A 72,089-nucleotide genomic window follows, 5' to 3' on the forward strand; every position below is an offset into this window, starting at 1 on the left:
AACCAACTCCGCCACTTGGCGGCGAACCTGAAGCAGCATCCTGAGAAGCATGGCAAATGGATGGAAAGCGTAGAGAAGAGGTCCGTGCCAATCCTGCAGGAAAGCGTCCACCGCCTCTGCAGCCAAGTGGATGAAGTGGACGAACTTGGCCAGGTGTGTCGGCAGGTTCCATTTTCAGGAGCGTGGATGACGGATGGTCCGAGGATCGAAAAGAGGGCAGCCTTGCATATCACTGAACAGCCCGTCGCCCTCCACTGGGAACAACGTATGTCCTAATAGCCTAATAGAATAGCAATCCTCATTTTTTAAGTAGGTGGAGTCTGAGGTAGGCATGTCTTGACAATTGTCCGATCTGGAGGCGTCTGCCCGCCATTCGTCTATGACATCTAGAGATGTCGGTGTGTAAGCATCCTCATCCTCCGAAGATATCACTGGTGGTGGTAGCTCCGGTCTTGAGATACATTTGCTGCGTTTAGCAGGTGCTTTCCCTTTCGTCTGAGCGTGTGTCGTTGTGAGGCCAGCTCTATGGCATTTTGTCAGGGATTGGAGGTCCTTGGAAGGAGCCTCAGAGCCCATGTTGTCTTCCGCGTCATGCAGTGTTGGCCCCGTAGCCTGGTATGAATGTGAGTGTATAAAAACACCACTGAGATATATTGTTGTGAGGGCTCAATAACAACGCCGGTCACAGTTAGCAGCTCATCATGTAAAGGGGACAAAACCTTCTTACATATGGGGAGGCGTTGATAGCCAAAGGGGGTTTTCCCCTAAGTCCAGAACGTATTGGGGAGGTACCTTGTATACTTTTGGGGAATGTATCTCCAGATAGCCCCTTTAAATCTCCGTTGGTAGGTTGGATGAAGGAGGTACTGCTTTTACTTAGGGCGTGCACCCCTTTATTTCCTCGTTATGCCAGAGGCTGGGGTTAGGTCACAGTTACATTCTTCATAACATCAGCATTGCTATGCATTGCACCTTAGTCACTGTGAAGTAGTAAGTCAACTCCTGTAGGATTTGTTATGCCCGTTAGAATCCTGTGAGCAGTTGCAGGCTCGGTGTAGTGTGTAAGCACTGTGAAATCCGTTACAGGCCATCTCTGATCGCCTGTAAGTAAAAACAAAATAACTGCTGTGTATCTCGCGCACTCGCGAGATCCAAGATAGCTGCCGCACGCGAGGCCCCGGCGGAAAGAACTCCCGCGGGTCCAAACAGAAATAGGAGATTTTCAGTCTATTTGGTTGCCACCCCAGCCCCAGTCAGGATACCCTGGTTAGTGAAGCAGACAGTCTAAAGAGAGGTAAAAAGATGATCGCGCTGTGGCACGTATCGCTGGCCGCTATGCGCTCGTTGAAGGGTAGGATAGGTTTAGGAGGAAAAACAGGGGAGGTAGGAAAAACGACCCTGAGGCCCAAGGTGACAGGTGAAATAGTAGAGATTGTGGAAAAGATTGTAAGAAACCAAGTGGGTTAGGTGAAAGGTGGGAAATTACCAAACATCCTTTAAATACTGTGACATAACTAATAAAACAGAAGCAAAGTACAAGAGCTCAATACTCTGACCTATGTCTCTGCAGGAGCAGCAAAGAAAGAGGAGGAGTAGAGGGCAGTCCTGTCTTATAAATTGTACTGACTCTTGTTTTTGATTGGTTAAGTTTTTCTGATTGATCTGTGCTGCTGGAGTTTTATAGTAAAGTAAGTAATGCAAAATATGCAGCCTCCTGTCATGTGGTAAAATTTATTTAGAAATGTGTATCTTAAAGACTCTTATTGAACTTTATTTAAGGACTATAACCACTGTGCATGATCATATACATATATACTGTCACTGAATTTCAATTAGGTATTTTAATGTTGTTTTAGCAATCTATTTATTTATTTATTTATTTTCATTTTATCCGATATATCTTATAGTAGTTGTTTTATTTTTATATTTTTTATTTCCTTTATTTGTTAAATGTATTGATTTATATTCCACTGTGCCCAGTGGCATACACACAACCCATGGGGCCCCGGGGCGAAAATTGATCCGTGGCCTCCCTCCCAGCCCCCCTGCCTGTACTCTGTGCGGGCCGGGGCCGCAACACATGGCGGCGGGTACCTGGTCGCAGGGCTGTGACCCCTGCGACCGCGGTATGTACGCCAGTGCATGCAGATACACATACAGTTAAAGGACCACTACAGACACCCAGATCACATCAGCTCTATTAAGTGGTCTGGGTGCCAGGTCCTTCTAGTTTTAACCCTGCAGCTGAAAACATAGCGGTTTCAGAGACACTGCTATGTTTCACTGAGGGTTAATCCAGCCTCTAGTGGCTGTCTCATTGACAGCCGCTAGAGGAGCTTCCGCGGTTCTCACTGTGAAAATCACAGTGAGAAGACGCTGAACGTCCATAGGAAAGCATTGAGTAATGCTTTCCTATGGGCAGTTTGAATGCGCGCGCGGCTCTTGCTGCGCCTGCGCATTTGGAGCTGAGAGGCGCCTCGAGGCGGAGGGATCCCCAGCGCCAAGGGAGTCCGGCACTGGAGAAAGGTAAGTTCTGAAGACACACACACTCTCACAAATAGACGCATACACACTAGCTAACAGACACACACATTTACTGACAGACACACTGAGTGACAGACATACACACTCACTGACAGACAGACACATACACACTCACTTACAAAACATACACTCTCACTGACAAACACACACTCACTAACAGACACCAAGCAGACTCACTAACAGACGCACACAAACTAAAACACTCAGTAACAGACACACACAGTAACACACTCTAATACTAACACACACACTCTAATACTAACACACACACACACACACTAATACTAACACATACACACACACACACTAATAGGCATGTGCATGGGGAAAAGTTTCGGTTCGGCATTCCGAAATTCAGGATTTTCGCAATTCGGGACTTCGGCATTTCAGCACTTCGGAAATTCGGGACATTAGAATTTCAGGACTTCGGGACTTCTATTGCAGCCGCTTAGTAGATAACTCCCTAATTCCCACGGTATTAGGGAGTTATCTACCAAAAGGCTGAAAGACCTAGGGGCAGGGGCGAGTAGGGGCATGTCTAGTAAACAGTGAGCAGCCTGTGGCTGCTCACTGTTTTAAATAAAAAAATAAATAAAAAAAGGGCCCCCACAGCGGGGCCCCCACACCTAATGTCCTCCCCCCTGGCCCCCACCCCTGAGCGGCGGGTGGTGGCCCTAAATACTAATAAGGGGGGACCTAATGTCCTCCCCCCAGCCCCCACCCCTGAGCGGTGTGTGGGGGCCCTAAATACTAATAAGGGGGGGACCTAATGTCCTCCCCCCTGGCACCCACCCCTGAGCAGCTAGTGGGGGCCCTACAGTAAAATAAGGGGGGGTGGACCTAATTTCCTCCCCCCTGGCCTCCATCCCTGAGCGGTGGGTGGGGGCCCTAAATTCTAATAAGGGGGGGACCTAATGTCCTCCCCCTGGCCCCCACCCCTGAGCAGCGGGCCCTAAAAAAATGTTAAACCCCCCCACGCAGGTGACTAGGGGTCCCCACTCCCCACCAGCCACAGGCTGCTCACTGTTTAATAGACATGCCCCTACTATAGCGAGTAGGGGCATAATTTACTAATACTAAGTAATCTTTACGGCTCTGGCATCAGTGCGGTGCGCGAGGGAGCTGGGCAGAGAGCGCTCAGGGGAGAGTGCTCCCTCGCGCCCGCCAGCCCGGTGACACCAGGGCCAGCCTCGGGTGCCCTGAAGTGGCTAGCTCATGGGCCCCCCAGGAGAAGAGGCTGGTCACACTGGCGTGCATTGGCCGGGCCCGGTATGTACGCCACTGACCGTGCCTTCACTATTTCCTCTCATACCTCCTGGAATTGAAACAGGAGTAATTCTGGTTGCTTTCTTTGTACTTATTTGTTTTAGGCTCTGAATGGGGGCCTATTTTCCAGTTTAGGTTTGTTTAGGAAGAATACTTTTTTCTCCTCTTACTCTTTCTACGGAAAGATTATTGATTGTGGAATAAGTGCATTACACATTTTCACTACTTTTTTGTTGTTTTATTTTCATAATCTATTTTCAAGAGCATTGGGAATATATATATATATATATATATATATATATATATCCAAGTAAATACCGGCACTCCAGGAATTTTCAATAATATAAGTTTTCTTTATTCAGTTCAGGACGTCAACGTTTCAGCTCCTCATGGAGCTTTCATCAGGACAACATAAACAATAGAACAAGCAAGCTTATATAGGGAATATCTAAATTAAGGTACTTACATAATCAGGTGTTGCCCCTCCATTCCCGCCATCGAATGCACTCCGGCTGCTTCCGCATTGAAACACTTTACTTCCGGGTACCTGACCCACATGACCGGACCCGAGGAATATGATTCGCCGTACGTCGTTGCCGGGCAACTAGGGACGCCAACGTCTCTTTAGTAAAACCCTCTGCTTACGGACACCGGCATGAACCAAACCTCCTAAGCCCTTCAGTGGGTTCCTATGTTGCCGTGGCAACCGGACCGCAGTCGGTCGGGAGGGGAGGGGGAACCTGGGGGAGAAAATCAAAGCAGTAAAAGATAATAAATAACAACCAGAAGGTACTAGACAGAGCATGTTTATGGTATAATCTCCAATCCATTATGTGCTACATCCTTTAAATAGTGAACGGCAATTTTGCAGCCTCTGATATCGAGTGTAAACTAAACTGTGTAATAGTATGTGTGTAACATAACCAACAATCCATTAGAGTCTACATACTCTCAATAGTGGAAGGCAATATGACGGCCTGTGGTATGTAGTGAAAGCTAAAATGTGAGAATATGAGTCTAAAGTGGGTATAAATACCTACTGATAGGACAGGAGTGTATATCCTGATATGTAGTGCCAGAACCTATATTCTGGAAAGGTGAAAACATGATGTGAGCACGCTAAACATACAATAAAAGTGCAACTTGTGAAAAAATCAATAGGTAGTGTCCAACAATGTGAGTCATAATATTTAAATGACTATTGTAAAAATGATCTATTGAATCAAAAACTGTATAAGTGCCTGGTTAAAAATAAAGGGTTGACCCATATACATTAGGCCCCATCTAGGTATGTAAATGTGGGACTATTTCCCCTCACCCCTTATTCTGCTCGACCCCTACAAATATATAAGTATCAAAAAAATGTTTTTATAATGACTTAAAAATTCTCTTTATAATCAATAAAGTATAAAAAATTTTTTGGTAAAAGACAGTACTAAATTACTAATTGGACTGAGTCCAATAGTTGTAGAAAGCACCTCCCTAAACATAATGCAATCATAAGTTACTCTGTGCTATGATTAGCCTAGCAATGGAGGATCACAGGAACATAGTGAAGGAACATTTTTCGTTCAGGCCCCTGGGCGAGATAGTATCCAACCGTGTTATCCAGTAGGTTTCTCTCTGTAGGAGAAGTTTGCCTCGATCTCCCCCCCGGAGTGGGGTCGGTACATGGTCAATTGCCACACACCTTAGAGAAGCCAGGGGATGTGATAGCTCAAGAAAATGTCGGGCCACAGGTTTGTCCGACTTGCCATCACGATAGGCCAGTCGGATACTCGATCTGTGGCCCCTAATTCTCTCACAGAGTGCCGTCTCTGTCTTGCCAACATAATTCAGGCCACACGGGCAAGTCAACTTGTAGATAACAAAGTCACTCCGACAGTGAATGCGATGTTGAATTCGGTATGTCTTACCCGTGTGGGGGTGGCTAAAGGTTTTAGAAGGGATAATGTGTCCACACGTGACACACCCCAAGCACCTTACACATCCCATGTTCTTAGAGTCTTTAGGTGTCGGCTTGTAACAGTGTATGGGGTCTGTTTTCACTAACATGTCCCTTAGGTTCCTGTTTCTTCGGAAACAAAATAGTGGTTTCTGGCGGAGGTTCTTGGGAAGAGATGGATCCAATGCAATAATGTTCCAGTTTTTCCGGACCGATGTGGTTAATTCCGTGCTGGCTGTATTAAAAAGCATTGGAAAGATCGGTCTTGGATTGGTCAATCTATCGTCCCGTATTTCAGGGGACGTGTGGGTACTTCTGGCCTTCTTGAGAGCCTCTTCAAGTACGGTACGGGGATATCCTCTGGTTTGAAATTTCTTATACATAATTTCCAGTTGGAGGTCACATTGGCTCCTTTGGGAGTTATTACGTAACACTCTCAAGAACTGGGAGAACGGTAGTGACGTTTTTAAATGCCTGGGATGGAAGCTCTCGAAGTGTAAGATGGTATTGCGGTCAGTTGGTTTGGTGAAGAGTTTGTACTCCAATTTTTGGTTGATGACCATGATTTCAACGTCCAGGAACTGGACACTTTGTTCATCAATATGACTGGTCATCTTGACTGGGGTTGGTAACTCATTGAGGCCTCTTGTGAATTGGGCTGCTTCTTCCTTCATGCCGTTCCATAAGATTAAAATGTCATCAATAAATCTAAAATATCTGATGATTTGTTCCTCGTATTGTTGCAAAGTATATTTCAACTCATATTGATACATGTATGCGTTCGCATACATAGGGGCCATGGCTGCTCCCATAGAGGTCCCCGCTACCTGCAAGTACCACGAAGTTTCAAAACGGAAATAGTTGTTCTGCAACGCTATGTCCAACAATTCCAAAACATATTCAATAGTTGGCCCATGGTAGTTTGGTGATTGAGTGAGGAGATCCCGCATTGCCTGTACACCATCCTCATGTGGAATGATGGTGTACGGGCTGCCGACATCCATGGTTATCAAAACTCCATGGAAAGTTCCCACCTGCTTCAATCGGTTTAGGAGATCTGGAGTATCCTTAATGCATGTTTCCAATGACGTCACAGGGCCCTTGAATAAGTAGTCCAGATATTTGGCTATCGGTTCTAATAGCCCCTGTACTGCAGAGACTATGGGTCGTCCTGGAGGTTTGGTCAGGTTTTTATGTACTTTAGGAAGTGTGTATATTATGGGAGACCGTGGATGTTTCTTTTGTAGATATTGGTATAGCTCCAAGTCTATATGTCCTGCTTGGAGTCCAAAGGTTAAAGTATCTTCAATTTTCCTTGCTATTGATCTAGTGGGATCCTGGTCCAATTTTCTATAAGTCTTCGTGTCATTCAATTGGAGTCTGATTTCCTCCGCATATTCCTCATAATTTAAAACGACAATACCTCCCCCCTTATCGGCCGGACGTATCACTATGGTCGGGTCTGCAACCAGATTCTTAATCAAGGCCAAACTTTCGTTAGACAGATTGTAGTGTTTTGGTTGATGACTCTGTAAAATAGAGTTTGTATCTTGCTTCACTGTTCTGAGGAAAGACTTGATGGCTACCTGTGTTGTTGGTGGATCAAACACACTTGGTGTTCTAAATCTATAGGTTGTTTCACTGGTGGAAGAGGTTTGTGATTTTGTATTACTGAAAAAATCTTTTAGTCTTAAATTCCGACCAAACTTAAATAGTTCAACCTCCCATTGAAAATGGTTAGGAGGGGTTGTGGGTATAAAGGAAAGGCCTTTGCTCAGAATATCAATTTCGGTCGGAGTTAGTTCCCGTTTTGATAGGTTGAAGATGGGGATTAGTTGCGCCTCGGAGGTTTGCCCTTTGGACCAGTGGACTCGTCCTTTCTGTCCTCGCCTAGTGACGGTTCTTTTCCTAACCTGAGCATGCTCCTTGTCATCGTTGTAGGTAATCTGGTTGTGTCTTGGTGTGTTGCCTCGTCTAAAAAATGGGCCGAAGGTCCCACCTGGTTCCCTTCTCCTTCTGAGGCGGACTCCCCAGATGTTATATCAATAGTTGGAACATTCGGTTTAGTTATCCTTTTGCGGTATCTCCTCGGTCTCCCCCTATACTCACCAGACAGCCATCTGTACACTGAGGACTCTTGATAGTCCAGATGTACCCTTTCCATTTTCTGCCGTTTGAACTTAATCAACTGATTTTTATATTTGAGTAATTCCTCACTTAATTTCAATGTGATGTTATTCCCTTCTTGTGTACCAAGCAGTAGTGCATATTCAGTTTCCACTGTCTGGATCTTCCTTCTAATATCCACCAGGTCATCTTTGACATCTTGAATTGTTATCAACATGAGGTCCAGAGAACACTTGTTCAGAACTGCTGTCCAGTCCTTGCAGACCCTCGCCTTAGTCCTCCCTATAGTGGGGATGTTTCTTACTCGAAAACCCCTGGGGATTTGTTTTGCTCTGTGGTAGTCAGAGAGAAAGATTCCGTGGAGATCCAAATCGATTTCCTTCTTTTTCAGTTTTAAAAGTTTGAAGTACACGTCTTTGAGTGTTGTAGTAGTAGGTAATTCCAAACTCGTCGTACTCCATAGGATCTCTGCAGCTTGTGCATCACTGAATTGCAGTGTAGTGGCCTGAGAGTCGCATCCCCCTGCTTGGGTTAAGAAGTTCTCCATATCCACGCAATAAGTGGTTAATATAACACCGATCACCAACTGATAATTGGGTAGTCGTTCCACAACAAGTTCCAGCTAAAACTTAACTTTTATTTGTTTGAACTAAAAAATAATATATGTACTGTTGCTTTAAAAAATAAAAACAATATATTTCCAGCAAAACAAGCTGAAAAATGCAGAAAGTCCCATAAGCAGCCGCTATCCCTTCAAATCTAGGGAAATTGTGCACGGTTTTGCACAATACTCTGTGGGTGCATAGAAAGGGTGTGTGCCAAACACCCTATATTTACAAAAACGGAAAAAATTCTTGCACTCCAACAAAACGATAAATTGGTACCTGGTGCTCTGGTAGCAAAAATAATATATCCAAGTAAATACCGGCACTCCAGGAATTTTCAATAATATAAGTTTTCTTTATTCAGTTCAGGACGTCAACGTTTCAGCTCCTCATGGAGCTTTCATCAGGACAACATAAACAATAGAACAAGCAAGCTCATATAGGGAATATCTAAATTAAGGTACTTACATAATCAGGTGTTGCCCCTCCATTCCCGCCATCGAATGCACTCCGGCTGCTTCCGCATTGAAACACTTTACTTCCGGGTACCTGACCCACATGACCGGACCCGAGGAATATGATTCGCCGTACGTCGTTGCCGGGCAACTAGGGACGCCAACGTCTCTTTAGTAAAACCCTCTGCTTACGGACACCGGCATGAACCAAACCTCCTAAGCCCTTTAGTGTGTTCCTATGTTGCCGTGGCAACCGGACCGCAGTCGGTCGGGAGGGGAGGGGGAACCTGGGGGAGAAAATCAAAGCAGTAAAAGATAATAAATAACAACCAGAAGGTACTAGACAGAGCATGTTTATGGTATAATCTCCAATCCATTATGTGCTACATCCTTTAAATAGTGAACGGCAATCTTGCAGCCTCTGATATCGAGTGTAAACTAAACTGTGTAATAGTATGTGTGTAACATAACCAACAATCCATTAGAGTCTACATACTCTCAATAGTGGAAGGCAATATGACGGCCTGTGGTATGTAGTGAAAGCTAAAATGTGAGAATATGAGTCTAAAGTGGGTATAAATACCTACTGATAGGACAGGAGTGTATATCCTGATATGTAGTGCCAGAACCTATATTCTGGAAAGGTGAAAACATGATGTGAGCACGCTAAACATACAATAAAAGTGCAACTTGTGAAAAAATCAATAGATAGTGTCCAACAATGTGAGTCATAATATTTAAATGACTATTGTAAAAATGATCTATTGAATCAAAAACTGTATAAGTGCCTGGTTAAAAATAAAGGGTTGACCCATATACATTAGGCCCCATCTAGGTATGTAAATGTGGGACTATTTCCCCTCACCCCTTATTCTGCTCGACCCCTACAAATATATAAGTATCAAAAAAATGTTTTTATAATGACTTAAAAATTCTCTTTATAATCAATAAAGTATAAAAAAAATTATCCGACTGGCCTATCGTGATGGCAAGTCGGACAAACCTGTGGCCCGACATTTTCTTGAGCTATCACATCCCCTGGCTTCTCTAAGGTGTGTGGCAATTGACCATGTACCGACCCCACTCCGGGGGGGAGATCGGGGCAAACTTCTCCTACAGAGAGAAACCTACTGGATAACACGGTTGGATACTATCTCGCCCAGGGGCCTGAACGAAAAATGTTCCTTCACTATGTTCCTGTGATCCTCCATTGCTAGGCTAATCATAGCACAGAGTAACTTATGATTGCATTATGTTTAGGGAGGTGCTTTCTACAACTATTGGACTCAGTCCAATTAGTAATTTAGTACTGTCTTTTACCAAAAAATTTTTTATACTTTATTGATTATAAAGAGAATTTTTAGGTCATTATAAAAACATTTTTTTGATACTTATATATTTGTAGGGGTCGAGCAGAATAAGGGGTGAGGGGAAATAGTCCCACATTTACATACCTAGATGGGGCCTAATGTATATGGGTCAACCCTTTATTTTTAACCAGGCACTTATACAGTTTTTGATTCAATAGATCATTTTTACAATAGTCATTTAAATATTATGACTCACATTGTTGGACACTACCTATTGATTTTTTCACAAGTTGCACTTTTATTGTATGTTTAGCGTGCTCACATCATGTTTTCACCTTTCCAGAATATAGGTTCTGGCACTACATATCAGGATATACACTCCTGTCCTATCAGTAGGTATTTATACCCACTTTAGACTCATATTCTCACATTTTAGCTTTCACTACATACCACAGGCCATCATATTGCCTTCCACTATTGAGAGTATGTAGACTCTAATGGATTGTTGGTTATGTTACACACATACTATTACACAGTTTAGTTTACACTCGATATCAGAGGCTGCAAAATTGCCGTTCACTATTTAAAGGATGTAGCACATAATGGATTGGAGATTATACCATAAACATGCTCTGTCTAGTACCTTCTGGTTGTTATTTATTATCTTTTACTGCTTTGATTTTCTCCCCCAGGTTCCCCCTCCCCTCCCGACCGACTGCGGTCCGGTTGCCACGGCAACATAGGAACCCACTGAAGGGCTTAGGAGGTTTGGTTCATGCCGGTGTCCGTAAGCAGAGGGTTTTACTAAAGAGACGTTGGCGTCCCTAGTTGCCCGGCAACGACGTACGGCGAATCATATTCCTCGGGTCCGGTCATGTGGGTCAGGTACCCGGAAGTAAAGTGTTTCAATGCGGAAGCAGCCGGAGTGCATTCGATGGCGGGAATGGAGGGGCAACACCTGATTATGTAAGTACCTTAATTTAGATATTCCCTATATAAGCTTGCTTGTTCTATTGTTTATGTTGTCCTGATGAAAGCTCCATGAGGAGCTGAAACGTTGACATCCTGAACTGAATAAAGAAAACTTATATTATTGAAAATTCCTGGAGTGCCGGTATTTACTTGGATATATTATTTTTGCTACCAGAGCACCAGGTACCAATTTATCGTTTTGTTAGAGTGCAAGAATTTTTTCCGTTTATATATATATATATATATATATATAGTAAAATTAATGTGATAAAAACACAATTCAAAAATATGCAATGTCAAAACTAAACAATTAACCCCTTAACGACGAGTGACGGACCTCGTCCGTCACGCGGTAAAATTAACCCCAGATCGCCGCAATCGCGGGGTTAATGGTGCTCCGGTCTGAGGCAGACCGGGAGCACCGGATCGGGCTGTCCCAGCACATGTGCCCGCTCTGACAGCATGTCAGAGCGAGCACATGTGCTGTGTATACTCACCTTCACTTCCGGGTTCACTGTGAAGTGCAGGGAGACGGATCTTCACTGATCCTGCCCCCTGTGTAAAATAAATAAATAAAGTTTATTTAAAATCCCACCCTCCTTTACCATTTTAATAAAAAATTAACCCCTTCCCTGCCAATTGATCACTGACTACAGTGATCAATTGGCAGGGATTGCATTTTAATATGATCTGATTTTTTTTTTTAACCCCTGAGGGTTAATTCTTTATTTTTTTTTTAACCCTCAGGGGTTAAATGTATTTTATTAATTAATTTAAGTATTTTAAAATTATATATTTAGCTAGCTGGGGAGGGTGGAAGTTGGTGGGGAATTGGGGGATTTGGTGTTAGGCTAACTAGGGGTTAACGTTAAAAAAAAGTTTTAAAATAAGCTTTAAAAAGTTAAAAATTAGGTTAAAAAAAGTTTTAATAACGTTTAAGTAAAAAAAAACACCCCTCTTTACCCAGTCCAAATAAAAATTAAGCCCTTCCCTGCCAGTCGATCACTGCCTACAGTGATCAAAACACAGATTACAGTATTATACTGTGATCTAATATTTTTTAACCCCTGACGATTAACTTTTATTTATTTATTTATTTATTTTTTAAATTCTTTATTTTTGGTGCATATAGTAAGTTTAACATATTCGCTAGCATTGCCCCAACGGCTTTTGCCTGCACATCAATCAACATATAATAACATTTGTTAGGAATGCATAACAGTGCACATTTTATATTTTAAAGAAAAAGATTATAATACGTTGTAGTAGCTTTAACGCTTGGAATGTGATACAGTGGGCTATGACCTACAAACTAGGATCTATGTCTAGTATAGCTTGTTCTGATGTCGCTTTGTCGTCTGGGGTGTAAGACCCCCCTAATGAAAGTCATCTATGTATCTTAGGACAATATACAAGAAAAGAGAGCGCTAGTGCTAAATCGATAACTGACTAACGTAACTACCAATCAATAGTCTAAATAAAATAAATAAAAATCGTATTGTGACTATTTCTGTAGTGATCAGCAGCTAAAACAAACAAAATATCCCAATTTCTATGTAGAGATGCACATGAAGGTTTCAGCGCTTAGTAGATAATCCCCTTATTGTAATAAGGGTGTCTAAATATAAGGAACAATCAAGAACAATATACCATATATAAGAAAAGTTAAAACAAGATGAAAAATCAAAAATAAAAACAACTAAAGTCCAAAATAATTGTAGAAAAATACCAATATAAAGGAAAATCCAAAGTCTGCAAAACCTGAGTGTATCTTAGGAGCTCGTCAGGGAGAGGAGAGTACTGGAATAGGGAACCTTAGCGTTTAGTCTGAACTGTTAGTTGTCGTCTGGTAGTTGGGGGTCTTGCGTAGTCCTTAACCGGAGGGGACTCCGGGGGGGGGGGGTTGCTAGGAAGCAGGCCTACGTGGGGCCCTGTTATGATCGTCGCTATTAGTAGGGGCTATAGTGGGCACAGACTTTTTCTGGGGTATCCGTCGAATCGGTGCAGTGGGAGTAGAAGTAGGAGTGCTCCATATGAAGTTTTATTTATTTTTTAATCCTCAGGGGTTCAATTTATTTAATTAACTAATTTAAATATTGTATAATTAAATATTTTTTTCTAGCTGGGGTGGGTGGGAGTTATGGGAAAATTGGGAATTTACGGTTAGTGCTGCTTACTGCTAGGTAGGGGTTAACGGTAAAAAAAAAAGAGCTTAGAAAAATGTTAAATCTGTAAAAAAAAGTTTTAAGAAAGTTTAGGAAAGTTTAAAAAAAATTAATAAGCAAAACAAAAGAAAAAAACTGAATGGCTCAATTGTGCCCCTTCAACATCCACATATACCTGGCAAAGGTACATACGGGGATATTGCTGTATTCAGACCACATAGCTGAGCAACATATGAAGTATTATACAGTCGTAGCACACATAAGGTTTGCAAAATATACTGTGCAAACTCACTTTGTGTGTCAAAAAGGCACAAAAATGCTTATTACCACTACACCTGGTACAAGCTAGCGGAAAAATGATCCCACGCTAAGGTTCAAAATATGCCTTTTGAAATACCTTGGGATGTCTTCTTTAAGAAATGGTATGGCTTTATGTGGTATTTGGATCATATAGCCTGGTAAAATACTCTAAAATGGGACATGGGCACAGTGTAAAAATGTAAAGTTTGAAAAAAAAAACTCGAATGGTTGTGTCCCAAATGTGCCCCTCCGATGTCCACAAATACCTGGCAAAGGTACATACGGGGGTATTTTTGTACTCAGCTGACATAGCTGAGCAACATATGAAGTATTATACAGTGGTAGTACACATAAGGTTTGCAAAATATACTGTGCAAACTCACTTTGTGTGTCAAAAAGGCAGAAAAAAACGCTTATTACCACTACACTTGGTACAAGCTAGCGGACAAATGATCCCACGCTAAGGTTCAAAATATGCCTTTTGAAATACCCTGGGGTGTCTACTTTAAGAAATGGTAGGCCTTTGTGGGGTAGTTTGAATTTAAAACCTGCGAAGATGCTTGGAAATTGCACATAGGCCCAGCGCCAAAATTCAAAGTTCTGTAAAAACTGATATGGCTTGGTCTCCTATATGGCACTGTAGCTTCACAAAATAGTGCCAAAGACATTCATTGGGGATGTATTTTTACTCAGAAGACTTAGCTGAGCATAATTTGGGGGGTTTGAACTTAGTGGCACATATGAAATATACAAAATGCCCAGCAAAAATGCAATCCGTATGTAAAAAATGCACAAAATTATTTTTTACCACATACTTTGTTATATATTGGTAAAAAAAAAAATGGGGGCATGTTAAGGCACAATATGCACCTTATGAGATACCCTGGAGTGTCTACTTTTACAAATGGTAGGCCTTTGTGGGTTTTTTTTGAACAGTCAAACTACTATAATACCACAAATGGAAGCATAGGCTCATTAAATCCGTTTCTCAAAATTCGACTGTGAATACTGAAAAGGACAGGTCCCCTATATGGCACTGTAGCTTCACAAAATAGTGCCAAAGACATACAATGGGGGTGTCATTTTACTCAGCAGATGTAACTGAACACAAAATAAAACTTTGTACAGGAATAGCACACACCGACTTTACAAAATACACATGAGAAGTTCTTTGTTAAAAGTTTGTGTGCCAAAAACCCCAAAAAACGCAATTTTACTCCAATATTTAGCAGAGATTTGTGGTGAAATGGCTACGTAGAAAGTGTCAAAACAACCTTAGGTAAATAGCCTGTGGTGTCTACTTTATATAAATATATACTTTTGTGAGGCAATTTTGTTTTCTTTTATGGCTATTAAGCGTACAAGACAAACATACCAAATTCTAAAATCGCTCCATATTAAAAGTTTATTTTACTCCTTGTGCTTTGTGACCTGTAACTATCAAAAAAAAAATTAAAATCCCAGACACATTATATATTCTGTAAATCAGAACAACTAAATTAATTTATTTTTAATTACTTTCCTTAACCTGCACTAATTGTGCACACATTATTATTGCAAAAACTGTAAAAAAACCATTTTTTTATAATAAATAAGCATGTATGTATATATATATATATATATATATATATATGTGTTACATCAAATTAAAGCCCTTTCTGTCCTTTAAAAAACGGTATATAATATGCGTCGATGCAATAAATAAGTCAAATGCAAATTGCAGTTGAACGCAAACAGCAAAAAATGCTGTTGTCATTAAGTGAAAGACAATCTTCCGAAGCTCTGTCCTTAAGGGGTTAAAGAGATAGTGCTTGTATGTATATACTCACAATACATATCATAAATCTGCTCTATACCAAATGAAAATGATAATTAAAGTGAGATTATCCAAAACCTCCTCAAATTTATACTTGACTGTGGTTACCTCCAAAGAGGCACCTAAAGCTGGGGGCCGGGGTGCTCATCTCATATGGTGGGACTGAATCCCATTATTTGTTTGCTGTGATAGGTGAATTTAAGTAGCCTTCTAGAAGGTAAAACTAACTTTTTATGTGTGCGCTGTAAAATTCTATTAAAAGTCTTTTGCATGCAACATAGAAATGAATAATGAAGGGATACATATTAATTTGCATGTTTACGATAATTTCTTGGTGTTTCTCTTTATCTGTCCTCCATGTTTCAAGCAATGTGGACCCATTTTACATTCCATTTGTGCCTCAGTGCATTTCTTTGACTTTCACTATGCATTTCTGTCAACAAGGAGTAACAACAGGAGCTAGCACTTCTTTTAGTATTGGTATAAATAGTACTTATTTTTACAGGCATTGCAGTAACCCGCTCTTTAAATTTCTATATACATGCATCACTCCCATGTGAGAGAAGATTTCATGATGTTATGTGTCATAAGAGGTTGAACAGGAATACAAGTAGCGTGTGCCTGTTAAAATAGAGAGTATAACAGATGAATGTGTGGAAATAATATAGAAAAAAATAAATAAACAGGAGTAAAAATAACTTTTTTTGCAGCCCTCGTTATTTTACAAAAACACATCTCTTCTCAAAAGCATGTCTTGTTTCTACCCCTAAACTGTACACAAGCCAATCATATCAATGCTTTGGTACAACTGTGTACTCTATAAAAATATTACAAACCCTAAACAAATTTGTAGGAGATAAAACTTACCATTCATAACAATCTTATATATCACACATATTGCTTCTTCTTGTGGTGTTTACCTTAACAACTACTTCTAAGAGCTCCAAGCATAGTCTTCCTGGAAGAATAAATGCTGTAAAGGTGATGCTGCTTCCCAAAATTATTTACCTTTTTTTTTCTATACTAACCTACTTACCTACCTAATTTGTGCATGTATGCCTAAATGTAATTCTCCCTAGTCCAATGTTTTTTTTCCCATCTCATGTTCAACACTTGTTTCTCTCCCTGTGTGTCTTAATTGCCCATTATATCTGCACCCATGACCCCATGTCACTTGTGCCTCACAGTTCCCCATTGCTTTTGTCATCCCTATGATACTCCCTATGCTCCCTACCTCATGACACTCCTGCTGCCTCTAATATCTTTTGGTGCACTATTTGACCTGCACTAATTCCCCTTGTGTCTCACCCCTGTGGAGCTGCTACCTCATGACTTTCCCATAATCATCGTTTACAAAAATGTTTGCACCTTGCTAAAATGAGTTTATTAACTTTTCATAGTACATCAATGAAGGGTTACTCCATGACCAATTCTGTTGTTCTGCTTTATACTCTGCACCTACTGAGATATATAACATTTTGTGACTGGGCCAGGGCCAGTTACACTGCTAGCAAATGTGACTTGGCAATGTTGTCTTCAACTTGTATTGAGCTTGTCCCGGGTATTGTTTGTCGACCCACCTCCTTCATTAAGCATAGCACTCCCTGCCTCCCTATACCAGTGTTCAGATAGTGGAATGGTGTATTTTACATAGGAAACTGATATTTGGGGGTGGGGGGCGTATTGGAGTAACCCTTTAAATAACATAGCACTGTATAATTTTCACAAAATTAGCATTTAGACATACCCGACTTCCAGCAAATAACTGCACAAAGACATGTCAATTATTATAGTGTACTTTGTGTCTAAGTGGTCGAACATACTGCAATATGACCTTGGAGTCTTTGCTTTTCATGAGACAAGATTCTGAAGATAGGCTACTCTGTGTCAGACTGCATATTTTTCAGAATCATAACTAATTCACATTCAGTACGTTCTGTTGTTTGTGACAAGCATCAAATGACTTATGCTTGCAGCAGTTTTAAACACTTTGCATCCCAGTCTTTGGAGAAGTAAATTAAGGTACATGTTGGCGAGCATGGTGTTTATACAACTTCCACATAATTTTATAGATGGAAATGTCATTTATTACAATATAATTGTCTAGAATAATATGTTTCTTGCAGTTAAACAAATAATATAAAATAATGTTAAATAATGAACATAGTGGTATTTATAATTCTAAGAAAATATAGATTAAAAAAAAAACACTCAAAGTATCATACCCACTACAGTCTGCTGTAGTGGTTATAGTGCTTTGGTGCCCTCCTAGTGCAAGTAGTTCATGTTAGTAATAGTCACATTTTGCCTGTTAAGATCTTTGTATGTATTCCCTTTCCTGACTTCTACATGTTGATGCTGTTCTAATAGAACTGTGCTAAATTTTAACATTTGTTATGGGCTCAGAGTTGTACCTCATTTATTGAAGTTGGGAATGTTACTGGAGTATCCCTCCCTGTTCTCACATCTACAAATTACCTGGTAAAGAAGTTCAAAATGCAGTGAGCATGAGAGGAAAGATCTCTGGGACACAGTTGAAAAGCAGCTGAAGTAGAAATAAGAAAATAGAAGAAAGAGACAGAGAATATGGGGTGTTGTGGGAAACCAACTCCCCAAACTCTGAGAAGGTTACAAGAGGTATAGGGGGCTTGACCCCGAGAGTAAATATAGACAAAAAGAAAAGAATGAGCGGAAAGGCCACCGTATATAAAAATATGAAGGTGGGAGACTGCTCATTCAATAATCTATACCCCTTTAAATAAATGTACTTTCATAGAAAGGGAGAAAACAAAAACAGAAAGGAGGGGGGAAAAAACATGGATACTGATACCTTTAACCCCTTATGGACCGGATTGTTTTTGCGATGTTGTACATTTGCGACCAGGCATCTTTTTACACTTTTGTGGTGTTTGTGTTTAGCTGTAATTTTCCGCTCTCTCATTTACTGTTCCCATACAAATTATATATTGTTTTTTTCAGAACAAAAGGGGCTTTCTTTACATACCATTATTTATATAATCTCATGTAATTTGATTTGAAAAAATATGATGAAAAATTGAAAAAAATACATGTTTTTTGACTTTTATGTGAAAAATCTTTTACTCATCTACAAAAGCGAATGAAAAAAACTGCTAAATAGATTCAAAATTTTGTCCTGAGTTTAAAAATACCCAGTGTTTACATGCTTTTTGCTATTTTTTTTGCATGTTATAGGGCTATAAGTACAAGTAGGATATTGCGGTTTCAAAACATACATTTTTAAAATGTATCAATAGTGACATTAACACTATTATCTGTCATAAATCGTTAAATAACACCCCACATGTACATATTTTGAGTTATGGGCAAAACCAATGAGTAACATTTGAGTTATGGGCTCAGAGTTGTACCTCATGTATTAAAAGTTGGGAATGTTACTGGAGTAGCCCTCCCTGTTCTCACATCTACAAATTACCTGGTAAAGAAGTTCAAAATGCAGTGAGCAGGAGAGGAAAGATCATGTCATAAATCGCTAAATAACACCCCACATGTACATATTTTTTTAAAAGTAGACAACCCAGGGTATTCAATATGGGGTATGTCCAGACTTTTTTAGTAGCCACTTAGTCGCAAACACTGGCCAAAGTTAGCGTTCATATTTGTTTGTGTGTGAAAAAAGTAAAAAACTAAATTGAACGCTAATTTTGGCCAGTGTTTGTGACTAAGTGGCTACTAAAAAAGACTGGACATACCCCATTTGCAATACCTTGGGTTGTCTTCTTTTGCAAATGGTATGCCATCATGGGGGTAATTCTCATTCCTGGGCTACCATACGCTCTCAAAGGCAACGTAACCAACCTGGCCATTTTCAATGTAAAAACATTTGACCCATATATTTGACCCTGTAACTTTCAAAAACGCTATAAAACCTGTACATGGGGGGTCCTGTTCTACTCAGGAGACTTTGCTGAACACAAATATTAGTGTTTCAAAACTGGAAAATGTATCACAACAATTATGTCATCAGTAAAAGTGCTGTTTGTGTGTGAAAAATGCAAAAAAAAGTCACTTTCACTGACAATATCATCGCTGTGATATGTTTTACTGTTTTGAATCACTAATATTTGTGTTCAGCGAAGTCTCCCGAGTAAAACTGTACCCCCCATGTACAGGTTTTAGGTTATGTAAAAATATTACATAAATACGCACGTAGAATTTAAATATATATGCATATTTATATATTTGAAGTCTACGTGTATATTTATATAATTATTTATGTAATTTTGTATATGGACATATGAATAGTTCGTATTCTTTTTATTTATTTATATATACATAGATATATATATACAATTTCATTCTAAGTGTATTTTGATATATATATATATTTATATCAAAATACAGTTAGAATAAAATTTCGTATAGATATATAATTTTTTTAAACATTTTTATTATTATTTTTAATTTTTTTAATTTAATTTAAATTACTTATTATTTGTATTTTATAATAATATATATATACAATATATATAGTTATTATATATATTATATATATATACGTGTGTAATTTAATTATAAGTGTATTTTTCTATTAATATATGTACATATTAATATAAAAATACACTTAGCATGACATTATATATATGATATATAGACATATATCATATAGGTATAATATATGTCTATATATCATATATATATACACATATATAATAATATTTTTTTTTATTAACTTTAACTTAATTTTTTTTTATGATTTTACACATGCAGGGAGACTGCCTGTCAGCACAGACAGTCCCCCTGCAGGCAGACACATGGACACCTATTGTGACCATGTGGTCGCCCTGTTGAGCGATCACATGGCCCCAGGGGTCATAATTCGCCATGGGGAGACTGTCTGGGCTGCAGGCAGTCTCCCCACAACGGGAGCACCACCGATCGCCGCCGGGGGAACGACGGCGATCGGGTAAGTACATTAGACCGTTAGGACGGTTCAGGACCGTCACCGGTCGGCAACGCAAAAATGCCGATGACGGTCCTGAACCGCCCTCCGTCCTTAAGGGGTTAATAGAACAAAAATCTACAGACAGTGATAAAATATAGAACTGGCTCTATAGATGGCCAGGAAAAAAGGTACCCCCAGAGAGTGTACAGGTAAGTGAGATAATGGTGCCCCTACCAAGGCTTACTTCATATCCCTATATATAATACTCCCTCCAGGGGCACCATTACTACCAAGGCTTACTTCATATCCCTATATATAATACCCCTTTTGCCTTCATACCAGGTTCCTGGTAGGATTATCATGTAAAGACTGACACTATATTTATATCTTTATAAATATAAAATGGTGCAAAACCAATGAGTTGGCCTGGACTTCCAAATATATCAATGAAACCAAAAGTGCTGCAATCACATGAACATGCATACATTTTAGGGTGCTGCTGGGGCCAATATATACAACCTACAAAATACACAATCCAGCGCACTCGCTTATTCACTAAACAATGCTTTCAAATCTTACAGATTGTAATAGTTTTATTTAACAAACACCTTACCCAGGCAAAAAATAATGGGGGTTTGGTTACATTATATAATCATATATTGCATAACTTAACATGGCAATTTACTGCTTTGTCCTCAGGGATTTTACAAAAATGTTGGGTTCATACGTTTATTTGCTCTCTGGTAACCTACCATGACTATACACTCCAAGAACAATCATAAACGTTCTTCCTCCATACTATAGGTAGTGGTGCTGGCCTCCCCTTCTGTTCATTGCTAAGATAGCACCTCGAGAGCTTACAATATAAATTGTCTCTACCAGACCCCGAGAAACCATACTTTGTGGAGGTTGACGCTTCAGAGGGGGCAACTAATGTCATCCTCTAACAAAGAGGAGTGGACGACCAACTGCAATCCCTAAAAGCTCAAAACATTTTACAGCATATCCCAAGTATAAAAGAAAAGCCGATCATCACAGATTTCCTGCTCCAGTGTACCAAATAGGTGATAAAGTTTGGCTCTCTACCAAACACATACGAACTTCTTACCATTCCAAGAAATTGGGTTCTGTTTATATTGGCCCATTTACTGTCACATCCATCATCAAGCCAGATGCGGTCAAGCTCCAGCTGCCTACCCAGTACAAAAATACACCCCTTGTTCCATGTCTCCCTACTAAAACCATGGTTACCAGATCCATTCTCAAGACATACCACACCTTCACCTCCTCCCGTCATGACAGAGGAAAAGAGGAATATGAGTGTGAAGAAAAGCATGTTATTCAAGACTTTTATTGTTATTCGGGACGTTTTATGCTTTATTGGTTCGGTAGCTGTAACTAACGAACACCGACCACCCGCCTGGCTCATTATCTTCAAAGAAAACTGTTGATTGAGCGTTTTCCCTGTGTGGCAATCTTGTTTGCACGAAAGGAGGCAGCAGGACTTGGTCGTCGAGTGTCTGGAACTAAAATCGGAAACTCGACTTCCTGAACACCGGTCGAACCATACGACCGCCTGCTTCCTTTTCCTGAACAGCAAAGAGAGCGCTGTTTGGTAGTTTGGTTCCCACGAACCAGGGGAACAATCGCTACTATGAGCCAGGGGCCTCCGTTCGTGCATTTATTCGTTTTTATGACTTTTCGAAACAGACCGATCGCACAGCCTAAACTCATGGAACTGTTTCTGGGCAGGAACCTTGTGTGTGGTCATTCAAATGGGACTTCCATAAAATTCGAAAACCCTGGAACTGATCTGGGTCATTTTTGAATATGTTGGTCATCCAGATCAGGGCTATCAGGGGGTGTGACTTTTATGGGGATACTATATGTTTTAGGGTACTTTCCAAGTTTTGGGGAAAACATGTTTTTACTGCCTGGAGATAATGAAGTTATTAAGTTAGCTGACTCAATTATCTTACAGGCAGAGAGGAGGGGAATGTCTGTTTGCATTGGGAGTGTTCATCTTTGTCACTGTAATATTATTGGCTGTAACTTTTGTGTCCCTGTCCCCACAAGGTCCATGTGGGAGTGATCCTTGCAGGTGGACTTGCATAAAAGCCAGTGTGGCACCATTAAAATTCATTTCTGTTGTACCCTTCATGAAGTCTAGGCTCATGTTTGGGTAATTTTATGGCAAGACAGGAGGCTTCATATTTGCTTATCTTTCGTTACTGTAACTCCCAGCAGCAAAGAAATAGTTAACAAGTTGTAAATAAAAATTCAACCAATCATAACATATCGTACAACAATATAGTGCTATCAGACTCCTCCCCAGGGGCGGGCTGGGCCGGGGGGCAGGGAGGCAATTGCCCTCCAGGCCGCCCGAAATTATTTTAGGACCGGCCGCGGCGGGCCGGCCCTTTAAATGCTGCAGCCGCCGAGCGCTCTGTAAAGAGCGCTCAGACGGCTGCAGCAGCTTTTCCCTCCCTCCTCTCCCCTGTAGGTGGCCGAGCTGCACTCCAGTCCGCGGTCCCGGCCGGAGTGATGGGAAGGTGCACACTGAGTGTGCACTTCCTGTCAGTCCGGCCGGGTACAGGAAACAGAAACTCCTGTTCCGCGCGGAACAGGAGTTTCTGTTTCCTGTACCCGGCCGGAGTGACAGGAAGGTGCACACTGAGCACCTTCCTATCACTCCGGCCGGGACCGCGGACCGGAGTGCAGCTCGGCCACCTACAGGGGAGGGGGTAAGAATAGGGGGGGGGAGAGTAAAAAGAGGAGGGGGAGTAAAAAGAGGGGAGGGGGGGAGTAAAAAGAGGGGAGGGGGGGAGTAAAAAGAGGGGAGGGGGGGAGTAAAAAGAGGGGAGGGGGGGGAGTAAAAAGAGGGGAGGGGGGAGTAAAAAGAGGGGAGGGGGGGAGTAAAAAGAGGGGAGGGGGGGAGTAAAAAGAGGGGAGGGGGGGAGTAAAAAGAGGGGAGGGGAGGGGAGGGGGGGAGTAAAAAGAGGGGAGGGGAGGGGAGGGGGGAAGTAAAAAGAGAGGGGGAGTAAAAAGAGGGGAGGGGGGGAAAGTGGGGGGAGAGTAAGAAGAGGGGGGTAGAGTAAGAAGAGGGGGGTAGAGTAAGAAGAGGGGAGGGGGGAGAGTAAGAAGAGGGGGGAGAGTAAGAAGAGGGGGAGAGTAAGAAGAGGGGGGAGAGTAAGAAGAGGGGGGAGAGTAAGAAGAGGGGGGAGAGTAAGAAGGGGGGGAGAGTAAGAAGGGGGGGAGAGTAAGAAGAGGGGGGAGTAAAAAGAGGGGAGGGGGAGAGTAAAAAGAGGGGAGGGGGGGAGAGTAAGAAGAGGGGAGGGGGGGAGAGTAAGAAGAGGGGAGGGGGAGAGTAAGAAGAGGGGGGAGAGTAAGAAGAGGGGAGGGGGGAGAGTAAGAAGAGGGGAGGGGGGAGAGTAAGAAGAGGGGAGGGGGGAGGAGTAAGAAGAAGGGGGGAGTAAGAAGAGGGGAGGGGGGAGTAAGAAGAGGGGAGGGGGGAGTAAGAAGAGGGAATAGAGGGAGTAAGAAGATGGAACAGAGGGAGTAAGAAGAGGGGAGGGGGATAATAAGAGGGGGGAGTAAGAAGAAGGGGGGAGTAAGAAGAAGGGGGAAGTAAGAAGGAGGGGAGATAAGAAAAAGAGGGGGGTAAGAAGAAGAAGGGGGAGTAAGAACAAGAGTGGGGAGTAAGAAGAAGAGGGGGGTAAGAAGAAGAGGGAGGAGTAAGAAGAAGAGGGGGAGTAAGAAGAAGAAGGGGGTAAGAAGAAGAAGGGGGTAAGAAGAAGAATAGGGTAAAAAGAAGAAGAATGGGGTAAGAATAAGAAGGAGGGGTAAGAAGAAGAAGAGGGGGTAAGAAGAAGAAGAGGGGGTAAGAAGAAGTAGAAGGGTTAAGAAGAAGAAGGGGAGTAAGAAGAATAATGGGGTAAGAAGAAGAAGGAGGGGGTAAGAAGAAGAAGAGGGGGTAAGAAGAAGAAGAGGGGGTAAGAAGAAGAAGAGGGGGTAAGAAGAAGGGGGAGTAATAAGAAGAAGGGGGTAAGAAGAACAAGGGGGGAGTAAGAAGAACACAGGGAGGAGGGGGGGTAATAAGAACACAGGGGGGGGTGAGAACACACAGAGGGAGGAGTGAGAAGAACACAGGCAGGGTGGAGGGGGGATGAGAAGAGCACAGGGAGGGTGGGTGAGTGTGTGAAGAGACCGCTAGGAGAGGGTGGGGGAGAGGAAAGACCACTAAGGGGCAGGGGAGAGCTCTAAGGGACAGAAGGGACAGCTCTATAGGACAGGGGGCAAGACAGGGAGCTCTTTAACACTACGCGCACACACACACACAATGCACCCCTATACATACACAGAAACACACAATGCATCCCTATACATACACAGAAACACACAATGCATCCCTATACATACACAGAAACACACAATGCATCCCTATACATACACAGAAACACACAATGCATCCCTATACATACACAGAAATAGAACATGCTTCCCTTACACACAGAGAAACACACAATGCATCCATTACACACACACAATGCAACCCTTACACACAAAGACAATGCATCATTTGCACACATACACAGAAACATACAATGCAAACCCTTACACACACATGCAAACACACACACTGTTTTCTTACATACACACAGAAACACAATGCATCTCTTACACTCAATGCACACACATACAGACACATACCTTGCATCCCTTATGCATACAAACACAGATTCACACAATGCATCCCTCACACACAACCAGAAACACATAATACATCCCTTATACACAAATACACACTGCTTCCACTACACACAAACCCACTGCATCACCTGCACAAACTGGTATCCCTATACACTACATACCATAAGCACACATATTAGATAACACATAACACATCCCCTACACACTCCACTCCCTGTGAGCGAGCTCATGGGTGGGTGGAACATATAAGTGGACTTATGAGTGGGCCTTATGGGCATACTCACCGTCAGGCACTGGGGCCCAGACCTTGAGCTGTGTAAGAGGCCCCCAAAAAATGGAGCTGCTTCCAATTCTCCCAGAACGTTGAATTTTGTGACCACAGTTGCAAACAGCCTCCAGAGGTCCTGTTCTACACCAGACCAGTGGAGCCAAACTGCAGCCCATCATCATCCTCATCTAATTGTAAGTAGGCAATCTAGTATATTATTAGTGACACTAATCTATAATTTACCTCACATTAAAGGGACACTATAGCTTAATGAAGTGGTTCTGGTGTCTATAGCTGGTCCCTGCAGGCTTTTTAATGTAAACACACACTGTGTGCAGCACTGGCGTTAGTTCATATGGCAGATCATATGGGTGGGGCATTGTGATGTCACAATGGGGGGGGCGGCAAATTTATATTTTGTCTAGGGCGGCAAAAATCCTTGCACCGGCTCTGATCCTGGGCAGGTGCACCAGTCTACTGGTGACCCACAGGAGGGGAGTGCACTGATTGCACTGCACTCTCCTCCTGCCCAGACCCGTCTTGACCGCAGTGCAAGTGCCCTCTGCCCCTAATTTACAGTGGCTCACACTCACAACAAGCAGTGCCTGGAGCCCTTTGCAGAGACGGAAACAAAGAGGTTCTGCGGCAGCTGGCCGTCCTGCAAGCATTACATTAAACAGCTGTTCCCCATGCAGCCACAGGTGGCGTTGTGCTGGGAGACTGTGATTACTCTTCACTTCCTCCCAGCCTACAGAGCAGCGCATGGGGGAGAGAGGAGGAGGCATGATTTAATCTTGAATAAATCCTCTAAGCAAACCTTTATAAATTTGGGGGGATCAGCTCTGTTTCCACAGTTTATTGGTGTTTACTCTCATCTCTGTATTAATATTGAGGGATGTCTAAGTAGTAACATCAGTGTGTGTCAGCAGGGCCAGCCGTTGGGGTGGGCAAGCTGTGCGGTCACGCAGGGTGCCATGACAACAGAGGCGCCCGGCGGCCAACACAGCTCACAAGTTGGGTACACCAGCATATTTAATTTAAACGTTTCGCTGGTGGTCCACTGGTGCGCACCAGCAGTAGGTGCAGTCAGATCATATCCTCTCCCTCGTGGTTCCGGCGCTCAGTTAGTGAGTCAGAGAGCAGGCTCAGAGATTCTCAGCCTGTGCTCTGACAACATTGAAAGTCAGAGCCGTGAAGGAGCGGGTATGGCAAAGAGCTCCTGATTAGCATAACATCAATATCCGTTATAAAACCAGAAAAAGGTGGGCATGGATGGTGAACTGATTTGGTGGCGCAATGGGCCACTTGACTGGTTTTGCCCCCCAGGCCTAAGGCTGCCAGCCCTCCCCTGCTCCTCCCAGTTCCTCTTTCTTTGCTGCTTGCCTCCCAGGTGAGTCTATTCCATTAACACTGCCTATTCTAATACATTGTTTTATTCAATTGTCATGTATTGTTATTTCTGAACTTAAGATTTTGTATATTAATACCTTTTCTTTATAATCGCTTGTTGCTTTAGGGCACTTTGTTTCCCTAAATTCGTTTATTTCATATGTCTATTTTTAGTCTATTTTATGTTCATTTTAGGGTTTAATTACCCTTGTATTTTATTTGTTTCGTCCTTTCCGATCTACACCTTTAAATTTCCGCCGGGCCGTTCCTGTAATTAACAGAGAACGGCCCGCCGGATTATTGCCTTCCCCCTCTGAATTTTCAGTGACGGACTCCATTTCCCAGGAGTCCGTTACCTTGCGCCGCATTTTCGCGCCCTTTTCTCCTGCCCTTGCGGCCGGCAACGGTTCCCCTCACAACGCGGCGGCCATCTTGGATCGCGGTATCGCTTTCCTGCAGACGGACCCCGCGGCTTCTGACAGGGAACACGCTTGGATCGCCTTGTCACAAAGACAGAGATTTAACCCTTTCTTTAAGGGTTTTAATATTCTTAGTATTCCCTTTTTTTGTACAGATGCCTGATTTTGTCTCCTTATTTAAATTGCAGGTTCCTTGCACAAGGATAAATCTGCTCAAATTTGGGTGACCCCCTCCCTGTTTTCTAAATAAATAATTTATTTTTCAATACAAATTTTAATATTATTATTATACTCCTACTGTGGCTGACACCACTTTGTTACTGTGGGTGACCCCCACCTTACATTGTATATCTATCTATATACACTACTGTATTTCATTGTGGGTGACCCCCACTTTGGTCCTGTGGGTGACCCCCACTCCTTATCACCATACTCTACTTACTATTTTTCTGAAGCTGCTCAATAATAGTGGGTGACCCCCCATAATTTCTTGCTGTATGTATATTTTTATATCTACCTCTTAAGGTCAGTGGTAGAACACCACTTATTGACAGGGTAACACCCATTTATTTTTATCACAACTCACCTTGGTGATTAAATCCACATAGTGGGTGACCCCCACTTTTCTCCATATATATATATATATATATATATATATATATCCTAGCTGAGTTGCCTCATCTGCCTGGGTTTTCAGACTAACTCAAGTTATCATAATTCAGTAAATCTGCCAATCCCTCTAATTATTATCCATAACTATGTCAGACCGCCAGGACCCTGCAATCTCTGCGGAGCTTCGGGAATGGCTTTTCTCCACCATTGCGGAGTCCATCCCCAAAGCCTTAGCAGCCTATCAAGAACAGACTGCTCCAGAGGTTCGCCCCTCTACGCACCTACCCTCTGACTCAGAGGACTCCCATTTTTCCGACCAAGAAAGCGCCCAGCGCAAAAGACCCTGGAAAGGGAATAGCGCTACAGCGGGCAAAGGCAAAGCCCCTGCCAAAGTTTTAAAATATTCTCTGCCTCACACCGGGCAGGACCCTACTGATCCCCTTGAGGGCTCTACTTCATGACTCGCTGGCCGTATTTTAAATGATTACGACCTAACGTACTCTGATGAAGACTCCATGGCGAATGTGCCCCAGGAGTCCTCAACTTCGGAGTTCGTTAAGGAGACCTTCCTTAATCCAAATATAAAAGGTGGCCCCTCATCTAAGGAGTCTGTTTCAGACGTCCTTTTGGACGCTTCAGGCCTTCCCTTGTTTGACCCAAGGACAATTCGTCATCCACGATCTGCAGAATGGGCCCCTCCTGATCATATTGCCAATTTTTGCAAAATGTGGCTTCGCAAGCCACTGGATAAAGAAATTAGGAACAAACTAAGGGTGGAATGCCCAAGACCCACTATACCAGGCAAAGTTGCCTCTACCCCTGAATTTGACCCTATGCTGGTCACTTATCTGAACAAGTCTGGCAAAGACCCTCGTAAGGGTATCGAACAAGGGTTAAAAACAACCCAAGACAAACTGTTGGACGTTTCAGGTCCTATATTTCAAATTTTTATTCTGGCGGATGAGGCGTTCACTAGCGGAAAATTTGACCCAAACACAGTCAGGGAGTGGGCTCAACGAGCTCTATGCCTGTTGGGTAACGCCAATGTGGCAATGTCAGTAGAGAGACGGAAAGCAGATTGATGCCAAATTGGTGGATTTAAGTTCAAAAGAATTGGGGCCAGAAGCCGATGGTCTTTTGTTCGGCGACAAGTTTATGCGAGACCTCTCTAAGCATGTCTCAGTTTTTACAACCCTAAATAAAGCCCAATCCTCATTACGAAGGGTTTTTAGGTCCCAATCTAGTCGTTTTTATGGGAGAGCTGGTCGCTTTCAGGGTCGAGCTACCAGTAGGGCAGCCTTCCAAGGCTACAGACCCCGCCCCACAGACTATTGGTCTTCAGGACCCACCCGACCATACCACAGACAACTCTTCAATGCAAGAGGCTCCTTCCGAGGACGTGGTTCTGCATCCCTGCGCGGACGCACTGCTTCAGGTAATGGGCCTTAATTATTTCAAAAATGTACCAATTGCTGGTCGACTAACCCTTTTTTTTCCAACAGTGGAAACTGCTCTCTCAGGATCACTGTATCCTTCATACAGTCAGGAGTTTCAAGATAGATTTCCTCACACACCCCATTCAATACGGTCATCCGACACCTCTCGAGATGTCGAGAGTAGACAAACAAATTTTGAATTTGGAGTTACACAAACTTCAAGAAAAAAGGGCGATCGAGCCTTCGCCCTTCCCACAAACTTTCATCAGCAATATTTTCCTAGTACAAAAAAAGACGGGAGATCACCGTCCTATTATCAACCTAAAACAATTGAACCAATTTATCATATACTGTCATTTCAAGATGGAAGGTATCCATCTTCTCAGAGACCTACTCTGCGTGGGAGATTGGTTCTCCCGATTCGACCTGAAGGACGCTTACCTCACGGTCCCTATCGCACCGAGTCATCGTGCCTTTCTGCAATTTCTCTGGCAAGACGAAATGTGGCAGTTCACCTGTCTTCCCTTCGGACTTTGCTCAGCTCCTTGGTGTTTCACCAAGTTAATGAAACCGGTCATAGCTCTACTCCGTTCCCAAGGAGTACGCTCCATCATATATCTAGACGATATCCTGATTATGGCCCAAGAGCGACATTTGCTCCGCAAACACACAGACATGACCTCTGCTCTCCTTCAGAACCTCGGTTTTGTCATAAATTTCCAGAAATCAGATCTGGAACCCTCTCAAATAGTCCAATTTCTGGGGTTTCAGATAGACTCGGTTCAGGCAACTTTGCAGCTGCCTTACCAAAAAATCAAAAACATAAAGAGAGAAATACGAAAGTTACTCTCTTCGCAACGGCCTCGGCTCCGAGACCTTGCTCACATTCTTGGACTCCTGTCCGCATCAATTCAAGCTATATTTCCCGGGCCTTTACACTACAGAGCAATGCAACAGTTGAAAACCTTCTACTTGCATCGCTCGACCTCTTACGACCAAGTCATATCCCTGACAGACGAAGTTCTCATCGAACTCCAATGGTGGCTCCGCAACATGGAAGCCTGGAATGGGAAAGCAATCTTCGGATCTCAACCGGATTTTATCCTGGAATCCGATGCAAGCCTTCTGGGTTGGGGTGCCACATGCGCCCGAACCTCTACATGGGGTCTCTGGTCCCCTTCGGAACAAGCACTCCATATAAATTGTTTCTAGCTCATTGCTTGATCCTTCGTGATCCGCAGCTTTGCCAAGAACGCGCCCAACTGTTCCCTAGTGCTTCGGATGGACAACGTCTCTGCAGTACGGTATGTAAACCGCCTCAGAGGCTCCAAGTCCAAACTATTGTCCGATCTCACCAAAGATCTATATCAATTTTGCCTGGACAGGAATCTGTCCATCCGAGCGGAATATCTCCCAGGACCCGACAACCTAGTCGCAGACTGGTTTTCGCGTCACTGGAGAGATGCCAGCAATTGGCAATTAGACACTTCCCTGTTCCACCATATCCATCTGTTACGGGGACCCCTCACACTCGATCTGTTTGCATCCCGTCTGAACCGTCAGACGGTCGAGTTCTTCAGCTGGCTACCAGACCCTCTATCTCTAGCTGTCGACGCGTTTCTACAACCTTGGCCACGGAGAGGAGCCTACGCTTTCCCTCCTTTCTCGATGATCCAGCGGACCCTTCACCGGGTCAAGACGCAAATGGCCAAGATAGTAGTAATCACTCCACTATGGAGGGCTCAGACTTGGTTCCCGACCCTCCTGGAACTATCGGTAGACTATCCAATCCTACTACCTCGCTCTCCCCGGGTTCTCAGGAACCCAATGGGCGACTATCACCCGCTCGCCCTACAGGGCCACCTCCAATTGGTAGCTTGGACAGTTTCAGGGGAGCCTGGCATGTCGCGGGACTTTCACGCACTGCTCAGATGCTCCTGTGGGATTCCTGGGCTCCAGGAACCAGACGGACATACCTCGCCGCATGGCGAGTCTGGGTCAGCTGGTGTCTGGAGAGGGACCTCGATCCCGTTTCAGCACCTCTTTCACCAATTTTAAATTTTTTATCATCCCTTTTCGACCAGGGTAAATCATACCGGACGATTAATATTTTTCGTTCCGCCATTTCGGCGGCCCACGACACTGTTGATCATTCCCTGGTTGGGAAACACCCATCCGTATGCAGACTCCTACGGGGCATACGATTGACGAGGCCACCGGCGGCTAAATACTCCAACTTCTGGGATATTTCTAAAGTTTTCCAGCTGTTGGATTCCTGGCCGTCTAACGAGACTCTATCCCTACGCCAACTCTCTGCGAAATTGGCTCTGCTACTGTGCCTGGTGTCCCCTGGTGTCCAGAGTTTCGGACGTTCGGGCCTTTGACTTTCATGCTGTGACCTTCGCACCGGACGGTGTCAAATTTACGATTACTAGACGTACTAAGACTAATTCCTCCTCAGTCTTTTACCCCTACTCTCCAGACAGACCGTCCCTCTGTATAGCATGGTGTACCCGCTGTTACATGGAGAGCACGACCTCACTGCGTGCCCCTACCGGACCTCTGTTTGTCTCCTACGTTAGACCCCACAAACCAGTCTCTTCACCCACGATCGCACGCTGGATAAGATGGCTACTTACCCAAGCAGGGATCGACCAAACATTTGGTGCTCACTCCGTTAGAGGAGCAGCCGCATCCTCTGCCTTTCAGTCGGGCAGCTGGTTAGCGGATATTCTATCAGCCGCAGATTGGTCAAGAGAATCAACTTTTCGAACTTTTTTATTTTAAACCTACATCACACGCGGCCTCTACTTTCATTCAAGAGCGTTAAAACAGCAAATATGAAGCCTCCTGTCTTGCCATAAAATTAGGGATTATTCTAGCTTACAGTGAACGAATAATCTAAATTTTATTAAAGACAGGAGGCGAATATTTTCCCTCCCTTCGTTCATTATGGAACCCATCCCAAGGTAAGTTCCTTTGGGTAAGTTTTCCTCTTACTATTGCACGAATATACGCTCACAATGATTCTTGTAAGTATAGGTTTCATGTTACTCTGGTTTTGGTAATACTATATCACACTTAGTGTAATGTTACTTCTGTCTTTTGTAACACTGTATCACACTTGTCATTAAGGCTTAATTTATCAAGTAACCGGAACTGCCACTTAGGTGCGTGTTTATGTTTTTTTCTCTATACAAGAGACCATACTTTCACGAACTTCTCTTCTTCTCTCCTAGTGTGAAGTTCACATTCGTATCTGCTGGCTAAATCGTTTACATGGTTGATTACTCGTACATCAGAATTCAAGTTCCACAACCTCAAGTTTACATGGTTGACTACTACTATCGCTGATCGGCACCATCAAGAAAGAGGAAGTGGGAGGAGTCTGATAGCACTATATTGTTGTATGATATGTTATGATTGGTTGAATTTTTATTTACAACTTGTTAACTATTTCTTTGCTGCTGGGAGTTACAGTAAAGAAAGATAAGCAAATATTCGCCTCCTGTCTTTAATAAAATTTAGATTATTCGTTCACTGTAAGCTAGAATAATCCCTAACTGTCTACTTGCTGGGGAGAAACTACTTGGAAACTGCATTCGTTTGAAACTATTAATATCTACACCCGAATTGCAGCTATAATCACTCAGGCTCAGCAGTTCGGGAGGAATAGGCAAACAGGGTATCTAATATTAAACAAAGAGCTGGGTGTTCCAGGCGCTTAGGTAGTGATTATGGTGAATTTCAGAACGCTACAACACTCTGGTGGGAGTCTCTTTCACCCACCACAAAATTGTATAGTAGATGAGAAAGGGAGAAAGGTAATTCACCTTAAGAGTGGAGCATTCAATAAATTTGTTAGACACCTTCCCCTAAATTGGTGACCTGATGTTGTCTTAACAGAATTGCATAAAGTACGTCCAGTTCAGGTACGTATGTACATAGAAAATACAGAAAAGACAAACAATAGTGTAACACTGTATAACTTAGTTTTGAAAAAGGGAAAAGCACTAGGAGGATATTTCGCTCACATGTATGACAGCCCTATATAGGATAGGCTCAGATCACATTCACATATGTGCCGTCTGGTGGCACTGTCCCTTTGAGTGGATATGGAGTTTCTTCCTCAATATAATGACAAAAAAGGTGACACAATCGGGGACAATCTAGTGTAGTATATTTAAAAGGATATCTTTCACAAGTAAGAGACTTGCTCACCTTGTCTAGAGCCCTAATGCCTGGCTCTGGGTTGAAACAGCCTGGGTGTCTGTAAAGGGGACACCACCCTTTTTGGAGCAGAAGCAGAGGTTCAGGAACGAACTTGGATAAAATTCCAGATTTATTGAAGTAAGTAAAAACAATTGCCAAAAATTAAAATAACAAATATAAAATAATGTCCAAAGAATCCTCTCCGGAAACGCGTTTCACCCTGCTTGAGGGCTTTGTCAATCGGTGTTCTGCTCCGTCTTGATTTCCAGGTTAAATATGCTGGTCTGGTTCCCTATTGGTTGGCTTCTCTGATCCGTTGCCAATCAAGTTTCAGGGGGCGTGTATGTCCTTGTGATGCTAATGCGGTCTATTACAGCGTACCGGAAGTGACGTCGCGCACACTGCCACGTCTACTTCCGGTATACGGATCGCCATCTTCTTTATGGGCAACGTGCGTCTACACCTAGGGAATGGCATAGCATCACGGAATTTGCTTGCCAATACCCTATTGCCCAGTGTTACCCAGAATTCGGTAGTCCTCTGGGTAATATCATAAATGGTTTTCCTCATAGGTAAATAAACGCTCGAAAGGTTACAGACCAGAAGAACAACCAGTGGAACCTGCTACCAATGTTAACACTCATACTCTGGTGAGAACATTCCATAGACTTCATCTCAACAAACCAAATTTTAGGCATTTACTGGGTCCACGCCTTGGGGGGCTTATGTTACGGTGTGTCAGAAGCGTTAAGTGGGCCGCATAAACACACTCACCAGGCACCATGTGTTTTACAGTGAAGGTCTAAGGAGACAGGGGCACTACACCTAGACCAGTTGTCTGGGTATCTATAGTGTCCCTTTAAGGCAAGGGAAGAATCAGATTATGTTCGTCGCCAGCACACAGCACAAAATGTGCTGATAATGGATGTTCTTTGGATGCTGCACATACAGATTGATTGCTTCATTACCACTGCTAAAAGCAGATCAGCCAATGCCTGATAGCCAGATGCCACATTAAAAAGTAAAAAATAAATCATTACTATAATAATATATGACTATAAGACTATAGATCTCCCTATGTCTCCGCTCTACTAAAAATGTAAAACAAGCAACTGGGCAGCCGTTGCTGACCAGTTGTGGAAAAGACCAATCCTATTGGGATGGGGCCTTTTAAATAACAGGGGGTAATAGACACACCCCATGCTCCACCTCTGGGCATTGGGTGTGGGATTATAAAATAAGTAATGGAATGGTTATTGTAATATTCAGGGAGGAGTAAGTGTTACTCCTGTTCCCCACTCTCTGGCAATAGACTGGTGCCCTCATTTTCAGGGGGAGGACCTAGTGTTCCCCCAAGCTCCCACCATGGGTGGATGGTGGGAGCTCTAATTAAACAATGGGACATGTCCTTTATATAGTCATCCCCACAGTATTTTAGCTATTACATCACTTGGGAAAATGTACCACTTGATGTAATATTAATTAGAGCGCTCTGATTGCTTGGACACCAAGCCAACCAATCATAGTGATCCAACAGGCAGGTCTCAAGAGAAATGTGGATTTTTGTTTTATATGTGGGCTCAGATTTGAAGCATCCAGGCCTAGATTTTAAGCATTTGGAGGCAGATATTTCAAATAACAGGCCAAGGGCAATGGAGTTAAATAAGCTTAGGTCAGGGATAAAGAGAACAGTGTAGGTGAGACCAGCAAAAATAAATAACCAGGAATCAGGGTATAGAAAAACATGCTCTTAAATAATCAAACTGTAAGCAACGACAGGGCACTGAAACAATGTAAAGCTTGAGTGTTTATAGGCCTGGTGGGTATTTTCTTGATAGCCATGCTCCCAAAACGTAAGTGAGCGTTAACAATGATGTAATGACACGTCATTATATGGATATATATAAATAACCAGCACACTGTTTTGAATTTATAGATTCATCTGGATTCTCTGTGTAAAAGTTTTTGATTAATATCCACCTTCCTAGGGTAATGTTTGATCTACTCAATGGCTTCTCAATTTGAAGTAGCCTAAGAAAGATTTTAAGATGAGCTTAAGCAGTTTCACCTTGCCCTAAGATACTGGCCACATGGCTGTCATGTATTCATCCACTTATAAAAATGTGGTTAATGACATTTACTGTCCACACAGGAAAAGTTGTGCCGAGCAGCAACCTAATCCACAGAAGGGTTAATGCTGAGCAGCAATTATGCAAATAAAACCTGGTAACTGACTTTGGGGTCAAAGGCCGGTTACAGCCTATCAGATCTAGAGGAGGGGTATTTAGGCCCAGTTCTCATCCTGCTCAGTGCCCTGTCATGGTTTCCCTTGTGGTTGTCCGAGAGCGTGTTCCTGTTTTTAGTTTTCTACCTGTTTTTTTACTTTGGCTTTGTTTATTGACGTCTCTATATTCTGGTATCCTGACTCCTGGCTTTCCTCATCGCTGCGTCCCTTTCTGTGTTCCCTGACCTCGGCTAGTATTTTTGACTATTCTATGTACGTTAAATCCGGCCATTCTAAGGACCGGTAATACGTTACTTATTTGTCATCCATGCTATACAGTTCTACGTGCTGGATCAAACCGTAATCCTGACAATGGCATGCCCTGTTTAAGAAACTGTAGATTGAATCTTTTCCAACTTAGAAAACTGTTTATTGTTGCTTATTTTCTAAATTGCTCAGTTGTAGTTGTTAAAGTAGAGTTATCATCAATAGTGATAGTGAGGTTCAGAAATTCAATGCCGTCCTAAGGAAGACGCTGTTGGACGGAGGAATCCGGGGGGAAGGAAAGGGAGACTGATCACCTCCGATTACACGGTAGAGACTTCTGCAGAGCCACCGGTATGTTCCGGCCCCTTTGATTGACCCGTCCACGTGTCTGTGACTGCTTCCCGGGAGGACATCAAAGACAGGTAATATCTTGCCCGGTGTCTTGTTATTACCCATCTGTTTACCTGCATTTAGTCTATCTGTTGCCTGGGTGTGTTGGTATTGGTGTGTTTAGCTTAAATACCCGGGTAGAGTATTTGTCTGTTTACCCCTTTTGGGATAAAGGGGGGTGGACCTGTGGGTTGTTGCCTGGGAGTCCTCTGTTGTCTGTTTGCCCCTTTTGGGATAAAGGGGGGTGGACCTGTGGGTGTTTGCCTGGGGGTCCTTTGTTGCCTGTTTACTCCTTTTAGGAGCCACGTGGCTGTGGCTGTAGGGAAAAAGGGGGGTGGACCTGTGGAAGTTTTCCTGGGGGTCTTCTTTGCCTGTTTACCTCTTTTAGGAGCCTCGTGGCTGTGGCTGTAAGGAAAAAGAGGGTGTTGGATCTGTGGAGATTGTGTAGACTCATAGTTTCCTGGGGGTCCTTCTGGTGTCACTTTGATAGCCTAGCTAGCCTCATTGTGCACATAGCTCTGCTTGCAGAGAGGTGGTACCCTCCAGCTTCGAGCGCTGAGGCTGGTGGCATTCCAATTGTTATTTGTGGTGCGTGGATTCGGGCAGGCATTGCTGTCTCCATCACCACGGGGTAGTGAGACTTATGGGTGGGTCCATAGGGGCACTACGAGGGTGAGGATAGAGGTGGCCACATTTAAGTGGACTGCTGTAACGAGGGAGGCTTATGGATCTCAGGCCGGTGTTAGTTTTCCGTGGCCGCTGGTAGTGAGACTTACGAAAGTCGTTCTCCGAGCGGGGACACTACGAGGTTGAGGGAGGTGACTTTGGTCACACGAGTAAAGGAAAGGGATTACTGTTGACTTTATTTGAAATGTGATGCATGCACTGTATTTCAATTGTATTGTTGTTTTTGTTTAATTGGGAGTCATTCAAACTCCCGTGTCTGTCTCTACTCTCACTTCACTTTGACTCTTACCCTACTTCCTGTATTATTTACGCTATCCACTCCTATTTCTCTTGTGAGAGAAGTGATTGGTCACACACTTCTCACCCCGCTCCAATCCGTGACTACCACCTCGGGTAGGCGGATTTAGTGACTGGTCTATGTTTTGGGAAGACGCACTTGAGGAGGACCCACCCTTCTTGAGTGGCAGTCGAGCATTGTAGACGTTCTGTTTCCTTTTTCTTTCCCTATATCTGGGACGCCTGTATAGGGGGGGATATGGGACAGGAATTGAGTAAGCCCGGTAGGGGCTGGCTCGCATGTGATTTAGTTGAAGACAGAGAGGGTGAGGAGATGGTTAAAGGTGTTGAAAAGATTGCTAAAGTGTGTAAAATTGCTGTGCCTTCATGTGGTAGATTGCAGCCAGAAAGCTGGCGTAGATTACTGACAGAGAAGAAAGGCAAGCTTACAGATAATGATTTATTGCGTACTGCTGAAGCGTGGTACAGAGTAGCGAAGGCTATTCAGCAGGAAGGTTGGGTTGAGGAAGAGATAAATCATAAAGGTGTAAAACTGTAAAATGGCGCCCAGGGGATGTTTATTCCCAAGGTTCAGTCAGCAATAGGTGATAGCCAGCTGACCATGTTCCCTACTCCCAATCCTCCCAACACCCATCCCGTCACTTCCCCTGTTTGCCCGGTCCTGAATTCTGATGGATCTTTATTTCCCCTTCACCATCCCTAACATTACCATCATCCTCATCCATCCCTGCACTACCTTCTGTGTCTAATCCAAACATTTCACCTACCATTCCTTCCCTACGCTCTCTCTCCGTTGATAATCCTACCCTCCCATCTGCATCCACCCAATTCACTAACCCCTCCTCCCTTGCTACTGCCAATCCTACTGCACCCGCTCCGGCTCCTCCTTCTACACCCACCTCTACTAATCCCTCTCCGTCCTCTCTCTTACTCACTCCTCCCACAGCCCAGGTTCCCACCTCCTTCCCTAATCCTTACCCAACTATCCCGCCCTCCCCAGGTTCCGCCCCAGCCCCCACCCAGATGGCCTGGCCATACCCCTTTCCATACCCCATGTCCCTGCCCTATCCAAATTATCCATACCCCCTTCCCCAAGCCACTCCCCAGACCCCGGTCATGCCCAGTCCGGCACAGTCTGCCCCGGATGTGCCCACATCCAACATGGCCGCCACTTCCTCCCTTAACCCTAACGCAGCTTCCTTTCACTCCTCCAATATGGCGGCCCCCAGTCCTCCAGCACCCCTGATGCCGGTACTTCCCGGTGACTATTCACCCCAAGCTCATAATCCACTAGCCACCCCAGCATCTGGGAATCCCTCATTTCCCCCGGTTCTGACACCTCAAGTGGTCCCATTACGCAGAAGGGCCCAGACCACAGATGAGGATGAGGATGAAGAGGGATCCCAGGACTCACTGGAGGTTGCGGGGCCCCGCCCCGCCGTTCTATTGATGATCCTTTTGGACATACAGGCCGGGGGGATCGGGCCCCTCCTAAATATGTTGCTTTTAATCCTACTCAAGCTAGTGCTCTAATGAAATCACTCCCTGACCCAGAAAAGCAACCTATGCCTTTTTACCGAGGGATAGTTCAGATTCAAAAGACTTATTCCGCAGCATGGCGGGATTTACTGAGCATTTGTGCTATTAAAGCCGGGGATGCATATTGGCCCAGCATGGCCCGCCACCTCAGTACAGATCTGCTTATAAGTGACATTGATTACCCCTCCGGAGTAACTTTTTGCAACCAACTAAAAGAGTGGGCTAAGGACAAACTTGCAGATCAGGCTGCTGGCCTTACTGATATTATACAAGACAAAGGAGAATCAGTGGAAAGGTTTCATGCAAGACTGTTCCAAATGTTTACAGATTTGGGTTTTGATCTTACTGACAAGATTCATTCACAAATGCTGTCTGGTGCATTTGTCCAAGGTGTTAAAGACTCCATACGCAAGGGAATCATTGCTGCACGCCCTGAATATAAGGTAGTCCCTCTGGATACCTTACTCTTAGTTGCTAGAGGACTGGAATCTGCCCAGACTACCAGAAGGCCCAGTTCAGCTCCTCTCATGGTGTCCCGCCCTGCACCAGTTCCCAAAGGCACTAAACCTGAGGATGGTTATTGTTTTAATTGCAAGGCTAAAGGACACTTCAAAAATGATTGCCCAGAACCTAAGAGAGAACCCAAGAAGATGTCCAAGCCTGCCCCTGCCCCCAAGGCCACAATAACGGTTCCTATTGTTGAGGAACCAGATGATTAGGAAATTGGCAAGCCTGTGTCATTAACCCCTGTCATGGCAGTGTCTTCAGGGGATAAGGGGGGGCCACTTGCCACTGTGACTCTACCCATTGAAGGACAACCTACTACCTTTTTGGTTGACACAGGTGCAGCCTGAAGTGTTCTAAGGGAACAAGACCTGCCAGATGCATCATTTCTGTCAAATATTGATGTCTCTTGTGTTGGAGTGGATGGCCAACCAAGACACAGTCCTTTAACAACTCCATTACGAGTTGGCAACTACCCTAGCTTGCTTGCTCGTTTTGTGGTATCCTCCACATGCCCAATTAACCTGTTAGGCGCTGATGTCCTCTCACGCCTGCAGGCATCTATCACCTTCACTCCAGATGGACAAGTAGAACTGTCTACTCCTCTATCTGAATCAGACACCTCAGCCTTGTGCTCCCTGCCTCTGATGCTGCATTTAGAAGAACCCCGTGGGGAAGCAAAGGAACAGAGGTCGAACTTTCCAGATGTGTTAAAGACAAAGGTGCCTGCTAAATTATGGTCCTCATGCCCAGAGGACAGAGGTCACCTAAAAGTTCCACCTGTGGTGGTAAAGCTCATTCCAGGAGCAAAGTTACCAAGAAAACCACAATATCCTTTAAAACCAGCTCAAGCTGCAGCTATTTCAATTCAAATCAAAGCACTCTTGGAGAAGGGTGCTCTTGTGAAATGTGAATCAAAATGCAACACCCCATTATTTCCTTTGAAGAAGAAAACCCCAAAAGGTGAACCAGAGAAGTATAGAATGGTTCAGGACCTCCGTGCAGTCAATGAAGCAACAGTCCTGGACACCCCTATTGTGCCCAACCCACACACTCTGCTCTCTGGGGTCCCACCTTCAGCAAAATACTTCACAGTCATTGATTTGGCTAATGCCTTCTTCAGTGTACCACTGGATCCAATTTGCCAATACCTGTTTGCTTTCACACATGAAATGCAACAGTACACATGGACTGTCATGCCCCAAGGGGCACAAAACTCTCCAAGTCAGTTTGCAAAAGCCATGTGCTCTATCCTTGACCCATGGCAAGCAGACCACCCAGAAGTTGTCCTGCTCCAGTATGTGGATGATTTACTACTCTGTGGAGATGGCATACCCACAACTGAAGAATGTTCAATTAGTCTCCTTTGCTATTTAGCAGAACAAGGATGCAAAGCTTCACTTCTCAAGCTGCAATTCTGTCAACCTACAGTAATCTTCCTTGGTCATTGCCTATCTCAAGGTACCAGACATCTCACTCGGGACCGAGTCAGAGCAGTACTGGATATTCCACCTCCAAGGACTTCTAAATCTCTATATGCCTTCTTAGGCCTCATTTCCTACTGCAGAGCATGGATCCCAGAAGCCTCTCTGCTTATGCAACCACTCTATGATGCACTCAAGTCAGACCCATTCTGCCTGACCAATGAAGCACTGGACAATTTCCATACACTAAAACGTGCCATTGCCTCTGCTCCTGCTCTGGGCCTACCAGACTACACCAAACCCTTCAAATTGTTTGTCTCTGAAAGACAAGGCCATGCTACAGGAGTCCTTACCCAAACAAATGACTTAAGAGGCCGTCAAAGGCCTATTGGCTTTTTCTCCTGCCAGCTGGATATCGTGGCCAGAGGGACCCCATCTTGCCTTAGGGCAGTTTTTGCAGCAAGAGAACTCATTGAAAGAACTGCAGACCTGGTCCTTGGCCACCCTCTAGTTGTCTTGGCCCCTCATGACATTTCTGCCATCATCAACCAAGTACAACTCAAGCATGTGTCTCCTGCGAGACACCTACGCCTCCAATGTCATCTCCTGTTACCTGACAACATTACCATACAAAGATGTCAAGTTCTTAATCCGTCCACTCTTCTCCCACTACCTGAGGGAGGTATCCACTATGGGTTTATCATGGATGAAACCTACATCTACCTTCTTGCTGGTTCAATCAAGAGAATGCATCCTGATTTATCCTTTCATGATGGACAGGCTCCTCTCTGCGAGGGACCAGGATATGCCTTCTGTACCATGTGGTATAAGCCAAACAGCACTCCTGAGCCTTGCTATGAAGATGAGCTTTATCACCTAGTGGAGGTGAAACTCACTGCCCAAGACTTTTACTGTGACTCTGAAGGCAACAGCATGGCTCTGATTCAATTACCTTCAGAGCTCAAATACTTGTACCGTCATTGGGATACTGCCATTCCACATGTCCCTGTCACCAAGTTGAAAACAAAATCATGGAATGATCTTGGGCCCATGGCAAAGTTATGGGCCACCATGGATGAATCACAGCTACAGGAAAATGGCATTGTCAAATACCCAACAACTGACCATCTTGAAGCATGGCCACGCCACTTCCTGGAAAATGAATTTCAAGATCTGGTCATAGTGAATGATTATGACCCAGAGACACCTCATGACTGTTTTGAACAAATGAAAATGGAGACAATACACTTACCAACTGTACATGAGAATCCATTAACAAATCCTGATTTTACCCTGTTTGTGGACGGTTCAAGGTATGCTGATGAAGAAGGAAAATACCACACAGGATATGCCGTGACCACAACAGATGAAGTTATCAAGTCATCATCTCTACCACCAGCAATGTCTGCACAAGAAGCTGAATTACAAGCCCTGACTTCAGCATGCAAAATCTCAGAAGGAAAACGTGCCAACATCTATACAGATTCAAGATATGCTCTGGGTGTGGCACATGACTTCGGCCTCATTTGGAAGACAAGAGGATTTCTTACCACTGCCGGTACACCAGTCAAATACAGCTCTGCAATCAAGGAACTAATGGATGCCCTCCTACTCCCTGAAGAAGTGGCCGTCTTGAAAGTCAAGGCACATGGGAAGTTGGATACAGATGAAGCAAAGGGCAACCATTTGGCTGATCAGGCTGCTAAGCAAGCAGCAAGAAATTTGCAGGAAGTGGATGAAGAAGTGTCCGGACAAGAAGAAATCCCTATTTTTGCCTTGCAGACCCTTCCTACTGACCTAAGAATTTTGCGGGAACAGCAAGCTGCAATTACCCCTGAAGAAATCCAGAAATGGAAGAAGAAAGGAGCTGTCCTAAAGGACGGAATTTATTACAACAACTTTAGATTCTGCCTTCCTAAGAATTTATATCCAGCAGTTGTCCAATGGGCACATGGACCTGTACATCTGTCAAAAGACTTAATGGCCGCCCTCATACAAAAGTATTATGAAGCACCTGGAATCACAACATTGATCAACAGCTTCTGTAGGGCCTGTGTCATTTGTGCAAAATGCAACCCAGGGAAACCAACCAAGGTGCCCCTGAAGCACCTGGCTAAGCCCATGTACCCATTCCAGAGAATTCAGATTGATCACATACAAATGCCAAAGAGTGGGCCCCATGAGTATGCACTAGTAATAGTGGACATGTTCTCAGGCTGGCCAGAAGCCTACCCAGTGGCCAATATCACTGCCAAGACAACAGCAAAACGTCTACTTGCAGATATTGTATGTAGATTTGGACTTCCAGAAGTCATTGAAAGTGATCAGGGCCCAGCTTTTACAGCAACAGTGACTAAAGAAATTTGGACTGCTACAAAGTAGTGGCAAAGTGGAACGCATGAACGGCACTCTAAAAGCCGGAATGTTAAAAATGTCACAAGAAACAAAGATGCCCTGGCCAGAAAGCCTGTCAATAGCTTTATTCAGCGTTAGGCACACACCTAGAGGGAAGCACTCACTATCCCCATATGAGATTCTATTTGGGACTGCACCCAGACTAGGTTGTTATTACCCGCAACAGTTGCAGCTTCAAACTGATGTTTTAGTAGACTATGTAACTGAACTTGCAAATGCCTTAAACAAAATACATGCCCAAGTTTTCTCTTCAATTCCAGATCCCGAATCTGATACGGGTACCCACAACCTGCTTCCCGGAGATTGGGTTCTAGTCAAGAAATTTGTGCGGAAACACCCTGGAACCAAGATTTGACGGGCCATTCCAAGTTCTCCTGATCACTGCAACCTCCGTCAAATTGGCCGGCAGGCCACATTGGATCCACGCTTCCCATTGCAAAAAGGCTCCTGCCCCTGAGGAAGCAGATACCGCACAACCATGTACTTCTGGTACATCCTCTCCTTAATTAGCTTAATTAAGGCCCAGCAAGTAGCCATCACCAAAGATGCCAGTGGGTATACCTTCTGGTACAATTCTTCATGTACCCGTGTGGCTACTTATACTTTTGATTACTGTGACATTGTAGAATGCCCATTCCCTACATCACAGATTCAGAATATCTATAGAGATATCCCTCATTCAAAGGACCCCTATGCTTGTGTAGTTGACAAACAATGGGGGCACAATTGTAACCATTGGGGGGCGGCGGGATGGAATGCCGGGCCTGCCTGGGGTTACAAACCAAAAAGTGCCTTATCTAAAGTAGATGATCATGGTAGATCCCTTCTCCAAAGAATGACTCTGAGAAAGCCTGGAGGAGGTATACCAATGAAATTAATCCTAAATATTGAGCATCCCAGTCCAACAGATGCAGACCAGTATGTAATGGGAATGTATTGGAAAAAAGGTTCCTATAACAAGCTAGGGCATTTCTACCTAAAAGATATGTGCAACTCTTCTGAGTGGCAAGGGAACACCCATATGGTCTCAAATCCATTAAAACCACACATCCAGTCCTTTAAAGACATGATGGCCATTGCAAACCCCACCTTTGAAGATACCATGGCCGCTGAAACAGGTTTTAATTATGTTAATCTATGGCTAGAATGGATGAAATATAATGCCAACAAGCATAACAGAACCGCATGCTATGTGTGTGGTGGTGCCCAGCCTCACCTGGGCACCGTACCTTTAACCTTACCAGTAGATATAGAAGAATGTGTTTTGAGTCTTTTTGCCTATCACTACGATTTCAATAGGTCCATATGCAAAGCATGGACAGTAGAGTATCCTCTTCTAGCCAAGGATGTCAAACCCCCAGACGGTGTTACAGTCTATAAAGGTAATTACACCTGTTATGCTAATTATGATGGAATTGGTAAATTCTTGGGTAACTTCTCTAAAGGGTATTGTGCCACCTACAGAAATGTCTCCATGAACTTGTTGCAATTCCATACTAGGTCATTGGGGGATATTTACTGGTTGTGTGGGGATTTACAGCTAAGATCCAGGATGGACAAGGAATGGTGGGGGGAGTGTACTCTGGCTAAAGCCATTATGCCTATACATATTATCTCTGACACACACCCTGACACACATGAGTCCAAACACACACCAGCCAAGGTTAAGCGTGAAGCCCCAGTAAAAGGCAGTTTTGATCCTCACATTTATATTGATGCCATTGGGGTGCCTAGGGGGGTGCCCAATGAATTTAAAGCAAGAGATGAAGTTGCTGCAGGATTTGAATCACTTTTTACCATAGTTACTGCAAACAAGAATTTGAATTGGATAAATTACATTTATTACAACCAACAGCGCTTTGTTAATTACACCAGGGATGCCCTCCAGGGTTTAGCCGAACAGCTGCAGGCTACATCCCAAATGTCCTTCCAGAATAGAATGGCCTTAGACATGATTCTAGCTGAAAAAGGAGGTGTATGTAAAATTTTACCCGACACCATGACATGTTGTACTTACATCCCAGAAAACACAGGCCCCAATGGTAAAGTTACTTTAGCCATAGAGAAATTAAATGAGCTCTCTGAAGAGTTAAAATTAATTCTGGGATAAAAGATCCCTGGGAAAGATGGTTTGGTTGGATGACAGGATGGCAAAAAGCTTTAATGCATATTGGTATGGCAATACTTATTTCTCTTTTTATCTTTGCTCTTCTCGTTTGTTGTGTCCTCCCTTGTCTGAGAAAATTCCTACAGAAGACTGTAGACCAAGCAACACCAACTTTTGCACATCTGGCAGTTGATGACCAAGATTTTCAAGATCTCAACTCACCCTGTATACCACTGCAAACTATCCCTTTTGTTGATAAAGTGCAAGAGTTCTAGGAAGGGACCAGCTTAGGGACAGCATGCGTCAGTAATGGGTAAAGTCCCCGTGTGGAGAAGTGGTGGACAAGCCACCATGGGCCACCCATGGGAGTGAAGTGTTCGAGAGCCATGCTGACGGATGAGTTAGCCTACTAGGGTCAGATTAAGGGACAGAGTTGCACTTTGCATTAACACCTAGCTAGCGGCCACGGGGTTTCTGTGCCTTTGGGCTAACACGTCTTCTGGTATTAACAAATAAAGTTTATCTTTTAGAATCTAACATTTCATAGGGGGGACTGATGTAGAATTATTAAAAACCTGTATTGAACCTGTGTTGAATTTTTGCACTAACTCCATTTTAACCCACATTACCTGACAGATCCTCCATTTTAAACTACATTACATGACAGAATTTCCCAGCAACATTTAGTGTAATGAATAGAGACTGTATTTTCTATAAAGACATAGCTGACTCCGGAATTATTGAATCTCCTGTAACATGCAACAAAGTATAGCCAAGGCCATGAGAACGCCGGCCTAATGAAATGTTCTATTCATAAAAGAACCCTGCACCTGACCACGAGTCTGACATCACTAACTGCCCAAAATGACGCTCAAGCCCCCCTTCCCACCGAGTAAGCCTCATGCTGGGAGAGATGGCGCTTGAGCCATCTGTCCACACCCGTGTCCAGAACAATACCACCTCCCGGTGGGAGGACACCTAGTTAACCACTTAGTTCTTGATCCAATTAATAATATTGATGGGTGGACACTGACATAGTCACTTAACATTTAATCCAATTAATGATGTTTATTTGTTATTATCTGATATTCAATGATGATGTAATATTGCCTTTAAAAGGGTCTGCATACCCGTTTTTTAACCAGATGCCATTAAATTTTCGGAAGTTATTTTTAACCTGAACTGCATGTGTCAGTGTGAACTTACTTCTGCGTATACGCAATTTAATCATCTCAGATTTGGACAGGAACAGATAGACATTTAAACATATTTGTTTATTTCTAAATTAATCTACATCAATTGCAGAAAGACCTTTTGTACCCAACCAAGTGGTAAAAAAAAAAAAAAACTCTTTCAGTACCACCTTTTTTATATCACCTCAGTCTCTGCTTCTGACCTCTATCTATGCATCTTTACTGGTCAAACTAAGTCATGACATTTTGCTTGAGACAGGGATAAATGATTGTGTACAACTATTTTAGGGCTATCTGGATCAGTCTGATTTGGACCTAAATTTTGGGTAAAAAAGGTATACTTTTTTTTTGTCACACCAATGGAAATCAATTGAACCTGAGGAATTGTTATAGAACTTTAAAAGAACTAAATGCACCCACACCACTTCATCTCCATTAAGGCATCCTGGTTGCAGCGGCCCTGTTGTTTTAAATATGCAAAGCAAAACAGAAAATGTTGTAGGGTGACACAAAACTGACAACCACTGGATGTGCTTCCTCTACAGCGACCAAGTAAAACTCTGTCATGAGGCCAAATGCAGATAATACAAAAGCATTGAATTCAATAATTTCCTGTGTGAAATATTGCACACACTGCATTCACATCAGTCCCCAATGCTCCTCTAGGACAATTATAGGATTGGATTATCAGCTAGAGAGTGATGATGCTGGTTTATGTTGCGGGAGGTGGACTGGGCAGCAGTACCAAGGGAGTCTTGGCACTCGAGTAAAGGCAAGTAAAAATATTTTGTCATTATTATTTTTATTATAACCCTCAAACAAGGCAACAAAGATTCAAATGTTCAGATCAAAACATATTAGAAAAAACTTTTGTGACTTATTACATTTTACATTGTTATACGTACTGTAGTTTATATACAATGTATTCTGAGCCTAACAACTCAAGTAATTGAATTGCATTAATGATATTGTTTTTGATGACTTTGTGCAACCTAGCTAATACGTAATTGTTCTGTCTTTATTACCCTATATTTTGGAGTAAATTTTTTGAGACATTTGTAGTGAATGGGGTTAATGCGCAACTAGACAACACTAATGGGAAAACAAAGTAAATGCATATTCTAAACTATCCAGACTCCATGATAGATACAAATATCCAACTTTTAAAATTGAGACCTAAAGAGCAGAGTTGAATATGTGAATAATATGTGTCCCATAAACAGCTATAATGTTATCTGTGTGAACAATCACATGTATTAAAATATAAAAAGGATATAACCTGCTTCTTTCATTCCTTAAGAATCAATGATCTTTGTTACCTTAAAATTCTGTTCTTTTTCGTGCATTTTATGACAAAATGTATTGACCTTCTCAGTTGTAGATTATGCTAACGTAGTATACCTATAATCTTAAAATTAATAATGACAGGAGGTGAATATTTGCATAACTCTTTACTGAAACTCCCAGCAGCACAGATCATAAGAGAGCAACCAATCAAAAAACACTTGAATGTTATACAAAAGGACCTTTCACACACATCACTTCCTCATTCTTTGTAGCAAACTCATAACGGTAAGGTTCAAATGTCCGAAAAGTCCAAACATCAAACAATTGCAATCAAACATAACAACGATCAGGGAATCCAAACTGTAGCCGTGGAAACGTCCATAACAGCCGTAGATTGCTGAATAGATGTAGAAAGCACCGATCACACTGAAAAGAAACAGAAAGAAGTGAAAGGCATCTGAAGTGACATTTTGTCTAACATACCATAATTGTCTATCTACTACTTAAGTTAGATGTAAATTAAATATAACAGTAATGCCTAGTCGGTAGAAACGACTATAACAATCTATCCAGCTACTAGAAGACGATAATACCATACAATACAATACATATAATAACACCATATATGATCATAGAATTTCTTATCCTAATATCAGAACAAAATGACAGAAATATTGAAATATAGAAATCCCAGGGTGGGAAGAGACAATAGGGTGGGAAATATTTGCCTCCTGTCATTACTAAAACTGAGATTATAGGTACACTACGTTAGCATAATCTACAATTTTATCACATGACAGGATGCTTCATATTTGCAGTTTTAATGCTGAGAATTTAGAAAAGTGAAAAAAGCATGAGAGGACTGTCTGAAATAAAACACACGGAGAGTAGATTCCCGTGACCAGTCCACACATCGCATGATATTGACTAATGACGCGCCCGCTAAGAACGCTCATGATGCCGCAGCTCTGCGAACCAAGAGTGTACCGAAGCTGGAATCTATTCCAGCAAAGACAAAAGCCAGCAGACCCAGAGTCATAGTCGAGACCGGCTTATGGGGTCCATCCTATGACACCAAAAGTTGGCCCCAACTTTTCCTGTAAGGGCACTGTAACCTCGACATACCATAAAGCTTGTCCACGACACATAGTCGGGGACAGCTAGAAAAAACGGATATGGAGAGGCGGAATTAGCAGCAGAACAGAGTGGTCGCACTATCCTAAATATTGCGGTAATTAAGAGGAACTGAGACCAGCAACCGACAGGAAACTACCACCTAACTGCCTGACGGCGCAATGGGTCGGAAAAATAAAAAACAGCGGGCAGATAAAGGCCCTTTTAGCCGAGATATCGGGGAATTGCTCTGGGGCCCTCAAAAATCTGCATGGGACAAAATGGCGCTGAGAAATGAAGGTTCCTCGTACTCCTCAGAGGACCTCGTCTACGACCCTGCAGAGGTAGCCTCGCCTGACCCGCCAGCAGCGCCTAAAGCTAAGCCGCCAGCCAACGGGGACCCGGTCACAGCGGCTCAATTGAAAGACATGCTCTCTGAATTGAGAGCGAACATAGTGGCTGTTATGGCCTATTATAAAGATGCCATTGAAGGCGCCGCGACCAAGATTACCCAATTAGAGGCTACAACAAGCACACAAGATACAAGACTCACCACTGTGGAACGCAAATTGGAGGAACTCCAAGGGCAACAAAAAGCCATGGCAGACAGAACCGAGGCACTGGAAGACCAAAGACGGAGAAACAACTTGAAAGTGCGGGGAATCCCGGACTCGGTGAGCCTGACGACCTGCCGCACTATGTGCGCCGTCTGCTTAACACGCTATTACCTCCAAAACAAGCCAAGGCAGCCAAGGTTGAGAGCATGTTCCGGCTGCCGAAACCGGCGTCCACACCAACAGAGGCGACAGCAGACCTGATAATTAGATTCCAATCCATGCAAGACGTCACCTCGATTTGCGCAGCGGCCCGGGGACATACTTCCCTGCTGTTTGAAGACTCTGCCTTATCGCTATTTCCAGACCTCACCAGAGGTGCCATGGCATGGCGTAAGTCCATGTGGCCCTTACTGATAATCCTAAGAGCTAAAGGCATCACCTACCACTGGGGGTTCCCAAGGGCTCTGTCCTTTACACACCAGGGCTCGACATAAAAGGCTCAGAATTTCCAAGAGCTGGACTGGGAAAGACAGCAACGACGGACCTGGCACGTCTGAACCCCTCCAATATACCGGAGTTCACCCCCCGCTCCACACCACGCAGAGTGCACGCCGGGGACGGAACCTGAGCAAAGCCACCCAACACTCGGACTTTCAAACCCACGACGGGCCCGCCGGTCTGCACCACTGCATACCGCATATAGGATAAAGTTGCCATAGACTGTTCTTAGTTTATTTTACACTGTTTACTTTATACAATTTATTTTATACAGTTTATTTTATACTGTCTCGCACACCACACACATCTGGGAAAAAAAGTTTGTTTTCTCCCCTAGGCCCACTCATCAGGCTCACACTGCGCCATTAGTCGCTGGGGACTGTAACGGAGGCCATCCCCCATCACCCCTCACCAAGTACTGATAACACGACAACGCATCTTAAGTGCAGACCCAGAGAAGGGCTCCGTGTCCCTAAGAGGTATTGCTACACGCAGGTGCCTTCCCGGACGCATGCCATCCTATTCTAGTGGGGGTAATAACTGCGACCTCTTAACATTACACTCTAATGTAAAACACATGTCATACTCAACTAAATCACACATTCCCGAGCCATGGTACCCAATATGTTAAAAGTCACCGTAGCACATCACTGTGGACACATTAGTCTGATTAGTCTGAATTGTTTAATATCATAAAAGTGCTTGACTTTATCTGCCACACACTTGTTACATTTGTTTGACGTGCGCTTGCATTTGCTGTTAAGGCAAAGCGAGCTTATTGTTAAATGCTGCACAATAAAAATAAAGAATATAAAAAAAAAATGGATATGAAACATAGGAAGAATCTGATCCTGTCCAACGTGTAAAACAAAGGAAACGCCATCCGGTGAAAAGGAAAAGCCGTCCACGTTGAAAATCCAAACAACCAAAACGAGTCAAGAGATGAGGCACAACAGCATCGTACGTTTTGCGGAAAGCTGTCTCAGTTATAAGCCTGAATTATCTGGTCAGCCTTAAAGAAAAACACAGCCCTAAATCTACATCCAGAGACAAGGATATTTAGGTGCGGGAGGCCTAGACAACTTGAATCCCGTATGAGACAGTTCCAGAAAGTCCAGGAACCACGCTTGACTCTGCCCTAGGTGAGTGATAAGGCGTATGTAGTGGACACTCCGTGAAGGCGTATGCAGTGGACCACCTGCATCAGCACTGAGAATGGTTGGAAGGCATAGGCTCCCTCGTCCGGACAAATTTGCAGGAAAACGTCCACTGCTTCGTAATCCGGATCCGGCAGCCAGTTGAAGAACCTCGGGAGTTGTCGGTTCATTCTGGATGCAAACAAATCCACATGTAGCAGATTCCTGAGGTCAATCAGTGTGCGGAAAGTAGAGACATCAAGGCGCCAGTGGCGTGGAGACCAGTCTGCCGTGAGGTTGGTGATCCCCGGGAGGTATTCTGCCAGTAGTGTGATATTGCGAGCGAGGCAACATTTGTATATGTCTTCTGCTGCCTCCATCAAGGATTGGGATCTGACTCTGCCCAGGCGGTTGAAGTATTAGACCGCCGAGAAGTTGTCCATGCGGAGCAGGATCAGTGGCGGATCCAGAGCCTGATCTCGGGAGGGGCACTTGTAGATTATTTAAATAAATAATCCAGACACAATAACCACTACAGCTCAGTGTAGTGGTTATAGTGCCAATAATGCCAAGACCCCCTCCCAGAGTAAGTAGTCAAACTGTTTAAGAACTGTTTGACAACTTACCTGAGGTCGTCTGGGAAATGGGGCTGTAGTAGGGCAGAGGAGCAGTGGTATGTGTGAGTGGTGCAATGTGTGAGGGGTGCAGTGTGTGTGTGTGTGTGTGTGAGGGGGACAGTGTATTAGCAGTGTGTGTATCAGTATGTGTGTGTGACAGTTACAGTGTGTGTGTGTGTGTGTGTGTATTGCAGTGTATGTGTGGGGCAATGTATGTGTGTGGGGGCAGTGTGTGTATGTAGGGGCAATGTGTGTGTATGGGGGCAGTGTATGTGTATATGGGGGCAATGTGTGTGTGTATATGGGGGGCAGGGGCAATGTGTGTGTGTGTGTATATGGGGGGCAGGGGCAATGTGTGTGTGTGTGTGTGTGTATGGGGGGCATGGGCAATGTGTGTGTGTGTGTATGGGGGCAGGGGCAATGTGTGTGTGTGTATGGGGGGCAGGGGCAATGTGTGTGTATGGGGGCAGTGTATGTGTATATGGGGGCAATGTGTGTGTGTATATGGGGGGCAGGGGCAATGTGTGTGTGTGTGTGTGTGTGTATATGGGGGGCAGGGGCAATGTGTGTGTGTGTGTATGGGGGGCAGGGGCAATGTGTGTGTGTGTGTGTGTGTGTGTATGGGGGGCAGGGGCAATGTGTGTGTATGGGGGGCAGGGGCAATGTGTGTGTGTATGGGGGGCAGGGGCAATGTGTGTGTGTATGGGGGGCAGGGGCAATGTGTGTGTGTATGGGGGGCAGGGGCAAAGTGTGTATGGGGGGCAGGGGCAATGTGTGTGTATATGGGGGCAGGGGCAATGTGTGTGTGTATGGGGGGCAGGGGCAATGTGTGTGTATGGGGGGCAGGGGCAATGTGTGTGTATGGGGGGCAGGGGCAATGTGTGTGTGTGTATGGGGGGCAGGGGCAATGTGTGTGTATGGGGGGCAGGGGCAATGTGTGTGTATGGGGGGCAGGGGCAATGTGTGTGTATATGGGGGCAGGGGCAATGTGTGTGTATGGGGGGCAGGGGCAATGTGTGTGTATGGGGGGCAGGGGCAATGTGTGTGTATATGGGGGCAGGGGCAATGTGTGTGTATATGGGGGCAAGGGCAATGTGTGTGTATATGGGGGCAGGGGCAATGTGTGTGTGTATGGGGGGCAGGGGCAATGTGTGTGTGTGTGTGTATGGGGGGCAGGGGCAATGTGTGTGTGTGTGTGTGTGTATGGGGGGCAGGGGCAATGTGTGTGTGTATGGGGGGCAGGGGCAATATGTGTGTGTGTGATAAGAAGGATTTTTCTTTTAATGTGTGTGTGTTTTTTTTTTTTTTTTAAATTAAATAAATGTTATGTCCCCCCTCCCTTCTTACCTTTACTGGGAGGAGGGGGGACATCTTTCGTTCCATGGTGGTCCCAGTGGGGTTCATTGGTGGTCCCAGTGGTAGGACTGAACTCTAGCCCGCGCTCCAGGGGTTCTTCAAGATAACTCCCAACTGCCTCAGCCTGCCACTGGACCCCAGGGAAACCACCCTCCATAAAAAGGTAAGAACCTGGAGGGTGGTTAAATGTATGTCAGTATGTCTGTGTGTGTGTGTGTGTGTGTGTGTTAGTATGTCTGTGTGTGTGTTAATATGTGTGTGTTTGTTAATATGTGTGTCTGTGTGTGTGTGTTAGTATGTCTGTCTGTGTGTGTGTGTGTGTTAGTATGTCTGTGTGTGTGTGTATATGTCAGTATGACAGACATACTGACATACACACTGAGACACACACACAGACATCCTGACACAGACATCCTGACACACACTAACACACACACACACACACACACAGACATCCTGACACACACACACACACACACAGACATACTAACACACACAGACACTGTGTGTATATGTCTGTGTGTGTATGTCAGTATGTCTGTCAGTATGTCAGTATGATTGCGGGTTAGGCGTAATGGGGAGGGGGGGGGTGCAGTGACAGGGCCCAGGGGGCCCAAGAAAATGCTTTGCCCAGGGTCCTATTCATATTATAGACAGCCCTGCCCAGTGCATATTGGATAACTTGTAGTAGGTACCTTAACAGTGGATAAGACTCAGCACTGCAAGTCTCCAGTGGGATGGCACAGTAAATATGGCTGTGAAGCTCAATGTATTCCCACATAGGAATTACACCTCAGTGTATGTCAGTAAACAACATGTATCAGCCAAGCATGTATGTGTAATCACTTGTAGTACCTTAACTGTGGGTGAGAAGTCAGCACTACAGTCTCCAGTGGGATGGCACAGTGTATGTGGCTGTGAAGCTCAATAAATTCCCACATAGCAATCACACCGCAGTGTATGTCATTCTGTTGTCAGCAAACAGCATGTATTTGTAATCACTTGTAGTAGGTACCTTAACTGTGGATGAGAAATCAGCACTGCAGTCTCCAGTGGTGAGTGTGGAGCATCAGATACAGCTTGAAGGTAAGTATATTTAGTCAAGAACGCGGTAATGCCGATCTGGAAGTAAAAAAGAAAGGGCCGTCGTGAATCTCACGAGTTTCAAAATAGCCGCCGCGGGCGCAATGATCATTGTGACCCGTGGTTTTGCAGGCCTGCCTGTCGCGGAAGAATCTTGCTGAGCAGGAAACAAGTATTAGCAGAATGGTAGTGGGGACAAGCTAACAAGAACAGCAGGGTAAATACCTATATAATACAAATATAGCAACCTTTGTTTAAAGTGGAATAACACACAATGAGAGAATACAACCGATACATCAGTTTACCTAATAAAACAATCTTCAAACTGTAGAAAGATATATCAGCTAATAAAGCAATCTTAAATACCTATGAATCATTACACAGAATAATTCAGACAAGTAACAGTAAACAGTCACAAGGACAAAATACTCTGACCTGGAGCAGCAAAGAAAGGAAGTGATGTGTGTGACACGTCCTTTTGTCACTGGCAGATCCAGGGGGGGGGGGGCAACGGGGCAATTGCCACCCCCGAGAATCCGAGGTTCTCCCTCTCCCCTGCCGGCTAATGCAGACAGCGCCAGGCCTGCAATGTGCCTTCATGGACCGGAGGGGAGATCAGAGATCTCCCTCTCCGGTCCGCAGGCACTGTTTGCTGGCCGCCGGCAGAGGACGGAGAGAGATAGGACCCGGGGAGCTCAGTCTGCAGCTCCTCCGGGTCCTGCTCTCGCGAGCAAGGAGCGTTGCCACTGCAACGCTCCGGATCTCGCGAGAGTGAACTCTAGCCCTGGAGACCGGGCTAGAGTTCACTCTCGCCACATGGACCACCAGGGATTCCCCACCGGACCACCAGGGATCGAGAAATGTCCCACCTCCTCCCTAAACAAAGGTAAGAAGGGAGGGGGGACATTATGTATATTTTAAATTAAAAAAAAAATCTATAATTTTATCAAATAAAAAAAAAACATTCAAAAAAAGCCCCCCATCCTTATCACACACACACACATACACTGCCCCCACACATACATAGACTGCCCCCATACACACATTGCCCCCATACACACACACTCCCCCCACATACATACACTGCCCCCACACACATACACTGCCCCCACACACATACACTGCCCCCACACACATACACTGCCCCCACACACATACACTGCCCCCACATACATACACTGCCCCCACATACATACACTGCCCCCACATACATACACTGCCCCCATACACACATTGCCCACCATACATTGCCCACCATACACATACACTACTGCTCCCACACACATACACTGCCCCCATACACACACATACACTTCCCCCATACACACACACTGCCCCCATACACACACACACTGCCCCCACACACATACACTGCCCCCATACACTTCCCCCACACTGAGCTGTAGTGGGTATTGTGTACACTTCCCCCATACACACATACACTTCCCCCCTACACACACATTGCCCACATACACTGCCCCCAATACACACACGCACCCTACACACACATTGGCCCCCCACACACATACACTGCCCCATACACACACATACACTGCCCCCATACACACACATACACTTCCCCCACACTGAGCTGTAGTGGGTATTGTGTACACTTCCCCCATACACACACACTGCCCCCATACACACATACACTTCCCCCCTACACACACATTGCCCACATACACTGCCCCCAATACACACATTGGCCCCCCACACACATACACTGCCCCATACACACAAACTTCCCCCCATACACACACACTGCCCCCCACACACATACACTGCCCCATACACACACATACACTGCCCCCATACACACACATACACTTCCCCCACACTGAGCTGTAGTGGGTATTGTGTACACTTCCCCCATACACACACACTGCCCCCATACACACATACACTTCCCCCCTACACACACATTGCCCACATACACTGCCCCCAATACACACATTGGCCCCCCACACACATACACTGCCCCATACACACAAACTTCCCCCATACACACACACTGCCCCCATACACACATACACTTCCCCCCTACACACACATTGCCCACATACACTGCCCCCAATACACACATTGGCCCCCCACATACATACACTGCCCCCATACACACATTGCCCACCATACACTGCCCACCATACACATACACTACTGCTCCCACACACATACACTGCCCCCATACACACACATACACTTCCCCCATACACACACACTGCCCCCATACACACACACACTGCCCCCACACACATACACTGCCCCCATACACTTCCCCCACACTGAGCTGTAGTGGGTATTGTGTACACTTCCCCCATACACACATACACTTCCCCCCTACACACACATTGCCCACATACACTGCCCCCAATACACACACGCACCCTACACACACATTGGCCCCCCACACACATACACTGCCCCATACACACACATACACTGCCCCCATACACACACATACACTTCCCCCACACTGAGCTGTAGTGGGTATTGTGTACACTTCCCCCATACACACACACTGCCCCCATACACACATACACTTCCCCCCTACACACACATTGCCCACATACACTGCCCCCAATACACACATTGGCCCCCCACACACATACACTGCCCCATACACACAAACTTCCCCCCATACACACATTGCCCCCCACTCACCCTGCAACGCACACACACTGCCCTCCTAACACACGCTGCCGTCCTCATGTACACACTGCAACTTTCACACACACACACTGCTCACACAGTCCTTCTTACACAAACACACACACTGCACCCCTGCTCCTATGCCCTACTACAGCCCCATTTCCAATCAGACCTCAGGTAAGTTGTCAAACTGTTCTTAACTGTTGTCACTACTGGCACCATAACCACTACACTGAGCTGTAGTGGGTATTGTGTCTGCATTATTTCTCTAAATAATCTGCAAGTGCCCCTCCCGAGGTCAGGCTCTGGATCCGCCACTGCCTTTTGTATAACATTGAAGTGTTTTTGATTGGTTGTTCTCTTATGATTTGTGCTGCTGGGAGGTTCAGTAAAGAGAGAGTAATGCAAATATGAAGCCTCCTGTCATGTGATAAAATTAAGAACTGCATGGCTATTGTGAAGGAATGCACCTTGATTCAAAGGCTACAGATGCCATTTTTGGTTCCGTCTGTAATAAAATTGGCTAATTTGGATCATGATATGCTTTATGTTTAAATTAACGTTGTCCTCTATTAGTTCTTCTTCCCCGTAAAAACTAGCCCCCACGGGAGTACTTCTTGTAGACTGCTTATCTTGTGACATTTAGAAATATGTCTCTTCTTGCATTCTTTTCCTATGACTGATTAAAAAAAATGTAAATATGTTTGCACGTAAGCACGTATCCCTCACTGTATAAAACGAATTGCCCCCAATTAAAGCTAGAAGCATATTTTGATATACAATCTCTGTGTGTCTTATATTGCTTTCTCCGAGTGCTCGAACTAACAATTTGGGTTCCCCTAAACATATCTTTGTATTATAATTTTTATCCATAACAATTTTGGTGCCGAGAAACCCGGGAGAGACAGTCCATCCCATCCGGATGCAAATCCTGGAGATAGGGAGCCGCCACAGATGGAGAATCTTAAAGCTGCAGCGGGTAAGAAAACTTTTATTTTCTACTTATTTTTGCTACACTCTCTGTCAGTTCCCCGTGTCCCTTGTCCGGGTGAGTAACTATTTAAAAAGGTCTCTTCCTAAAGAACTTGTTTTCTGTGGTGTAATATGTTCAGGTGGAATGTAGATTGTAGAATATATCTGTGGGTTACAAGTTATCTTTATTGTTTGCCTTGTTATCTGTTTCATGATTAGAATTAGGATCCTCCAAGGCAGATCTCCTGAAGGCAAAGACTGTGAAAATTCCACTGCAGTGGTCATGAGTGTTTTAACACTGTTTATATAGTCTTGTCTTGGTTAAGGGAGTAAATAACCATTACAGATAAAATGGGTAATTCTCAAAGTACCCAGGAGGATTTCACGGCTCTGACTATAGTCAAACATCATAAAGGACAAAGAGCGACTAGGAAAATAAAGAAATTACTTAAGAAAGCTGGCATGCCCTCAGAGGGCACACTTGACCCACACATATGGAAGGAATTTATGGCAAATTACAGAGGATGGTTAGAAGATAATGATTTAGTAGAAGTAGCAAATAAATGGCATGATACTGCAATAGAATTGACTAAATGTGGCTGTAGAGAGACCACTAGAAAAGGGATCCCTTATTATCGATGTTTTGGACCATCAGGGGTTAGCTCTAATGAGGCCCCTCAGGCAAAATCTGAGAAACCTCCTCTTTATCCGGGTAAGGAAGGTGTCGTCCATGGGACGACTTGTAAAAGCCCACAGGTCCCAGTGTCCATCTTATGTCCCATAACCCATAAACCTAATTGGATATGCCCTAGATGTGAATTACATAGTTACATAGTTACATAGCTGAAAAGAGACTTGCGTCCATCAAGTTCAGCCTTCCTCACATATGCTTTTGCTCTTGATCCAAAAAAAGGCAAAAAACCCAGTCTAAAGCGCTTCCAATTTTGCAACAAACTAGGAAAAAATTCCTTCTTGACCCCAAAATAGCAGTCAGATGTCTCCTTGGATCAAGCAGCTATTACCCCACTAATTAGAAATTATATCCCTGTACGTTATGTTTTTGCAAGTATTTATCCAATTGCAGTTTAAACATCTGTATGGACTCTGACAAAACCACCTCTTCAGGCAATGAATTCCATATCCTTATTGCTCTTACTGTAAAAAAAACTTTTCTTTGCCTTAGATGAAATCTCCTTTCTTCAAGCCTAAATGTGTGACCTCGTGTCCTATGTATAGCCCTGTTTATGAATAGATTTACAGATAATGGTTTGTACTGGCCCCGAATATATTTGTATAATGTTATCATATCCCCTCTCAGGCGCCGTTTTTCCAAACTGAAGAGATTTAAATTTTTTAACCTTTCTTCATAACTAAAATGTTCCATTCCTTTTATCAAGTCTTTCCAGTGCCATGATATCCTTCTTTAGAACAGGTGCCCAAAACTGCACAGCATATTCAAGGTGTGGTCTTACCAGCGATTTATAAAGAGGCAAAATTATATTTTCATCTCGAGAATTTATGCCCCTATTTATACATGACAAAACCTTACTGGCCTTAGCAACTGCAGATTGACATTGCATATTGCTACCCAATTTGTTGTCTATAACAATTCCCAAATCCTTCTCGTGTGTGGTTATCCCTAGTTCACTACCATTTAGGGTGTAAATTGCTTGTGCATTCTTAACCCCGAAGTGCATAACTTTGCATTTTTCTATGTTAAATTTCATCTGCCATTTTAGTGCCCAGTCCCCCAATCTATCCAAATCCCTCTGCAGCAAGGCAATATCCTGCTCACATTTTATTACTTTACAAAGTTTTGTGTAATCTGCAAACACTGATACATGGCTTTCAATGCCCATTTCACGATCATTTATAAATATGTTAAATAAAAGCGGTCCCAAAACAGAACCCTGAGGGACACCACTTACCACTTTTGTCCAGCTTGAAAATTTACCATTTATGACAACTCGCTGTACTCTATCCTTAAGCCAATGTTCTACCCAAGAACAAGACTATTCATCTAGACCAATTTCTTTTAGTTTGAAGACTAACCTATTGTGAGGAACAGTATCAAATGCCTTGGCAAAATCCAAGTAGATCACATCCACTGCAACACCCTGATCCATATTTCTACTTACTTCTTTGTAGACTGCAATTAGGTTAGTTTTACATGACCTATGTTTCATAAAACCATGCTGATTATTGCTAATAACACAGTTCTTCCCAATGAATTCCTGAATATTATCCCTTAATAGCCGTTCAAATAATTTCCCAGTCACAGAAGTTAAGCTCACAGGTCTATAATTTCCAGGCAAGGATTTTGAACCTTTTTTAAATATATGAACAACATCTGCCTTCCTCCAATCCTCCGGTACAATACCTGAAACAAAAGAATCTTGAAAAATTAAATACAGAGGTTCACTTATTTCCCCACTTAGCTCCTTAAGTACTCGTGGGTGGATACCGTCAGGCCCCGGTGCTTTATTTACATTAATTTTCCTTAATAGCTGTAGCACCTTGTCTCGAGTTATCCAATCACAAGTTATCTGCAAGTTTGTTGCAGAAATCATATGCATATCTCTTGCCATAGGATCCTCATTAATATATACTGAAGAAAAATAGTTATTTAAAATTTCTGCCTTTTCCTTGTGGGAGTTGTAGTTTCCAACGGCCCCCCGCTCACCTATGAGCCAATATTGAAAGCCTATCACAACCTAACAAAGACCCAGAAACCCTCTTTCCAGTAGTATTGCGCAGCGTGACTACATATAACTCCCCTGCTCTAGTTAGACCCATGGGATCACAAGAAGACGACGGTGGTCCAACAGATTTAGGGGAACCCCTAGTGGCCCCTATAAATACCCCAGTAAGACCATTAGCTCCACAATTTATGACCCCTATGATACCCAAACCCGAAATAAGACAGATTTCAGGGACTAGTCAAGGAAGTTCAGGTATCCAACACTGGGAAGACACCTTGGACACCCAGTGAACAATTAGCAATAATACAGCAGTTGCCAGACATGGAGAAAGCTCCTTTGGCCTTAGTACAGTCCCAGTCCACAATCCAAGCCACTTACCAGTGTACCTGGATGGATTTAAAGCAGATTGGTGACCTTAAACAGGTCCCATTTTGGCTAGGATAATTTCCAAATATACAGATGCCCATGAGGATAGTCTGAAAGAGAGGTAATTTGCAGCCAAATGGGTGGTTTAAAACCAAATCTGCTTTGTGGGAATGTTAAATCACTGCCCTGAGAGAATGGGCCAAAGTAAAGACCGAAGAATTAGCCCACAAACGAGGTGATATTAGGCAAAGCAAAGATGAGTCTGTTGAAAAATTCTTTACTAGACTCCAGATAGCTTGGAAATCACTAGGCCACTCAGATATTGAAATCACCTCCACCAGACTCCTAATAAACTGCTTTATGGATGGTCTCCAGAGTGCTAGACAAGAATGGAGGGCCCTTGATCACCGCTCCCAAGTTAAAGTTGCTATGGGTGTCGAAGCCAACTTGAATAATAAGAGAAGGGTCACCCCTTTGATCAGGGCCGGCGCTACCTTGGGAAGGGGCGCCGCCAGGAGCGCCGGCCCCCCTCATGCTGCAGCCGCCCGAGCGCTCTGTAGAGAGCCTCAGGCGGCTGCAGCTTTTAGCGAAATGTTGTGCCGAGCAACATTACCGTCCTGACAGAAAAGTTGTGCCGAGCAGCAATCAGGCACATGGAAACCTGGTAATTACTTTTACTTCGCGTACCCAGAGAGTTTGATACCCTGTCCTGGGTGTAGGGTGAGCCCCCCTTGTCTCAGAGGAATTGTGGGGTTTGGTCTTAGGATTGGCCATAACAAGGCCAAAGTGGAATAGAAGGAAAATAAAGTATTTACAGATACCGTGTGCAGGTTGCCCTGCCACAGTGAGATAAAGACACCCCTTATGGGTGTGTGGGGAATGGAGGTAACCAATTATTGGTAGCTAACAAGCTCAATCAGTCATACATTAAAAGAAACAGAACCTAGCTATAATACTGTGTGTGAGAGTTACTCCTTGTCTAGATTTAACAATACCGGGTACATAACAGTTAGCATTGCCCATTCCCATACCGGAGCCCTCATGCTTTTACAGCGCTAAATGAGGGTTGGCTGTCCCCTCGGTATCGGGGGTTGGTGCGTGCCTCTTGTGTGCATCCTGCCCCACTGGGGTCAAGTCCTGTGTGTTGCGGACTTGCCCTTTGGCCCTGTAGGACTCCCTTGGGTCTCCTCTTATTTATGGGGCCCCCATCTCTGGTCTCCCCCTGGTAGCACTGTGAGTTAGTGTTCGGGTAGTGGGGGAAAGGGGATATACGGATGCCCCGGAGGTGCATGCTGTGCCACCTATATTGTTGTGGGGGCATGTTTTAGTTGTAATCCCAGTAGCGTGTTACCTCTAGAAATTGTCTGCGGGGAGTTAAGCTATGTGACCGGGCAGCAGTATGCTGCATATCATGGGATGTGGCCATCTCGCTGTGTGACCTGTGGTAAGCGGGCTGAGTGGGCCTATGACACTATTATGGACTAACTATCCGGTCAAAAAACAATACAGACTTTCTTTCTAACTCAACACATTTGTTGTGCAAGGTATACTTGTGATTAGGCAACCAAGTCTTTTAATTTAGGAGGCGTCTCAGTGTCTCTGCGCTTTGCTTCTCCATTCCAATGGCAATTTTCCTTTCGGTGCCCCTTGTATCTCCGCACGTGGGTTAGGCAGATTCCACCCCGGAGTCTTCAACTTCCTTCTTCTGTGGTCTGGATGACATTTATACCGCCGTGTTTTGTCATCCTTTTGCCCCCTCCTAGTTTAAATACACCCTAGCAAAACCTCTGAACTGATCACTGAGAACATTTGTTCCCTTTTGAGAAAGAGGCAAACCACCTTTTTTGTACAGTTTATTTCCATTCCAAACAGAGCTACCATGAGAAATGAAGCCAAATCCTTGCTCCCAACACCATTCTCCAAGCCACAAGTTAAAGTCCCTAATACGCATCCACCTGTCATTCTGAGGGTTATGCACAGGCAGAAATTCAAAGAATGACAGTGTGGAAGCAACTTGCCGTATATCATTGGCAAAAACACTATAAACTTCATTTACCTCTGAAACCTCATTGCAAGCCCTAGATGGACAAGTACATCCAATTCCTCTTCCTGCTTTGCTCACTTAACAATATTATAAATAAGTCTCCTGTCTCTGTGAGCAGTAGCTCCGGGAAGACATCTCACAAGACCACTCTTGTCCAGCTTCACGTCTCTTATGATAGAATCCCCCAACAACTGCTTTCTATTAGGCCTTACCATAGTCTTTGAGCCTGTCTCCATAACACCACTACACGTGGTGCCTGAGCCTGTCTCCATAACACCACTACACGTGGTGCCTGAGCCTGTCTCCATAACACCACTACACTCTGAAGTGCTAATGATAGGTTTATTCACTAAGCTCTGAATTGTTGTAAATTGAAAACTCTTTTGAAATATTTGGGCAAAGAATTGTGATTTGGAAAAATTCTCCAACTCAAACGTAGGCACAGCATGGCTTTTCCAGTCGCATTTCGTTTTTTAAAATCAGTTTTCAGCACATTATAATTTGGTGTTTAGTGAAAAAAATCTAAATGTTTAAGGGAATTTTTATTATTAGAGCTTGAGCTTTTTGAAGTGCAATAAAATGTTGTCTTTATGCTGGTTTATCATGGTTTTTTGATTTGGCACATATAAATAGTGCTGACTGAAAACCCTGGACCTAAGGACACAGAGCATAATACTCACATCAAACACTGAACAAGTATTTCCTTTTACCTCATTTCACTGTATTGTTTTCATGATAATTTCCTGCAGACACTCCTGAGACATGGTTCAGATTAAATCCATATTATGTAATTTTGAAAGAGTGGGTGTACTCAGATGAATCTTTTAAATCATTTTGCTTTTTTATCACTTTGACTCACCTGTTATTGGTCCCGAGCGTAAACCCATTACCAGTCTCAGCTTTTTTGAGGATTCAATCTTAAAATGTTTGTTATCTTCTTTAAAGCAATTTCTCTGCTCTTTCAAAAGGCACTTCAAACATATTATCCGATTTGAAAAGTTCTCATCTTTAAAACATCTCAAACTTCTTAATCAACTTTTTGCTTTTATCTAATTTTCAACATTTTATAGCAAGGATAACCAAAATGGTTGATACCTGTAGGTTAACCAGGGCTGTCCTAAATAAGATGTTATTCTGCTTCATTACAAGATCCAATACTACACTAGAACTGAAGTGACTTATCTAGAAGCTGCATTTTTTGTGAACTTCATTTTCCATGGTGCTCAGAGCTTTAGGGTAAATGTTCATGTCACAAATATCTGCAGTGCACCAAAACAATAAATGTACCTGCTTTTTTCATAATAGTTTTACTGGTATTGTTTAATACACCTAGTTTACTGGCATATAGGGCTTATTCATAAAAACATGCAAGTACTCTCAGACAAGCTAATCCAAATTTGCTGTTGTGCCTTAGATGTGTATACTTGGCTAAAAATAACTTTTTTTTTTTGTTTGACAATTTTTATTGATCAGTACATGTGCGTTTCACTTCAAATTACATTTCCTTACAACAAACTTTTATCATGACACAGTATATGCATACATTCTCAATTATATTTGCAGTTTTTTTTGCAGTTATGCAGGTAATAAGATGCGTAAGATTTATCATGGAACATCATATGGTATCTATCAGGTTATACAGAGAACGTTAGCAGAGCCTAAGGATTTTCTGATAGTTGTCTGCACTGTGCCTTTGAGAGGGGAGGATAGAGTCGGGGGTAAAACTTGGTGAGAGAGGTCTGTTTGGTTCGTAGGGTTACTTGTGTTCACTTCATTTGTATTAGGCATGCGGACTACATAGGCATTCCACATTTCATGTGCTGATCTCATGTGTTTCTTCGTACCATATTGGTTTGCGTAGGCCCAGTTAAGTTTTATTTGATTGATTAGGGCTTCCCTCGTGGGGGCTGTTGTTTTTTTCCAACATCTGGCTATATTTATGGCCGCTGAGATTAGTACGTGGTAGATTCCTGCCCACATGTCTTTGCGGAGAGGTTCTGGTGGGATAAATAGAATGCATAGCTCTAAGGTTAGTGTTATCTGCGTTCATGTGATTTTGGTTATTATATCTTGTACTACCTTCCAGTACTGTGTTAGAACAGGGCAAGTCCACCAGATGTGCAGCATGTTGCCTGGTTTAGCTGTATCCCGTGGATTGGTTTAGCTGTATCCCGTGGATTGCAGGTTCTGCCCTGATTCTTGCTGCCAGAGGCTCCAAGGCCAGGATATACAGCAGTAGGGACAGGGGGCATCCCTGACGGGAGCCGTTGGATAAAGTGAATCTATCCGAGCAGAATCCCGCATTAATGACTTGAGCTGTCGGATGACTGTACAGGGCCGCTACTGTGTCAATAAATTGGGAGGGGAAGACAAATTTCTTTAGGACGGCCTGTAGGAAGTGCCAATTAAGTCTGTCAAAGGCCTTCTCCGCATCTAGAGACATGAGAAGGCCACTTGATCCCTTTCTCCGTATGCTGTGTATTAAGTCCAGGACCTTCCTGGTATTGTCTGCCCCCTGCCGTCCCGCTACAAATCCCACTTGATCGTCATGTATTAGTGTTGGTAGTATGGAGCTGAGTCTGCGGGCGTGTATTTTTGCGTATAATTTAGCGTCTGTGTCTAGGAGTGAGATAGGTACAAAGTTAGTGAGTTGGTGGTTTACCCGGCTTAGGGAGTGTGATGATGTGTGCTAGTAACAGTTCTTTTGGTAGTGTTTTTTCTTTGGTGGCTGTGTTGAATAAGGACGCTAGGGGGGGGCAAGGTAACTGGCATATTTTTTATAGTATAGATTTGTAAAGCCATCAGGGCCTGGTGATTTATTTTTTGGCAGAGTGTTTATGGCGTCCTCTACTTCCTTGGGCGTGACTGGTAGTTGTAATAGAGTGGTTTGGTCTTGGGTGAGCGTGGGGAGGGAGGTCTTGTTTAGGTAAGTTGTTATGTCATGGTCCGTTGGTGTGTGTATTTGTTTGGAATGTGCTAAATTGTATAAGTTGTCATAGTAGTTTGCAAACGTGTTGCTAATTTCTACAGGCGATATTACTTTCGTGTTGGTGTTGGAGTATATATATGGAATTTTGTTTTTTGTTGCAACTTGTTTCAATCTTGCTGCTAATATTTTGCTGGCTCTGTTCCTCTGTGTGTAGTATGTTGCTTTGAGTTTGTGGAGATTGAATCCCACTCTCTGTAATGTGTGTAGTTTTATTTTGTTCGCTATATAATTGATGCTGTTCTGCGTCGTTGTTGTGGGGTTTGCTTTATTCTCCTGTGTTAGGTCTGCTAATTGTTTATTCCAGGCTAGCCATTGTGCTCGGTTTGTTTGTTTTATGTGTGCTGCTTGTTAGGAGTCCTCTAATAACTGCCTTATGTGCCTGCCATAAGGTACTCGTTGGCATGTCATCAGATTCGTTTAGCATAAAAAAATTCCTTAATGGCCTCCTCTGCTGCAAAGGTTATGTTCGATAATAGAGACTCATTGAGCCTCCACGGGTTTTTATGTTCGTAATCGTAAGTGTCTTTCAGGGTTAACATTAGCGAAGCGTGATCTGACCAGGTAAGCTGTCCTATCGTACAGTCTATCACCTGGTCTAAGTGTTGACTTTGAACATGGAATCTGTCTATTTGTGTATAAGTGTTGTGTGTGGAGGAATAGTATGTATAGTCCCTTTCCTGTGGGTGAAGGACCCTCCACACATCGTACAGGTTGTGAGTGTTGAGCAGGTTAAGATAGGTAGTGCATGCTTTTTGTTGGTTGTTTGTTTGTTTTTTCGTTTGGTCTGGTGGTAGTATCTTCTCTGGGGTCCAGAATTTGGTTGAAGTCTCCGCCTAGTATTAGCATCCCTTCCTGGAGTGGGAGTTAAGATCTTGTGTAAGAAATTTCTCTGGTTAGAGTTGGGGGCGTATACGTTGGCTAGTGTGTATTTGGTGTTGTCTATTGTCCATATTACTATGGTGTATCTGCCTTCTGGATCTGTCTGAATTGAATGTTGCTGGAATGAAACTGAGTTACTGATCACTATCGATGTTCCCAATTGTTTTTTTCCCCGAAGAGGCATGATATTGGTGCGGATATAGGGCTGGTTTTAACGCGGGGGTTAATTTGAAGTGTGTTTCTTGGAGGAATATTACGTCTGGTCGGTCCCTCTTGAGGTCTCTGAAGAGGCAGTGCCTCTTATATGGGGTGTTCAACCCTCTGACATTATAGCTTTGTATTTTCATATTTTGGTGTTGTAAGTCGGGGAGCTAATTGAATTCCATATATTATTTGAGTATGGTGCAGTTCCATACGGTTGTGCCCTATGTGTCCGTTCTTGAGTTTAGCACAGGTCAATATAGGTATACCCTGTTGGTTTGTTATGAGTGGTGTTGGTGTCCCTCTCGTGGGGGGGGGGGGGAGGGGGAGGGGAAAAAATGGTCATACTGTGAGTGTACGAAATGAAAATGTTCTTTCATAATAGCCCAATCATGGGCCAGTGGACCGGAAACCGGTCACTCGTGGCGGTATTTAACTGTAGTACTTGGCCTGTGTCTGCCTGCTACGACCCGTCATTTAAGTATTGTACCCTCTGGGTTAGCGTCCTGCTCCATGTTACGTGCACTGGCCGGATTTGTGACCTCATTGTCTGCAGGATTCTGAGTTAGCTAAACATGTTTACAACATAACATTAATTGATTATAACTGTACTAGAATATGCAACTGTACATCCATCTACATCGGTTCAGTCGAACAACCTCCTATCACTTTTTTTTGTCTGCTTAATATTTTAGTTATGCTGGTTCGTGTTTTTATGTGTGTGTGTGTGTGTGTGTGTTGAGTATCTGGGTGTTATGTAACTGGCGTTCCTGCGTTGGCGCTAGTTGTTTATTATCCTCCATAGTGTCCGCTCAGAGTTATTACAGGCAGCTTGAGATTGCTGGCTTTTTTGACTCTAGCTTCCTTGTTATCTGTTAAGTGTGTGTGGGGTGGTGCTTGGGTTGCACTGTGGGGATGTCTCTTCCATTTGTTAAGGTTACCTATGGAAAAGGACATTGCATTATGAGATCTAATGGCATTCCCTCCCCCTCATTGTATGTGCCTCTCACATTTTGTCATGGTTTTCTGGGAGTAAAGGTGGCCCTGCTCAGGTCTTGTAACTTCACATAACTGTAGAGCGTGTGGGGGGTGTGCCTATATCTGCGCCCCTATAGTGTAACATTTACACAATCATAATGCATTGTTCTGTTTTAATACATCAACATGTACACTTTCAGCATGTTAGGTACCCTCGTTTCTCACGGTGTGCCCACACCCCTTGTAGTCCCTTGTGGGCCTCGACACATCCATGTTGTCACCCCGTTGGTTGCAAGGTTACAGTGTGTAGTTCGTGGGCGACCCATCGAGGTATGTCTACTGCAGATTGGGTATTTCCCATTTTCAAATCGTACTTCAGCTGATCGCCTAAGTGGGCCTGGTGTGAGTATGGTTACTGACTCCCATTGCGCAGCTTCAACGTGGTAGCAGTTAGTAGCAGTTAGTTACCGCTTCCTCTTGTTGTGGCATAGTAAGTAGCTGGCATGGATGTGAAGTCCCCTTAGGTAGTGTGAGGATGTGTGGGGGTTTTGTGCAATGTATAGTCACCTGTTTCGAGGTTGTTCGCAATTCTCGGATGAATTCACTTGATCAGTTCGGGTAAATTTCAACATAACTTTAACTTGTGCTTGGTGTTGTGGGAGTTAACTAATGGCTCATGGCTACCCTGCCATCTCAGCTGCTCTGTGCAATTCAGGGTGGCTTTTCTCCCATGCGAGGTGAAGGGTCGTTCTATTGGTGGCGTCCTTTCTTCCAATCGGCTGGCAACTTTGCCGGTTGGTGTTGGTGGCTGCTCCTCGTTTGGGCGCTGGGTTGTATGCCCCATTTTTTCAAAATTTGTCTTCCGTCGTCTGGGGTGGCGGCTACATTCAGGGTGCCATTCTTGTGTATAAGTAGGCGCACTGGGTGTCCCCAGCGGTACGGTATATTGTGGGCTTGCAGTGTATCTGTTATTTCTTTAAATTCTCTCCGTTTTTGTAATGTCTGCGCCGATAGATCTGTATACATTTGTATTGTGTTGTATGGGGCAGGAAGGTCCTTGCGTTGTCTGGATGCTTTCATCAGAGCTTCCTTCGCGTGGAAGTAATGGAGGTGGGTAAGTATATCCCTGGGTGCTTCTTCAGGTAAGAATTTAGGTTTTGCTACCCTGTGTGCTCTGTCCATGAGCAATACCTCGGTCGGTAGGTCAGGGGCAAGGGTTTTAAAATAGTCCGTGAGGAATGCCATGATATCAGCTTGGTTCACCGTTTCTGGTATTCCTCTAAGACGGATATTTTGCCTCCTCGATCTATCCTCCAGGTCCATGATTTTGTTCTGGCAAGCCTCTAGGGTTTGTTCCATTTTCTGGACATGGTCCGCCATGTCGTTGTGGGCCTCCGCATATTCTCCCATGCGGTTTTCCATGTGTGCTGTTCATTCCCCCAGCTCTTGGACATCTCTTCTCAGGTCAGAAATTGACTTATTGATGTTGTGTAGTAACTTGTTTGACATTTCTTCTAGGCAAGTTTGTAGTATGTCTTGAGTTACTGGCAAGTGTTTTTCCCCCGGGGATTCCTGCAGTGGCAGCGTGTCGTCGCCATCTTGGTCTGGCTCTGCTGCGCCCTGAGGTTTTGGCGGCTGGTTTCGAGCCGAAAAAAAGTCAGTTTTGTCAGTCTTCTCCAGGATCTTTTTTCCTTTGTTTTGTGCCATATTGAGGGTATGGTAATTGTTATTTTTAGGTCGATGTCGCTATAATAGTCGCTGTTGTAGGCCAAATCAGGACGGAGCTTCACTCACTTGCGTCCGTCCGTCTCAAGCAGCAGGCCACGCCCCAATTACTTTTTTATTTTAAAGTATTATGAAAAAAAATTCATTTAGAATATCCAAAACCAATCATTTAAAAATAATAAAAGATCAGCCTTGTGTAACGACCCACCAGGCGTCTGTGAATGGTTAGGAGACAGGGTCCTTATGAGTCTGTGGTGGCCACGGGCCTCTAATAAGCAAAGAATCAAGGCATGGTATCCAGTGATGGTAAGGACTGGGAGGTCTGAAGGTCAGGGCAGTTAGCAGCAAATAAAGTCATGGACAACTAGCCAAAGTCAGAACCATAAATCAATGAAACAATAGAATGAAATAGATGGCAATGCAAGACTGCTGTATCCAGCACTATCTTCCTGAGTGCATATTATGTTTTTGTTTATCATTGTAATAAATGGTAATTCACTGTTAGAGGCTCCTCACCATGCTTGTCTTGAAGATCTTGGAGGTTGGCCCTATTTGTGCTTATAATTGGCTGCATAAGAGGATGTCAGCAAGATCAAGATAATATAAGGATGCATGTTTAAGTTTTAGCACTTTTTGATATATTGCTGTTAATGATATTTTGTCACTTCAATTTCATTTGTGGCACAGTGGGTTGTCGTGGTCTTTGGTCATTTGTGCTACTATTGGAGTAGGTGATTTTATTTTCATGTTTTAATCTGTCCTTTTTACATATATTTGTTACCTGTAATAAGGGCCAGATTAAGAGCCCATAAAATTGTGATGGGTCTAATTGCAGAATCTTATCGACAAAAAACACTAAAGCACTCACAAGTGTCATGTGTCTGATGGAAATGGTGCTGGAGGGAAAGAAAACAGCAGATATAACAAAACACGTACCCTATGGTAATCCCTCTCTAATTTTTGTTTTCATCTTTTAAGTAAATCCATAACCCCTAACAGGAGTGTCCAGTGAAGCAGTAAGTCAAAGAGACACTATAGTCACCAGTGCAACTACATATATTCCTGACCCTATAGTGTTAACACAACCATCTAGCCCCCCTGGGCCCCTCATGCCTCCATAAATATGCTAACAATCTTACTGTGTTCAAGCCAGAAGCTGTAAATCTGCATGCTGTTAGACTCAGGAAAAACAAGCAGTCTGCTGACATGTAAAAGCCTGATCCAATCACAGTGCTTCCCCAAAGGATTGGATGAGACTGACAAGGATTCCAATCAGGGGAAGAGCCAGCATGATTCAAACACATCCCTGGCCAATCAGCATCTCCTCATAGAGATTAATTCAATCAATGAATCTCTATGAGGAAAGTTCAGTGTCTGCATGCAGTGGGAGGAGATACTGAATCACAGAATGCTCGTGCACAGCAGATCTGAGTGGATGGAAGCACTCAGAAGTCCCTCTGGTTCACTCTTGAGTGACTGCAACTGGAGGTGTTCCTAGCTTTCAATGTAAACACTGTATTTTGTCAGAAAATACAGTGTTTACATGAGAGGCTGCAGGGAACTATAGTTCTCACCTGAACAACCTCATTAAGCTGAAGTTGTTCAGGTGACTATGGTGTCCCTTCAATGGGCATGGTAAATGGGTGTGCCACTGACACAAATCACTTAACCTGCCAAAAGGGGCGAACTTGCCCAAAAAGGGGGCATATCTGCCCAAAGAATTGGAAATCCAGCCTGGAATGAATGCATTGCAGGCTGCCTGCCAATCATGCAAGCTGGCCAACTAAGGGCATACTATGCACCCTGAGCTTGGCATAAATGCGTCTAATGATGTGCTCGCTCAACACGGTCCTCTAGCACTCGCTGGTCCACTTGTCTCCTTAACTTCTTACTAGCAGGCAGAAGCTCCTGGTAAGCTCTGGAACAGAGAAAAGCTGTATGTAGTGAGTGTAGAAGAAAGGGAACATGCCAAAGTGTTAGAGAGATCAAAGTCAACATTATCTTAACTAAATTTCATTGTCAGCCAGTGAAGACAAGTTTTGTTCCCATACATCCCTCTTAAGTTTCCATACTAAAGCAAGAGTAAGTGAAAAGTAGTTAGGGTTGCCACCTTTTTAGAAAAACATACCGGCCTTACTAACTTGCATAATTAATTATGTATGGGTGACATCACATGATGTAAATGACATAAGAGAAAATGCTGTGAAATCACCAAATAACTACTTATAGTTTGATTCCGCTGTGTAGATGGATTGCTTCCAGTGTCTCTAGTCTCCCACTGTATCATTGTCCCTATGTATCAGTTTCCCCATGTCTCCCAGTGTCCCCATGTCGCCCAGTGTCCCTCATGTCTCCATGTGTCGATTACCCCAGGTCTCAGTGTCTCAGTGCCCTGTGTCTCCCAGTGTTCCCTAG

The sequence above is a fragment of the Pelobates fuscus genome, chromosome 3 (assembly GCF_036172605.1).
Source record: "Pelobates fuscus isolate aPelFus1 chromosome 3, aPelFus1.pri, whole genome shotgun sequence".
NCBI classification, from domain to species: Eukaryota; Metazoa; Chordata; class Amphibia; order Anura; family Pelobatidae; genus Pelobates; species Pelobates fuscus.